The 72,089-nt window shown below is 39.1% G+C and overlaps 1 protein-coding gene and 1 long non-coding RNA gene across 7 annotated transcripts; one reads left to right on the plus strand and one right to left on the minus strand.

The window, feature by feature from the left end:
- Window positions 1–9,118: 9,118 nt before the first annotated feature.
- On the plus strand, window positions 9,119–31,471 carry CYRIA (CYFIP related Rac1 interactor A). 6 transcript variants are annotated; one of them, XM_068183423.1, is made up of 11 exons: window positions 9,119–10,027; window positions 12,103–12,182; window positions 19,731–19,852; window positions 20,746–20,851; window positions 21,872–22,008; window positions 22,093–22,170; window positions 22,446–22,562; window positions 22,657–22,736; window positions 24,240–24,366; window positions 28,066–28,187; window positions 29,314–31,471. In XM_068183423.1, the coding sequence occupies exons 1-11, from the start codon at window positions 10,023–10,025 to the stop codon at window positions 29,375–29,377; spliced, it is 1,038 nt and encodes a 345-aa protein (XP_068039524.1). In that variant the 5' UTR covers window positions 9,119–10,022; the 3' UTR covers window positions 29,378–31,471. The 6 variants fall into 6 exon arrangements, 5 of the variants coding, with proteins under 5 accessions (XP_068039524.1, XP_068039523.1, XP_068039526.1 ...); XM_068183422.1 differs by lacking the exon at window positions 12,103–12,182 and adding an exon at window positions 11,838–11,917 and having other exon boundaries at window positions 9,137–10,027; XR_010996983.1 differs by lacking the exon at window positions 12,103–12,182 and adding an exon at window positions 11,838–11,917 and having other exon boundaries at window positions 9,167–10,027; window positions 28,097–28,187; window positions 29,314–29,454.
- Window positions 31,472–41,746: 10,275 nt separating this feature from the next.
- LOC137472002 (uncharacterized) lies at window positions 41,747–44,910 on the minus strand. The gene is made up of 2 exons (XR_010997958.1): window positions 43,987–44,910; window positions 41,747–42,015 (listed from the first exon to the last, which is right to left on the minus strand). It is a non-coding gene; the product is annotated as an uncharacterized lncRNA (long non-coding RNA).
- Window positions 44,911–72,089: the final 27,179 nt, after the last annotated feature.

Below are 72,089 nucleotides of genomic sequence, written 5' to 3' on the forward strand. Positions count from 1 at the left end.
AGTTACAAGTGAAAATGAAACAGGGTTGTGCAAAAGTAAAATTTAAAATTTTGCTTTAAACCTAAATATAGTGTATCTTGTATAGTTCCTAGCTCTAGAAGGCATGATATGTCTTTGAAATGGGATGCAGCAAAGGTAGTAAGAAAGTCTTGGATGTGACTGCTTTCCTCCATTTTTGGTAGCAGGTAACTGGCATTTTAAAATTAGAGATCTCATCCTTGTATCTCTTTTAGTTAGACTACAAAACCATTTCTTCACTCTCAGTTTCTAAGTTGCTTCTTGGATTCAAAAGAAATAATGTTAATCCATACTTCTTGAAAAAGTGTAAATGAAACCAGTGTTTTTGTACAGATTAGGCTGGTCCCAGAGCTGATGTGGCACATGGCAGATGCCAGGCAGGGATGCTCTGCTGAGAACCCTCACCAGCCTTGGGATCTCACTGTGCTAAGCCTGAGCAGACCCCATGTGTGTTTCACTCAACCTTTGAGTGGAAATGATACTTCTGATAATTTCAGATGCAGTCACAGTTACTTTTAAGATAAATTCTGAGTTTCAGCAGGAAGAAAGGGAAAGCAATATGATTTGGTTTCTAATACTGTTATTAGTTCTGAAATGTGGTTATTATAATATTATCTGGATTAGTTTGGGTTTTGTTTGAGCTGCAAGAGTAGAAGAGAAGGTCATGCCCTGGAGCTGGAGCTCGTGCAGAACTGCTGGCTGATCGTGGAGAGGGAGGTTGGTACTGTTGGGCTGATTTCAACTGGTGTGAGGGCTCCGTGGCCTTTATTTAGGTGGAAAGGTGAACTATGGAGACAGACAGGGAACTGCTGCACCTCATTTATAAGGAAAGGCTGACGGAGCTGAGGCTGTTTAGCCTGAAGAGGAGAAAAGTGAGAGTAGACCCTATCAATGTGTGTAAAAGGGAGGGTGTCAAGTGGATGGACCAGGCTCTCTTTGGTGGTGCCCAGCAGGAGGACAAGAGGCAATGGGCAGAAAATGATGCACAGGAAGTTCCACCTAAATGTGAGGAAGAACTTCCCTAGGCGGGATCAGATTGCCCTGAGGGGCTGTGGGTGGCCCTGAGGGGCTGTGGGTGGCCCGGAGGGGCTGTGGATGGCCCGGAGGAGCTCTGGATGGCCCAGAGGGGCTGTGGATTGCCCGGAGGGGCTGTGGATGGCCCGGAGGGGCTCTGGATGGCCCGGAGGTGTTGTGGATGGCCCGGAGGGGCTGCGGATGGCCCGGAGGGGATGCGGATGGCCCGGAGGGGCTGTGGGTGGCCCGCAGGGCCTGTGGATGGCCCGGAGGGGCTGTGGATGGCCCGGAGGGCCTGTGGATTGCCCGGAGGGGCTGTGGGTGGCCCGGAGGAGCTCTGGATGCCCCGGAGGGGCTGTGGGTGGCCCGGAGGAGCTCTGGATGCCCCGGAGGGGCTGTGGATTGCCCGGAGGAGCTCTGGATGCCCCGCAGGGCCTGTGGATTGATCTGCCTCGCTGGAGCTGTGCCAAAGCCCGGGGCGGTGCGGCGGCGGCCGTGCGGCAGCAGGGGGCGCTCCCACGCCGTCCCGGGCGCGCTCCGCTCTCATGGTGGTGGATAACGGGCAAGGAGCCTCTGCGGGCCCGTGCGCCTCCCAGGCTGCGGAGCCCGCGGGCATCGATGGCTCTGGGGCCGGCCGCCATCCGCCGCTCAGCCAGCAATACACACATGCATGCAGGGAAGTGAGAGTAGGGTAAAAAGTCACTACCGTGCATCAATTTTACTGTCTTAATAAAAAGTTATTGTGCAAATTTCATTACTGTACTAGGAATGGCTTCCAGGAGTGATTGGAATTAATTACTGCAGAGCCTGCCAGGGTCAGTACATGCTTTCAATTTTCATTTACACTTACAAGAAATCTAATTTTTAATTAAAAGGATGGTTTTAATTCTACATCCTCCATAGTAGTCCTTCCCTGATTGTCATTTCAGGCAAATGATAGAATTGTTAATATACCCAGAAAAGTTACAGTGGTTTTAGCAGCTCATGTTGAGGCACAAGGCTTGCTTGCAAATCAGTGTAAGCAAAACACATTATTTGAAAATAGGTTTACTAGGGAATGTGCTTCTTAAAGTATTAGGCACGATGCAAAATTAAGAATCTCTTTGTGTTTGCATCATTAAGAGGGCTAATGTGCTTGTCTATTAACACAATTTTCAAGGCAGGCTCTTTTGCAGAAAAATGCCACCCAGCCATTCTGCCCTGTATGCCTTAACGAATTGAGTCTTTAATTTAAAAGTATGTGCACTAACAAAATAATATCAGAAGGATTAAAAAATAACACTGAATTAAGAAAAAAGAGGAGTTTTGTTGAAATTTATACTTTTCAGTAACTCCTGCATACTTACAGGTTAGACTAGTGTTTTGGGGAAAACCTTTATTGTTTACTATTCAGTCTTCTTGTCCTTTAACTTGACTGTGAGAGCAGTCATTGAAAAATTCCAGAGTTTAGCAACTTTCTAACCTGCCTTATGTTTAATTTATAGTCCAGTATAATGATTAAATACTTCTTCCTCAGTCTTTCTGCTTACTAGTCTATCTACTCTACCTCTGTGGGATTGATTTGGTTTTATCGTTGAGTGGAATAATTTACGTTTGTATTCATGGAATGCCTTCTGGATAATATTTCCAGTTTATTAAAGTATTTTGAATTATGATACTTTTTTCCAGAATATTTTAATTCCCTTTTAGCTTAGTGCATATTTTAAAAGGGTATTTTCTTTTTCTCTGCCTGTCACTAATGAAAGTATTGAACAAAACCAGATCTATACAACAGATACTACTTAAAAATACCATCATCTTTTTTTCTTTTTGCCAGTAAACTGCTGACAGCTGCTGTTTCAGATTTTCAGTGTTCTAGCAAATTTATGGTAGTAAATAACATTTTCTATTTCCTTATCTCTAGTGCTTTGTCAAAGCTCTCTCTGTATATTTCTTCAATTCTGCCCTATGCTTATGCAGGTGTATTGATTTCTGAGCCTTCATTTTGTCTCTCTTCTCCATCGGAATAACCTGTTGTGTATTTTCTTTTCCGCTGAGTTTCCTTTACTCCCTTATCTCTTAAATCGGCTTTCCAAGAGACCTGTCCTTCCAGGTACCTGAGAGTACTGAAACTGCTTTTGTGAAATCAGTTTAATTTGCTGTTTTCTCCTTGTTTAGTAACCTCCTTTATTTCTAATTTCTCCTGTTTCCATGCTTATATTCAGTTAATTCTCCCCATAACTACCATAAAATCGATAACAGCCTCTCAAAAGGACATTTATTAGTCCAGAAACCTGTAGAGATGCATGGTTAATTAATCCTCCTGAAGCTTCTTGCTCCATTCTGTTACTTGTGTGTCTCCATACTACAGCAGAACCTTCTTAATTACTTCCCTAGCTTGCGTGGCCTCTCAGCTTGCTGTTTTGGGATGTTACCTGTTGTTTCTTTTTTTTTCCTCACCCAGACACACACAGAAGTTTTTCTATTACTTTTTTCTGAAATTCTAAACACATTTTAAAAGTATACATTATCCTCCAGTTTATTTAAAGTGGGTTTTGCTTTTTTTTCTAGTGGAACTCTTGCTATTTACATCAGCAGCCTTGTAATAGATAATCAAGTTTTCTTATGTTTGTAATGAGGTATTAAATAGGACCACTATGACAATTTTTTTTACTAAAAGCAGCAAATCCCTAGAAAGATCCACATCTCGTCTTTAATTCCTCAAATCGTGAGCTATTGGTAACTATTGCCAGCCATAGTTGTCTTAATTCCATTAATGTCAATATCTTTGATTGAATTAATTGTCTTTTCAGTATTTTAAGATGTTCTTTAACTTCTTTCCCCTTTCCTAGGAAGCCATAGGAAAGGGTTTCCTATCTGCTCTGCTCTCTAATTTATATCTTATAAATTATTACCCTCCAAACCATAAATACAAAATGGCAAAATGCATTATATCCTACATACTGACACATTCAGAGCAGATCACTAGGAAGTATGCACCAAGAAATCCAGTTCCTGTTAGATTTATGTTTGACTTACTGAGATTAGATGTGCTGTTTTGGCATTTATGTATTAAAACAAGAAGAAAAATAGAAAGAGAAGAAAGCTAGCATGCAAAGACTTACTCCTGTTATCAGCTGGCCCAAGAAATAACTGGAAAATAAAATCACTCTGAGGAAAGTTTTTACCCTGGTTGCCCAGAGAACTAGAATACAGCGATTTTCATCTTGTCTTTCAGACACTTGCATTGGATTTTCTGTGTGTATAATAAAAATACTCTGTGTGGCATAGTCAGAAGACTGAATGATCAGCAGTCATTTACAGGCAGAAAGGACCAAGGACGGGTTTTTTTTCTGTTTCTGAATTTTCACCCAAAAGTCCTGTTTCTGATTCTGATTCTTACCAGATCTAGCATAGATTTTTCACTCATTGTATTCACAAATATTGAAACCAGATACCTTCTCAAATGTTCAAATCATTAGATTTCCAAAATTGAGTGAGTTCTAAGATGGCTTATTTCTTTTCCCACTATGAATTTGGTGGGAGATGATGAGGACAAGAAAACTTTTAAGAGGAAGATGGTAGTGTGGCTCTCTGACAAGATTTTGGAGGAACTAAGTCAAACTCCACTTGGAACAAAATAGAGTGGTTTTATTTTGAAGGAAGAAACACTCAAACTAGCCAAACCTGTCCTGTATTTTCTAAAGGTATCTCCAAGCTGTGAAAATTAATAGAGGCTCCATTGGTTGTGTACAGAGGAATTGTGTCCCTGGTTTGTGTAAAGCATCTGTGCAGGCAATGCCATGTTCAGGCTAGGTTACTCTAGTTACTCTATGCTCAGGCAGAAGGATCAAAGTGCAGCAGTACTTTCTTAATTTCAAATGTAATTTTACTCTAATTGCCTAATTGGATTCCATTCTACATTTTTGTTGGTGTTTTTTTGTTTGTCTGGTTCATGTTTTGTTTTGTTTTTTGTTATGACCTATGAATCAAAATCCAGATATTTTGGATGCCTGGTTTTCATTCTTTCATGATGGCTGCCCTGACATTATATACTCTGAAAATATAGAGGAGTTCTGTTCAAAGTATATTCGGGTGTGAGGGTTGGCATATAGAAAAATCCCTCTGCTGGATAAGTTTTAGGTTCATCTAAGGTAATTTTTTCTTTTTTACCCTTTAATTTTAAAGAAACCGCAAGCCAAGCTCTGTAATCCTTGGGGCTACAGGTACTAATGTTGGCCAACTCTTTAAACATTTTATGATTACTGAAAACCATATTTGTCATTACAACCCATTTATTAATTCCCTTTGACTTGCATCACTTTTTTGTAGGTTTTAATTGTGTCCTGCAATCTGCATATCAGTTAACAGCAAAAGCTTTTGGCTGGAAGTGTTCCTTAACTAGGAATTTTAATAAAACGGTTGTTCAAAGAGGGAATGATTCTTTTATCTTGAGTTACTTTCACCTTAAGCCATTTTCTTCTCTTATTTTGCATTTCACTTCTTTATAGCTATTTTCTGGCTTTGAGTTTCGTTGGAGTTTGTTTTTGTCTGTTTACACTTCACCTGCCTAAGGAATGTGTGGAACTGATTTTCTTTGCTTGTGTATAGGTTGCCACTTGGTACTCTTTATGTATGTTGTTTGTATTATGAAAACGTTATAAATCCAGTGTTTAGAGGCCAGCTTTGGGGATAATTTGTTTTTTCTGGAAAATTAATATGGCTTGCCTTCTGAAAAGAGTTTGGTTATGTTTTTGTCTTATCTATGCCTTTCTAGAGAATACAGCACATACTTCATTATCAAATATCTTTGGAGGTTTTGTGCAATTATCACCTCAACACAAATGTATGCTATTTTTACTTTTTTCTTAGTATAACTATACCTTTTTAAACTTATTTTTAGAGTAAAGTCCATAGAGAAGTAATACCATTTTTGAAGACTAACAGTATTTGCACAGCTGAGACTATTAAATATCAGGTGTTGTATTTTTTTTCATCAATACAACTGCTGTTTATAAGATTTAAACATTTAGCAGTAAAACAACTGAAGATAGTAACAATACCATATCCATGCAAATATTCTCAACTATAAGAAAATTAAGAGATTATTAAAAAGAAACCTACTGCAGAATTTGATAGGAAGAAGTAATAGAAGCATAGAATCATTTAGGTTGAAGAAGATCCCTGAGTTCATTGAGTCCAGATGTTGACCTGATCCTGCCAGATCCACCAAGTCCCTAAGCACGACATCTACAAGTCTTTTAAATACCTGCAGAGATGCTGACGCACCCACTTCCCCAGGCAGCTTGTGCCAGTGCTTGTGCCCTCTCAGAAAATAAATTTTTCCTAATATCCAATCTAAACCTCCCTGGTGCAACTTAAGGCCGTTTCCTCTTGTCTTATTGCTCGTTACCACTTTGCTGGTCCTGCTGGCCACTCTGGGCCCTGGCTCATGTTCAGCTGCTGTTGACCAGGACCCCCCAGGTCATTTTCCTCTTGGTCACTTTCCAGCCACTGTTCTCCAACCTGTAGCACTGCAGGGGTTGTTGTGACCCAAGGGCAGGACTCAGGATTTGGCCTCATACCATTGGCATCAGCATCAGTCCAGCCTGTCCAAATCCCCTGCAGAGCTTTCCTACCCTCCAACATGGCAACAGTCCTGCCCAACTTGATGTCATCTGTGAACTGACTGAGAGTGCAATCGATCACAGAATCATTGAGGTTGGAAAAGAGCTCCAAGTTTATGCAGTCCAACCTGTGACTGAACACTGTCATGCCAACTAGAGCCAAGTGCCATGTCCAGTTGTTTCTTGAGCACGTTTAGAGTAGTGACTCCACCACCTCCCTGGCCAGTTTGTTCCTGTGTTAAACCACTCTTTCCATGAAATAATCCTTTCTGGTATCCAACCTGAGTCTCCACTGGTGCAGCTCAAGGCCATGTCCTCTTCTCCTAATGCCAGTTGCCTGGGAGAAGAGACCAAACCCCACCTGGCTACAGCCTCCTTTCAGGAGGTTGTTCAGACTGTTAAGGTCTCCTCTGAGCCTCCTTTTCTCCAGGCTAAACATCCCCAGCTCCCTCAGCTGCTCCTCATTAGACTTGTGCCCCAGGCCCTTCCCCAGCTCCATGGCCCTTCTCTGGACATGCTCTAGCACCTCAATGCCTTTCTTGTAGTGAGGGGCTCAGAACTGGATGTAGCACTTGAGGTGTGGCCTCACGACTACAAATCCCCTTGTCCAGATCGCTGGTAAATATATTAATTGGGACTGCCCCCAGTACTGGGCCCTGGGGAACACCACTGGTGTCCAGTTACCATTTGGATCTAACTCCATTCTCCGCCACAGTTTTTTATACTGTGTACCTGTCCAGGCCATGAGAAGGCAGTTTCCCTAAGATAATTTTTTGAATCTTGCACTTCTGCTGTTTCCTTACAAGCATGTGGATATTCTCGGTTCAGTCAGAGAGAAAAAGAGAAAGGCTTAGCCTGGTAGAAATCTTTGTCTTTTTCTCTCTGACTGAACTGAGAATATCCACAATACTGAGAATATCCACACAAGCACTTTAACAAACTGTATGAGTGAATATCACAGTGATTTGGAATCATGCTTTTGATCTGAGAGATCTTGTGTTTGTTCAGATGCTGGTATATTTTTGAAAGCATGATTAATTATTCATGCAGTAAGGTCAGTTCCAGTGGTTTAATGATGATATGCTTAGTACATTTCCCTCAGACTGTGGACTGGATGCCTCCTGTCTCTACCCACTTAGGTGTGCCACTAGAAGTTATCGTTCTGAATCATCCATTGCCACTTCTGAGCTTGGGAGTCTTTCTCCTGAAACTCCCAGTGGAGCTGCTCATGAAAACATGCACAAGCCCTGCTTTCGTTAGGATGATCTAAATGAGGTTAAGCAGTAGGTATTCGCTGATGTAGCTCATTCTGACAAAAGCCTTTCAGACCATGTTTATGTGAGCGGACAGATTTAGGAAATATTATTTGGCAAAGGAGCACCGATGAGCTGCAAAGGCTTGAGCTGGTGAATGTGTCCTTTTTCACTAACACAAAGTTTTAAAGCTTTGTCTCTTTGTTACATCTTCAGTGTACTGCTGTGCTGCTGATGGTGGTGAACTGGTACTGATTAAATTAGTCCTGTAAGAGAAGAAATCAATCAGTACTTCTCTAGCAATTTGTATGGTACTGTAGCTGTTACTTGAAAGTGGTGCAAAACTCCACAGAATTGTGTAGTTGCTTAAAACAGTGTGTAAACCAAAATTTTAAGGAAGTGCTGAATAACATGATATTCAGTGTTCAGTCAGTAATACCCAGTTTGGGAACACTTACTATATTTTCAAAACTGGATTTAAGTATATAATAAATATATTTCAGTATACTTTCAGTATATGTATGTAAAATCCATGGCAGATTTGTAGGGTTGAGTTCTGATTTTTTTAGGGGGGGTAGTATTTTATATATCACAATTCAGAAATAAACTGATTACTTTAGTGGGGTAGAAGGAATTTATTTTCCCATACAAGCTAATACCTCTAGAATGTTGAAACTAAATCAGTGGAATTTTAGGAACACAGTTATTTGTTGGAAAACCAGCCTGTGATATTTTGTTCAAAGCTCAGGTTTTAACATCTGCTACTGGATAATGGTAAATAGTGTAAAAAATGCTAAATGTATCTTCCTGTTCGTTGCTGGGTTATGGTTTATTTGTGTGTGTGCTAATTAAATGTTGAGCACCAAGAATTAAGCAATGAGCTTTTAAATGTTAACAATAGCTTAAAAACTATTTTTTATATGAATATGTAATATCTTAGGGTAAGCTTTAATGGTTTGGAAAACAATAAGGAAAAATGCAGACATCGTCAATGTGTCATAATTTTTAAAGCATAGTTACAAATTGGAATTTTAAGGGATTTAGACACTAAGGAGAAGCTGCTAGTATTTAGTGGTGCAGCATCAGCAATATTTTTATATATGCATTGAGTCTCAGTTCAACATTTAAACTGATTTTACAGTAAGTAAAATAAAATGCTTTCCGGTTTAATGAAATTGACTTTTATGCTCCTATGTTAAACTTTCATGACTTGCTTCTGTACATCAGCTGTTATTTGCATTTCTCTTGCAATCACAGTATATATGTATAGACCTGCTCAGAATGTGTGCCATTAGTTACTTTGAAATCTCATTAAAATTATCCTGGAGGTGACTTTCAGTTCCTGAGGTTTGGAATATGTTATGAGAGTTTTTGAGGAAAGACAGTTTGAAAGAGCCAAGTACTGGGAAGCAGCAGGCTATGCAGAATAAAATAATTCAGTTTGAGGCAAAGATTTGCATTTATTAGCACTTCCTTTAAGTTTGGCCTTTTAATTTGAAACTAAAATTTAGTGTTGAATGATGAATTACACTTGAAAGTGAAAGTTTAATGGAACCAGATGTTGCTTTTAGTTTTGTTTTTTAGGATACAGTAAAGAAATTAAATTAAAAATAATTAAAACATGTTTAGCAGCTGCCTGAACCATATTTTCTGGATGTTGATGTTGAATATGACTATTTTTGGGGTTGATGTGCTTTGAAAATAGTTGGTGTCAAACCAGAGCCTCCAGTATCATTGGAAAATGCCACCTGCACGAACATGTGTGTATATAAGTTTGTGGTAGGCTTCTGTTTCATACTGATGACCTGAATAGCTGGATCAGGTTCTACACAGGGATTGAAGGAGAGGGAATAAAGTGAAAAACAAGCTAGGAAATGTAACAAAAGTTCAGGAAAAATACTGAGAAATCTCCCAAGCCGAGATGTGCTGTACTTGTTTAAGAAGGATCAGAGGCAGAGCTTGGGCACATGACCTCAAGCGACTCAATGCAAATGAGGGAGCGTATCCTCAGGTTTTTGGCACAAAGGGTTCCTCGCTGTTCGAAGCATGCTATCAGCTAAACCAGTTCTGGATGCAGTGCAAGCTTTGGCAGCAGAAGAAATGCTTGGGTACTCTCTGAAGATTGAAGGCGATGAGGTAAGATATGGCTTAAAAAGAGTTGAAAGTGAAGAATACAAGCTGAGTCAGTCATGTCGATTGTTATAGTATTACATAATGTAATTTTTTTTTCAAGGTTATGAAAAGGAAAATAAGTGTGTATACTTTATCGTGTTTCTCCTAGCTGATGATGATAAAATGTATTATACCAGTGTGATGAAAATATTAAATTATTGAAGATATAAGTTTTAACACTGTGTAAAATCTATTTTGCTCTGTTTGCATGTTTTCCCCTTTCTAGGCTAATCAGAAAGTCAAACTCAGTTTATAAGGTGCTGATCTTGTTCTGAAAGTAAAAATGTAAATATTTTTCCTGCATGTAATGAATATAACTTTATGAATAATGGAAAATGTTTCTTTTTGTTTCAATTTTGTATATGCAAGATGTTGCTAATTACAAAGGGCTTGACAGTCTGCTCACTGGATTTGTTCTGGAGAGAAAACTTTGAAGAAGTATTTAATGCAAAACAAAGCCATTTATTTAACAAAAGCCTTGCTTACATGAAACTGCATGTTCTGAACAGACTATTGATTAAATTTATATCATTTTATGATGTGGCTGTGCCTACTTTGAAATCTGCAAGCCTCACATTACTTTCCTAGGTTTTCCTGATGTAGAAATACATCCTTTATATGCACATAGAAATTAGGGTTGATGATACTTTTCCTACTGTAATGCTTGTGGGAAAACTTGGAAAAAGCTTTGTCTCCTCGTGTAGTATCGGCCATGTACATGCTTAGAATAATTTTTTGTGGTCTGATTTCTTAAGTGGGAAAAGAGTTAAACTGAATCACAGATGAACATCAGATGTGATCCCCAAGAGCCGTGGTTTAGAGTAATGAGAATATTTCTCTTTGAGGCAAAAATCAGTTTTCAATCTGTGTTTTAAATCTAAAATTACATTTTTCTACAACCCTCCAGGCAGATCTCTTTATCCTGATATGTGCTTTTCATGGTTTAACTTTTCTGTCTACAGAGAAAAAGTTTTAAGTTTGACCAAGAAAGCTCTACTTCTACACAGTAGTAGAATAACTTACCTTCCTAAAGGCTATACTGGCAAAAAGCCTTTTTTCAAATCTTGTTCCTTTTTATCTTCCATAGAGACTTGCTTTTATGAGAACTGGTCACTTCTCCTTTTGGAAGTTGTTTGTAACTTGAAATGCAAAAAATTCCAAGATGATAAAATATAGGAATAACAGTTTAAAAATAGTGTTCATACCTCCCCTTTTTACTCTCTTTTTTTTTAATGCATATATACACTTCTAAAAGCTAAAAAGCTTTTTAGCTGTCCTTTCTAATAGAATTTTATAGAATCTTATTATAAATCTTACTGACTAGAAACAACTAGATTTTTTTTCCCATATACTGAGTTATTTTCTTAAAATTACATGGATTTTTGCTAAAGAGCTAATACAAGTACTAAGATGTCAATTTTTATTTGGAAATGGTATTAAGTAATCTGGAGTCCAGCAATTTAGAGAATTAACAAATAGAGATATAGCTCTGAGTTTATTTCTCTTGCTAAGTGAATAAATTCATAAATATCTGTTTATACACTGGGATGTTATCCTGATGTTTAAATTCCAATTTGTTGAACAGAATTATTTCTGTGTTTATCTGAAGTCTTCCTTTTTCTGCATAAATGTCACAGAATTGACCATCAAAATGTTTCTCATGGTCCAGAACTTGCCAAAATGTTGAATATATGATGCAGACTGTGTTAAGCTCTTAGCTGTAGTATTCTGAGTTTACATGTATAACTGTTTATGATTTTGTTGCATTTACTAGGTTTGCTGGGATGGGTAATCTTCTTAAGGTCCTTACCAGGGAAATTGAAAACTATCCACATTTTTTCCTGGATTTTGAAAGTAAGTTCAAACAATTACAAGACAATGAGAAAATCTTTTCCTTGACTTAGCAGCAAACTGAGGAAAACTTAAAATCTGATTGCTTACAGTGTGTATTTTCCAGCACAACCAATCTGTCCAAGTCCTTGTCTCTAAAATAATTTGTTCACTCAGGACTCCTTTTCTCTTCCTTTTCTATTTTTCAGGAACCAAATGGGAAATCTTTTAAAAGTTCTCACTTGCACAGAGCTTGATCAGGGGCCAAATTTTTTCCTTGACTTTGAAAGTGAGCAAAGCTTCTTGCCTGGCTTGCCTTCTTTGCTTATTATTTCCTAATAAACTGCATGTGCTTATGCATCATAAAGCAATTCAAAAGGGATTTGCAAACAAATTAAATTACAGTAGAATATTACTTTCTGATATTTATAAAACCATACAAAATTACTGCATTCTGAGCAGAGAAAAGGGCAGAGAAGTAGATATGCAAGTAAAACCCTGTCTTGAATTAAATTCAAAACATTTATGAGCTGTTGTTAAACTTACATATGAATTAACTCAACCTCATCTTTCTTTAACAAATCAGGGTTAAAAAAAATTATGATTCTTCCTTGAATGGAAATACATGTTGGATATAAAAAACTGAAGGAAAAAAAAGTAGTGGAGGTGGAACTGTTTTTGCTTGGTCCAGTGATGATTTAGCTGGGTTTATAGTTTCTAAAAAGTAGTGAAATGGTCAAAGTGTATGTGCTTGATTGCATCTCTCTAAATTGCATGGTTATCAGTTGCAGAACAGTGTTTCCTATTCCAGTTTTCTTGTCACATCTCTATTTGAGCCAAAGCTGTTTTCACTTTTGCTGAATACAGTTTCCCTGCATCTACTTCTAGACACTGTCACCAAATCCTTTAATACTGTTTTAATCTGTCTTCACTACATACGTGAAATGTGTTTTATTTGAAACACTAACAGTGTGTGATGTTTTCTCTCTTAATACCTCTGTTCTAAAAAAAAAAAAAAAAAAAAAACCAAAAGCCAACCAAAAAGTTTTGAGAAAATCTAATGGTTTTAAAATACTTTCCTTTTGTAGCATGGTTTAAAAGAGCATTTCAGATGATTAGACACATATTTTGTCATCTTGAAATAATTTTGTTCTTTAATAATTTATTTCTGAATTATTTTCTGAAAGAAGTAACTGACATGAGTGTGTATGTCTGTGTACATTTGGAAGCAGTGCTTCAAAAAGTAATTTAAATACATATTTAAATCTGATTAAATTGTTCAAACATGCATTCTTAGGTGAGAGCTAGAATGTATGACTGGAACTGTGCACATACCTTAATTTTCTCATCTAGAGCTTAATTACCTCATTATGAAAAATCAGTTTTAAAATATGAAAAAAAGGTTAATTGGTAAGTTTGGGTTTAGGAGGAGCCATTTATCTATCCCTTCTTCTCTGTCTATATAATTTGAAAACTGTGCTGGATGTCAAACCTCTATCCAAACCACCACTTAATTTTTTTCTACCAAACTTTTGAGGGCCTTGGCAGTGCTCTGTGGCTTTGCCAAGCTATTGTGAAAGCTTTCAGCTGCTCTGAGCTTACAGGTTTAATCAGCCCCATTGTGTCCTTGTTGGCAAGAAAGTGTTCCTGACCCAGGCTGCAGGCTTGGCAGGAAACAGGTGCTCTGGCAGTGGGGAGCCTTGGTAGAGGTGGTGATGAGAGGGGGAAATACCAAATTTGTTGCCTTGGCAGTGAAGGTTGTTTTTCTTTCCAAAAGCACATGGCCAAGAACTGAATTAAGTACCCTCTCCCATAGGAGGTGCCAGTGGTTAGGGCACACTAGTCAGGCACACCTACCTGGAGAAGAACAAAACTGTCATCTCCAAATTTCAGAGAATTTCATGCTTGTAAGTGAAAGTTTAAAAGTTTTTCTCACAAAATGCAGTCCCAGAGGTTTTTAGTGGCACAAAATCTGTATTGGCTCAAAGGGATGTGACTAAAAATTTTAAAGGACTATGGTTTTGTGCTTTGGTCTCCTGTAATTGGCCATCATACAGTGGAAAAGGACACTCTGAGCTAGTGGACATGGGTCAGAGTCTGGTGTGGTCAGGACGTGTGGCTTTCTGTGGCCTGAGCTGTCAGTTCGAGCTCATGCGTGAACATGGTCACTACAGTTTGCCATTCAGAGGGTGACAGGTGTGCTGAGCTAACTGTATTCATTATTTGCATCAGCATCTCGCTTTTTAGTTTCTGTGGGCTTTTTCGTTAGCTGGCTAAAAAAAAAAAAACAACAAAAAAAAAACACACGTTTGACATCATGTCTTTTCCCCTACTTTCATGGTGTCCACATTGTCAGTTGCAATTCTTTTTGACACCTAACATTATTCTCAATTCAAACTGGAAACTCAGTTTTGTAACTCCATGGTCATACTTGGAAAAAACTTGAATCCAGCATTAATTTCATAATTTCATATAATGCTATATAGCAAAAGCAGTTCTGTTTGCTCCCCAGTACTCATTTTAGAGTTGGGCAGTTATGCTGGGTCTGTGTGAAGAATAACATTCTCCATGCAGGTGGAATTCTCCATGCAGGTGGAAGGGCCTTTTCTTCAAAGGGGTATTGCGGACTTAATGCATTCAGCCAGATTACTCTTTTTAAGGTCTACTGAAAGGTTTAAATTTAAAAAATTAATTTCATCCTTATTAGAAAATGCACCATTTTGCTGTTTTACACTTGGATCTTGATGGGAGTATTTTTAATCAAGCTGCTACCTCTTGGTTTGATTATATCTCATGTACTTTACCTTAACTCCTTCTTAGCGCTCAGCTTGAAAACAATGTTACGAAAAGTGAGTGCCTGGCAGGTCTTGAGAGTGGCAAATCTTGAGAGTGTGGATTTCAGGATTTCACATGAAATTCTCTTGAAATGGATTTGTCAGTTTTGTCAGTTCAAGAACTGTTCGGTACTTTAAATGTTGACCTTATTTAAATTAGTTGCAGATAAATTAATTCTGGGTACTTGAGCTCTATCTGTACCATCTTAAAATTGCTCTTTTTTGCAGAAAATCTATTGTCAAATCACTGCTGCCTTTTTCAGGCAAAGTAAACAAATAATTTTACATGAATTCTTGGGAAAAATTTGAAAGTGGCAACAATTTAACTTCAACAATTTAACTTGAATCTAAAAGACTAAAGCTTATAGATTATTCAGAGATGTCCTTAAGTGGCACCTACAGTCACATCCTCTCCTCAAATACTTTTTATAAGACGTTTCTAACCTTAATGTGAGCAGGTTCCTTCTTTTTTTTTTAATGTTAGCTAGGTGGATTTCACTTGATCCTAGTTAAATATCTCTCATCCCCTCCAAGAATCTTATTTTCAAGGATTCCCCCACATCCCCAGACAGATTCATGGAATTTTCAGTTATTATTCATGCGCGATTAAAAGGGTCTATTATTAGAACGTGTCTGGCAGCAGAGCAACTGCCCACTTTTCACATAATAGGCCATTAATTAATACCCTTGTTGCACAGGCAGCAAGGCTGGGGATATAATTTGCACCCAGCCTGTGGGAGTTGCACTCAGTTCCCGAGCTGTGGAGTGCCCTGAGCCAGAAACTGCAGCTCAGTCAGAGAGGTGCTGTGTGTCCATTCCCTGTCCACCAAGAGCTGAAGCTGGGCACTGATCTCCCTGGCACAGCATCCTGCCTGCAGCTAGTATTAACAATTTTGTGAGCTTCACTTTATTCTAGCTAGTTTAGAACGAATGAAATGAAAAAATCCCGTGTAGCCTGGATTAGGTACTGTTTCTATCAAGTACTGGGGATTCATTAATATATGGAGTGTAGCAGGTTCTGGTACCCTCTAAAGTGCATTACTCGCTGTAATTATAATGCCTTTGCTAATTTCTGAGCTTTTCTTTTAATTTTGTCCCAGATTGGCATGGAAAAAAAAAATCATTGTCATGGTGACAGATCTGAAATAGGACTTCAGCATTATGCAGTTAAATATGTGTACTGCTCTCTAACTTGCTGGCTGAGGTTATTTGCCATGTTCAGCAATGGGCATGACAGGAAAAGCTGAAAGCAGAACCCATGAAAGCTCTTGTTTAACTCACTTTCTTCTGCTATGCTGTGAAGGCCAGAAGGGCATGGTATTTTTATGATTCTACATTCACTGAAATGGAAGAACTAACCAGCCTCAGTGGGAATGTTCTTAACCACCTAAGGGTGGAATAAAGTTCTCAGCTTTTGGTCTGCATTTCAGATTCAGAAAGGGTGTGTGAGTTGGAAGTGCTTCTTGTAGTCCTGTTCTTAATACTCTTCATAGTACTGCTCTTTCTTCATTAAAATTAATTACTGAGGTGTTTTTGTACTTCATTTGGTATTGGTAAAGGCATCACATCCTTTCTATATTTAATCTTATCCTGTGAATACTAATGTTTTACCTACCTAGAAGTTTCTGTGTTTGTTTCTAATGCACATTTGTTGAAGGATGAGGTAGATATCTTACACTGTTAGGAGGGTTTTCTGAAACAAATGACAAGTATTTTGCTAAGAAAATAATGATGACCCCAGTTTCATGCCCCACCATTCACCTGAAATTCTTAATGCATCTACAAATGAGCTGTAGTGGGTCCAGGTTTCCTCTTGTTCTTTGTGAAGTCTGAAGTTCTATCCAAAACATGGCATAGGCCATGTGTAAATGTGAATGAATAGGATGGATGAATTACCATGGTCTGGTTATTTCTGATGGAGCCAGTGGAAGTGTATTTCTTTCCAGAGCTAAAATATTCAGATTTTGCTGGTAGAATCTGTATATGGGAGATCCAAGCCTCATCTGACTCTTGCATTAATTTGATACAGGATTCATGTAGTTGTTTGGTTTAGGTTTCACATTAAAAACATGTGTCCAAAGGGAAGTGAAAGGATTCTCTATTTTGTTTAATTAAAGACAGAATACTCTGATTGCTAAAATCTCAGCCTTGATATGCAATGAGTCTGGCCATTATGGTAACTTGTTACTGAGAGGGCTTGCATTCACTGTGGGTTGGCCAGTGGAAGTGGTTTCATATATAAATGGGCTCAAGTTCCTGAAGCACATGCTGGTTCTCTGGTGGTGTGGGGATAAGAGGTGAGCACAGCCAGCCAGTGATTCCACACCATGGTTCAGGACTGGCATTTAATTCAGAGCAGAGAAACAAGCTTTTGTTTTGTTGAAATAGCAAGCCAGTTCTAAAAGTCAAAATCTGTCATGAAGAAGTCTCGATTCCTTTTAGTTGTTGCTGCTATTATTAGTATTGTTGTTGACAGTAAGATTAAATTGTTTTCAAAGTGATCAATTTCAGTCATTTTAGCTGACCATTTTTGGTAGGATCTTGTTGTAAAATCCCTTTTGAAAAATGGCCATTGTCTTACCAGAACATCTGTTTGCATAACTTCTATTTCATAAATAAATGCATGTTTTAAAAAAAAAAAAAAGAAGCCTGAATCATCCTCCCTATCTTTCTTTTTAAGCTAAATGCTTCCAACATAAATATAAACCACTTCTGCAAGTGCAAGCTAAGCCTGTTGCTCTGAAGCCTTTGCAGCCCTCTTCCTCTCCCTTCCCTTTCTTTCCCTCTTCCACAAACCTACCTGCCTCTTGCTCCTACTCTGTCTCCAGGTGCTGGGATACTACAGAAAGCTCGATGAGTTTCAAGTATTCCTCCTTCAACCATCTTCCAAAAGATGAATTGGGAACTTTTGAAAAAGACTTACAATAAAGGGTGTTACTAAAGGCCTTTTTAAAGTCCCAAAGTGCTGGGCAGTCTATAGCATTTAGCACTAGTACTTTTAAAGCAAATAAATTGTAAAAATTAACATAGAAGTACCTTGTTAACCAACAAGGTTAAACAAGATGCTTCAGGTGACATGTACATGCAAATTTTACATTCATGAACTGCACTAACAAGTTATTTATTCTCTTTTGTGTTACTATTCACTGATATGTTATTTTCATTATCTTAACTAATAAAATATAGATACTGATTTTTATGTGACTTCCACCTTCCCCTGCTCTGTTGTTGTATTGTATGTAACTGTTTCTCAGGGTCACTGCTTTCCTCGTTAATGTCAGAAGAGTTTTCTGTTTTGCTCGTTTATCATAAGATGGCAAACCCCTTACAGTGTGTACCTGAGATTTCTTGCAGCTTGAGGAAAGAACCAGTCTGGAACACTGTAAATTTAAAGTGACTGATGGGTCAGTTCAACAGCCATGTCCCAGGTGGGATTTTCCTGTGGACAGTTTTTCCCTTCGGTGCTCCTTTCCCTCACTTTTTGAAGGATAGTGGAATTTTTTAGTTACATGAAATATTTTGGCTGTAAAACCCAACTAAGTAAGCCCAGTTTATATTTATTTTCACTTTTTAAATATGAGAAAGGAAAACTTCCAGAGCAAAAGGAAAGTCCAATCAGTATTATGTGCCCAGTCATGGAACTCATGGTGTCATAGGAATATGGGAAGCATTTTAAGTATGAGTTGCTTTGAAGCTACAGACGTGTAAATCTCATTTACATTTGTGTCCTGTTTGTGCAAGGCCCATCGCTAACTTCATACATTTAAACAAATGATCCCAACCTGAAACAACATGGAGAGAATGCCTGTTTTCCATATACTCCAGTGTGAACCAGTTTATTTGTTTCTAATGGGGACTGGGTAAATTAATCCCATACTGATACATGGGTAGAAAACTCTGTCAGTTTTCTTAAAGAGATTGAGACTACTAAATAGAATAAGTGTTTTTAATATTTCTTGTCTAGTAATGTAGAGATGAATATAGTAGCTCATCCTAATTGATGAGTTTTGAACTGAAGTTATCTCACTGCTTTTAATTCAAACAAATAGTCTTTAAGTTCTAAGATTCAACTTCAAGGTAATTTTTTCTTTCATAAAAATTAACATTCTGTCTTTACAACCTAAAAATATCCAAGGGAAGAAACAGTTGTGTCTCCGTAAAGATGTCATTGTTCCTTCATATATAGACGCAATCCCATATGTAGGTCATCCAGTCTTCGGTCAGTGCCTGTCATCTTTATGTTTTAAAGCAAAGGAAGACAGAAGATCTCTACCTTGTCAAATGTGTCATTGTTCTGGGGATAACATCACTCCCTGGTGTCACACTGCTGTGTAAATCCCATAGGAGGAGATTTGAATAGGAAAATTGATCTACTTTCAAATGTCATTTCTCTCAACAGTAAAGGTCTACAGGTCACTCACACCCTGAAAACTGATAACTGGCAGAGCTGGATTTATTTTAGTGGTAGGAATGATCCCTGACATACATAAGAAAAATTTATTTTAATAGTACTATATCTGTTTTACAAAAGGAGAAATAAATTATCCTGGTTAAGGAAGCCTGGAGGAAAGTTAAAGTGGAGCAATATCCCACTGCTCCATCCATTGAAAGGCCTGATTTTATCCCCAAGCTGCAAGAAAAGTGAGCAATTCTTTGTAATTGAGCCATGGAGCTCGTGAAAGAGAGGGACTGATGCATTATCCTATTTTCTAATAACATTGCTTTATGATACTGCTGCTCTTTAAAATGTTGCATTATGAGAAGAGGCATTATGAGCCAGAGCATACAAAAACTGCTGTTTTTCCTTCCTTACTATAAAAAGCAGAAGCTTGGATGTTAGCAGAATGGCAGTATAATTGTATATTTGGAAAAAAAAAACTACTTTAGAATGGAGTTACACATACTCAAGCTGGATATGGTATTGTTAAATAGAAATGAGTAATCTTGCCATTTGTACTGCAACTTCCTTTTGACTTTGTGCATTTTGCTTTTCTCTTTCTTAGATGCACAGCCCACGGATGGAGAAAGGGAGGTCTGGAACCAGATCAGTGCAGTTTTACAGGACTCAGAAAGCATGCTTGCAGACCTTCAGGCTTACAAAGGAGCTGGACAAGAAATTAGAGATGTATGTTTGTTAATGACAGTTCTTTGGAAGCAAAATCAAGCAAAACGCAATGTGTTCCTTGCTTCTGGTCTCTGTCCAAGCACATTCTATGAATTCAAGTGAAAATCTCCTCAAAATTTATTTATGAAATACGTAGCAGATTATGCATAACATTCAGTATAAAGCTCTAGCTTGAAATCATTACATGATGGCTGTTAGAAATTCTTTCATGTTTTCTATTAGTAATTAGTTACTATTTTTCACTTTAAGAAACACCATTTCATATACCTTGTTTCATGTATCTCATGGCAGAAGTCAAATTTGAGGACATGGAAGAAGTAATACTCAAGTGTCAGAAATACATGATACAGATAGTTGTTCTATTTTGTAACTGGAATAATGAACCTCAGTAAATTATAACTTCACATCCACTTTAGAGGCATCTTATTCTCTGAAACTGGTCCTGAAGTACACTTCTGAACTGTAACTTAGAATTTTTCTCAGGTGATCAGATTTGTAGATACTCTTAGTGTGAGGTGTTGCTTACTTAAAAACCTCAACATGATGGAGTTTTCAAAAGCATTAAAACCTGAAAAAAAAAGGCTACTTTTGCAACCAGTAGTCACACAAAAAGTTTTACCTGATGCTTTTACAATAGTTTTGCTCCCAAAAGAATATGCTAGAACATATTTCATATGGCAGTGGTTCACTGTAATGAATGATTTTAAAACAGTATGTTACAGGGGCAGAGGGAAAGTGGAAAACATGGTATTTTTTTGAATCATACGCAATGTAATTTCTCAGAATTCTTCTATGTTTTACAATACTTTTTAAAATAATACAGGAAAATTCCAAACCATCTTTTTCTTGTTATTTATTTAACACAGATCTTTACAGTAATATTTTCATTTCAGGCAATACAAAATCCCAATGATATTCAGCTGCAAGAAAAAGCATGGAATTCAGTCTGTCCCCTGGTTGTAAGGCTAAAGCGCTTTTATGAGTTTTCACTCAGATTAGGTGAGCCCTGTTTTAGTATTTCTGTTTTATAGGCTTTTTTATATATAATGAAAGAGGAAGTTTTGTCTTTCCACATACTTTTAAAGAGTTTTAGAGTTAATATTATTTCTGTTTGATATCAATGGACATTTAACTGCAGTTGCATTTATCAAGCCGTCTCTTTAATCTTAATTTCATAGTTTGTTTGTTTGTCTATATTACCTAAATAGCATGCAGGCAAAAAACATGATAAAACTACAAAGTTTTTCTCTATTTCCTGCCACATTTCTGCACTTCTCTGGTCCATGTTGGACTAATGCAATTTATTTTTTGTAATTTGGATCCCCTGGAGCTTTAAAAGAAATGCAAGCCAATAATATTTTGAGTTTTTTTAAAGGCAGTGTTAATGGGGAAAGTGTATCAATAAACTCTCTCACAGGTTGAAAATCTAGAGTTGGATGTGTTGTACACTGACTTTACATCCCAACAAACACAAAAGGTGATGTAATTACTCTTTGAATTAGGACTCTGGATGCAAATATATGTATGAAGTGAGAGGGCTCCTAGTGCAAGGAGTTTCTTCTGCAACATCTCCTAACTATGTCTTACACTTTTTGAGTTATACTAGTAATTACAGACACAAAAGCTGATTTATATTGCTATCAGTGCCTAAGACTACACTTTTAGTAACAGAGATGCCAGAATAATCTCTATACTGAGCTGATGGCTAATTGAGGAAGATGAAAGTGTTGAATATCTGAATGCAAGAAAAATGCCTCCTCTAGAATTTTTGATAAGGATCCCAGATAAAGGGTGACAAAAATGGAAAATAATTCAATGATACAAAATTGAGAGAAAATGGCAGAGCCTGAAGAGGCAGGTGTCTCTAATTAATGCTTCTCACTTCAGAATAGTAAGGAAAAGCATGTTTAGGGCTCAGCATGTTTCGAGGGTTTCTTTCCTTCAAATGCAATATTTTTAGATACGTAGTTAAAACTTTGTGTGGACTGACTACAATTTGTGGTTTTGATTTTTATTCAGAGAAAGCCCTGCAGAGTTTACTGGAATCCTTGACATGCCCTCCCTACACTCCAACTCAGCACCTGGAACGGGAACAGGCTCTAGCGAAAGAGTTTGCAGAAATCTTACATTTTACTCTTCGTTTTGATGAACTTAAGGTTAATAAAGTCTTTCAATACATGTTGATTGTTGCTGTGTATTTTGAACCAAAACTGATTATTTCCTGTTTCTCTTCCTGGAAGATGAGAAACCCAGCGATTCAGAACGACTTCAGTTATTACAGGCGGACAATAAGTCGCAACAGAATAAACAACATGCATGTAAGTAAATAAACTCTGATGTGCTGTACGCAGCGAGGTATTTATTTATCAGCATGCATTTATGCCATTTTTGGTAAAGTTTTTGCTTTTGATTTAGTAGCTGTCATGTTCTCTCTTTCATACCGAGAGTTAATCAGCAGTTGGGATGAAGTGATTAGAGAGGACTGTTCAAGCAACAATCTGCTTTCTGATATGAGCATGTACTGCATCTTTTTCTTGCTGCTGGCAAGATTTTAAAGAGCTTTACTGACTATTTTTTCTTCTGTTTTCATCAGCTAGACATTGAGAATGAAGTGAACAATGAAATGGCCAATAGGATGTCCCTGTTCTATGCAGAGGCCACACCAATGCTGAAAACCCTCAGTAATGCAACGACACATTTTGTATCAGAAGTATGTAAAGGGGAAGAAAAGTCTAACATAGACATTCTTGATTTTAATTTTGCAGGATAGTTTATTGAACACTGCCTTTTTCTTACCCTTCCAGAACAAAACGTTACCAATTGAAAATACAACAGACTGTCTAAGTACTATGGCCAGTGTATGTAAAGTCATGTTGGAAACACCGTAAGTTTAATCTTAAATCTTGGGGGGTTTGTATGACAGTACTTATATTTTAATTAGCCACCAGGGAAAACACCTTTTTTTCCAAGTGAATTCCTGTATCTTTGCCTTAAGTTGTTACTTCTTTTGTATAAAAAGCATGACCTGGTGTTAGAAAGCCTTGCCTCCTGTTCTAACCACATTATGATTATCTTTCATGAGTCAGTGTTCTGTTGGGGAGAGCTTACATGGTCAGCCTGCGTTTCAATGAAAGGTTAAAATACGAGTGTAATAATCTTATGCACTCACAGACTTCAGTGTCTGTGTCTTGTCTAACCAGGGCCAAAGGCCGACTGCTGCCTCCTGCTTGCCCATGCTGCTCAATTATTAGCACACAGAGGGCAAGATTTTGGCTCTTCCAGGTAGTACTTTAGCAAATACACAAGGGCTATTTCAAGGATCATTTAAGTAGATCTTTTTTTGGATGCAGCCATCTCATTCTAGATACAAAAAAATCAGCCGTATGAATTTTCATTCCTATAAATGTGTTCAGCTGTACAATTGTGTTTATATCTGCTAATGTAGATAATAACAGCCAGTGGGGTTCTTTATTATTATTTTGCTATGCATTTAGTGGAGTATATTTTAGGTTAGATGTCTCTTTGACTGGAAAACACATGTAAGATGGAGTTAAGGTAGTCTTTCTGCCTATAAGTCATTTGTTCATGGAGCCATGTAAAGGGTAGAATTCCTGAGGTTTGTGTTTGTTCATGAAAATTCTGGAGAAGTGTCTGTAGGGGTGGGACTCGTCTCACAATCCTGAGACATCATAGAAGTAGTAAGTGAAAAGTAGCCTTACAAGTCAGCTCATTATTTGGAAAAGCAGTGAAAAAAGTTGAGTCATCTAGAAGATTATCTGATATTTAATTCTAATTGTGGGATAATCAAGCATTTTCACATCAAAATTTCTGTAACCTTTAAGTCTGTTCATGTTACAATACTGTGGAAGAATAAAAGTTAAAGTTATTGTAGACTAAGAGGTACTACAATACACAGAGGGAGAGAGAGACAGAGTGTACAATTACTATTACAATCCACCTTGGTGAAGCCCTGAACTTCCCAGCTGCTGAACTTAGATCCTACTGAACTATTCCAAAGTAGGAATTCAAGCCAAAACAGTAGCTTTCCTTGGAGGTCCCAGCATGTGGTGTTTCTGACGTTAAACTGAAGTGTTTCAGATCAGTCTCCATCAAATTTCATTAAGTTTTCTATGAAGCCATCATCACATACATTTTGAGGATCTCAGCTCTGCATGGGTATGACGAGAGGTTTACATCTGTGTGCTCTCTAACCATTCTTGTAAATTGGCACAGGCTTACAGAATTCACAGATATTCAAATACTTAGTAACGTGCATCTGCAACCTTAAAATATTCTTTTGGTTCAGATTTCACACTCTCTCAGTCTAGTTTTTAAAATTGTCTAGTAAAAGGTCTAGAATGTTTATTTCTTTTGTTCTGTTTTCCAGAGAGTACAGGAGTAGATTCACCAGTGAAGAGACCCTTATGTTCTGCATGCGAGTAATGGTGGGAGTTATTATTCTGTACGATCACGTTCATCCTGTGGGAGCTTTCTCAAAGACATCAAAGATTGATGTAAGAGAAGCCTTTCTTTAATACTCTGTAGGTTTGAGAGTACTAGTCTGCAACTCTTTTTCAGCACAAGCTTATGGCTTGGTATAAATAATTTTAATTGCTTTTGAATGGCAATTTAGAATTTGTCTTCACCTGTGCTCTTTAATACTTCAGGTTTTTTTGAAAATAATATAAGAACCAGCCTTTTTATTTTCTTCCAGACACAGATAATAATTTTTCTTAGTTACCTCTGCTTTTGTGCCAACTGTATAGTTAGGCTAAAATAATTTTATATTACACCCAGCCTGGAATATGTTCTGTGTTCATAATTTTTTTTTAAATCATGTAATGTATCAATGCTGAAGTGCTCATCTTTGGCCGTAGTTCTCTTGTAAATAAGTAGATGTTCAATGTTGTCTCTGCTTTGTCTTGAGATCTGAAGTAACAGAACTGAAATGTTACTGTTGTAATGTCGATAATGACCCTTCAGTTTTATCTTTGGCATGGCCAATCACAGAGAAATCAATCTTAATTTTCCATTTGAGAAATTGCAAGCACACATGAAAAGAATATTCTTGTCTTTCCTACATGTTTTTACAAACCTAAATCTCACACACCACTTCTTTCAGCAGAAATAAGCTGATAATAATGAAAAAAGATACAAAGTCTTTCCCTTTACAAGAGAGACTTCTTCAAAAGAGAAGGAAAAAAGCATATATTATTGCCCTCCATGACACTGGGTCTTCCTTAGCATTTTGCATCTGTGGATACCAGAATTTTGCCACATCTCTTCTTTGACTGTCTACAGAGAGAAAGATTTGTCACAGAAGTGAATAGATTTGCTCAAGGTCATGAAGCAGATAGAGCCTGGGACTTGAATGCAGATGTCTTGAATGCTGATTCAGTCTCTTGCCTACAGAGGCAGCACAAAAGAAATTCTGATAGGACCAAATGTACATTGTGTGTACTTTGTTTCTCATATTTATCCTAAAGCCCTGTAACTTAACAGGAAAGTTAGGCAGGTGTAAATGGGAGGCAGAAGATGTACAACTCAGTTTTAAAAAACAAGTACATGGTCTCAAATATTGATTTGCATAATTAGCTGAGTGAATGTTTTGTAATTCAAAAAAAAATCTCGTAATGTTTCAGATGATGAGTTTGTTTTGCTGTGGTAAACAATTCTTTTCTCCAAACTATTCACTTCAGCCATTCAAGCTATTTCAAGAGAATTTCAGGGACAGTGGAATATATTACCATTTCCTCACTCTTTCAAGACTGGAGGCTGTATTTTAAGCTATTAATGACAGTCTCCTAGCTTAGGCATCTGTCTTGGTTTGAAAGACAGATGTCTGCCAAAGAAGGAGGGAACCTCCCTTCGAATGGAAATTATGACCCACTGCTTCTGAAATATTAGTACCTTGAAATTAAGTGCAAGGCAAAGATATGGTAAATGGAATAACAGTTCTTTACTAGTATGTATGTGTATAACAAGGCAAACAAACGACAACAATGGCAGCAAAAACAAACAGAAGAAAAATCCCCAGAAAAGCCAATAAACAGTGTGCTCCTGCTCTCCGAGCGCTTTCCCCCTGGTGCAGTTCCGGGCACGGCCGGCAGGGGCGCTGCTGGCTCCCGGCGGGCAGCGCAGGTGCGGTGATTGCCCCGCGGCTGCAGGGGGCGCTGTGGCGCGAGCTCAGTGAGCGCCTGGCAATGGCGGCTCGGCCGAGAGGGGAAGCGATGGAAAAAAGGCGTTCTCTACAAACCCCCAGGGGCAGCCGATCCCACTGCCCTAGCAGGATCCTCGGGAGCAGCAAACTGGAACGGCAGGAAGGAGCCAAAATCCCGGGGTGGTGGAGGAGTTGTGTCAGAAACTCTGCAGCTGTAGCTGGAACCGCGGGGCGTCCCGACAGGCAGGGGGTGCAAGGCTACAGTGCAGCCGAAAAACCAGAGCCGTGGAAGAGGAATGGAGGGGCTGCGCAGCTGCAGCCCGGCTCCGAGCAGGGCAGGGGGGAGGCAGGCTGGGGGTCCTGGGGTTTGCCCTGAGGCACCCCAGCAGATGGCGAAGGGTCCTTTGATCACTGAGGTGGCATATTTACAATAAAGTCCCAGTGCAACCGCTGCTCTTACGAGCGGAGCTCTGCTCCCCGTAGAAGATAGCAGGAGATGGAACCCTGCAATGGTGAGGAGTTCTCCCCACAGCGACTGCAGCCTCTCTCCCCTCTGAATGCTGGGAGCACATGAGAGCTGGGGGCTGCACCCAACCCCTTTTTCCCAGCCCAGTTCTTGTGGTGTCTCTGCCCTTCCAGAGAAACCCCCAGGTAAAAAGAGAGTAGCCAGCTGTTCTCCTCCCCTGAGCTGTGGCAACTTCTTTTGTCTCTCTTGAGTAGCTGGTCGTTATTGTCTCCTAGCAACACATACGGGAGAAAAATTCTCCAGATAAAGAAACAAAAGGAAGAATCCTAAACCCCAGCATTATCCTACTTGTTTTAGGTATTCTGATTCTAACAGAAATGAAAAATAATTGTTTGAATTTTTATCCCCTTTGTCTTGCTCTGGTCTGATCATATCTGCTGGGGCATGTAAACCTGTACTGAGTGATGTGTACATAGACTTGAGTTTCTCTAATTAAGGAAGAATAACCATGTCACTTCAAAATACATGGTGCTAGCCTGAGAATCTCATCTGATCTGTTATTTACAAAGCTAGTTACATTTTTCAGGTAGAAATGAGCCAGCTGAGCAGTGAGCAGTGTTTGTTGGGCTGCTTCCTGTCGAGGATGCTGAGCTACATTTTCTGACTAATTTTTGATGGCACATAAATGGACCTTGACTTAAATTGTTTCATCTTCTGCTTCCTTAACAAAGCAGAGGTGCTCTTCAGCTGCAAAGAAAATTCTAACATGTAGATTTAGCACTCCAGTGTGACTTGGAAAATTAAAGGATTCAAATCTTGACTCAGTTGTGTCTTTATCTGTCATTTTGAATAAGATGGAATTAATCTAGGCTAATTGCTGAATATCTAGATTCAATGTCTTCATAGCAGTGGGAAGAAGTACTACTGGGGAAGATACCTTCTGAATAGGTTAGAAGAATTCCTTGTTTCTCTCTATTGACTAGCTAGGGATTCTGTACAATGAGTCAAATGAGTTCTACTGCTCTCCCTGCTTCATTTCCCTTTTGTAAATATGGACAGAGTTTCAGCCTGTTTTTTACAGTCTCCACAAAGATGTTCGTTCAGTGTGGTGTTAAAATCAACACTGTGGACTTCTTAGGTTAAATTTTTAGCCACTAGTTATGAAATAAATCGTAAGTTGTCACCGATTAGGTTTACAACTAAAAACTGAGTATTGAAAATTACTTCCTTGGATGCAAACATAAAAATAAAAGTCAAAGTTGAAACATCTCTTCTTAGAGTTGTTAACAGCCATGACACAGAACTCCCAAAATCTCTTTTTTTCAGCTTATATCAGATCATTTTGATTTTTGTATTTTTTACTTGGAATTGAAGAAACAGTGTGCAAGTTAAAATATAGACACTTGATACATAATTTACTCTCTACAAACACTTATTAAAGTAGATGTTTTTTCCAAAGTTAAGTTTTTAACTTTGAGATAATTTTCAGTAAGTTGTATTGCTTTTCCTGTGTCACATAAAGCAGCATTAACACTCAGTAAGAAAAGAAACCTGCCGGTATATGGTGAAATTTTTCCTTGTTTTCAGCTAGTGCAATTCATATATCATTGTTCAATAGTGGCATGCTTCTGTTCCCAGATGAAGGGATGCATAAAAGTTTTAAAGGAACAACCACCTGACTCTGTGGAAGGACTTCTGAATGCTCTCAGGTATGTGGGATTCAGCCTTAGAAAATTCCTCCTTTGTTTTTCTCTAATCTCTTTATATTTAAGATTCTTCACTTTAGAAGATTGATTTAATAAGATGATCCTCTCAAGTTTGCCTTTGTCACCTGGGGTTTTTAATACTAATTTCTTCCCATTTAATTTTATTTGAATGAACAATAACTGTTAATATTGTAAACAGTATATCCTAGCTAATATTTGCTATATGAAATACTCCAGCATCTAGAACATTTTAGAAATGAAATGTCGAATTTCTATTTCTCAAACTCTTAAGTACTTCCCTTCTCCCTTTCCATCCTAGTAAGACTTTTTTTTTTCTTTTAATCTTGCAAAATTATACAGCTTCAAGAAAACAGCATCCTAAATCCCAATCCTGTTTATGATGCTGTCTTGGGAAGGAAGACACACAGGGGTCTGACGCTTCTCTGAAGCTGAGAATGTTGTTAGTTGTCAAACCCAAGTTTTTCAGTGCTATTTTGAGTTCTTTAGCTGTTGAATGCTTGAATAGAGCGAGAACTGCACTTCCACATTTGCTTATCATGTCTTTTGAATTAAAGTTGACGTAGAGTTAAATCTACAGGTATCAAGTGTGTTTCAAGCTTATGTTATAATCAGTCTCCCTATTAGCATAAATAGTGGAGAATGCTTCAGTTTAAATGGAAAAAAACACACTAAAGCTCTTCAGTCCTCTCAGAATATTTAAGAAAACTGCTTAAAGTCATAGATTATGCCAAAATTCAGTCTAGATTCCTAAGTGATTTTAGTATTTACCGTATTTCTTATGTCTTTTCATGATTTTGCTTATTTTGAGGCTTTTAACTAGAAAAAATGAGAGATAATTTTGACCCAAGATTATGACAATGTCATAGGCAGATACCGAACAGGATTTAGCTACAGTTCTCCACCTTTTAGCAGGGAATAATTTATTGCATAGGATATTTAGAAGATAAAGAGCACCAGATTTTTCCAGTTAAATTCCAGTGATCAGTAGAGGAACATGTAAATTCCTCCTTTGTGTAACTGAACTGTGCTGATTTCAAAAACATGCTCAAATGTTCAGACTTTTTCTCTGTTCATTTTATAAATTATTGTTTTAACTTGTAATTTCTAGGTTCACTACAAAACACCTGAATGATGAATCTACTTCAAAACAAATTCGAGCTATGCTGCAGTAGTGTCCACAGACAAGTAGATGTTTGTATTGATCACAGATGTGTATGTTTACATAATTTAATACAGTTTGATGTTAATACTTGTGTGTATTTACATAACCATTTTCTTCACATTGCTAAAATATATGAATCTATTCATAATCTGACTGACTTTATATAGTGCAACCTAAGTTTTTATTCTAGCCTTTATCTTTGACTTTTAAAATACTTTTTTACTTAGATACTTCTGTTAAGACAGTTTATCTGTGCATTTTAATCCTTAAACACCTTCTCTATCAGAGAAGTAGTAGTGAAGACAAAATGGAAATCAAACTGAAATGTCAAAGGTACCACAGAAAAGAAACTTTAAAGAAAAAGAAAGTTAATATAAGAGAAAGCAAAATTAATTTGGTATGTTTTGAAGAACATGTGCACAGTCTTTTGGTCAGTTTTAGGATCTTGTCAAACTAGTATGAATAGGAGAATACCTGAATGTTCATCACTCATAAAATGCATTGTCTTTCCTGTAATAAGTGGAGATCCACCTAATTTTATGGATTATGTGCTGTCTGGCATCCAAAAATGTATTTCAAACAGGTAATTTTTACCTTTTTAATTAAGTATAACCCCTACCTTTCAACAACTGAGGAAATTAATATCCTTTTTCAGATGCAGTATAAATAAACAGAAAATATGCTTAAAAATCATTGATAGATTTTGAAAACTCTGTATAATTTTATTAGATTTAGAAAGGAAAGGGAAAATACTAATGCCTTGACTTAACTGGAAACGGTTTGTCAGTGTAAATTTATCACAATGAACATTAACTACCAGACAGCTCTATCCAGTAATTTTTTGGCTGATCTAAACTAATACACTCTTCTGTAGCAAACTTCCCTGGTGTCAAACCGGCTGCATCAGACTAGGAATGGTTTAAAATGAAGAGCTGATCTGTTCTTAGGAACTCCATTAAATTCCTAGTAGTGTTATTCATTAGATGAGTCAGAGTCAACACAGAAATATTTATCAGCTGACTGCTCTTCACTGGCTTTTGAAATGTCATTGATACTTCAAGAAGTTAAGTTCCTTGCTGAGTTGTTTGTTCTTCCTTTATGGTAAATTTTCCAGTCAATGGAATAGAAATACTTTGCCAAAAGTAGCAAAGTGCTCATGCTCTCTTATATGTGTCTACTGGGTGGTCTGCAGTTGCTGTACATATTCTTGCAGAGGTCACGTTCTGAAAATGTGTTTGGTTTTGTGTACTTTGCTTGCATGTATGTGTGGAAACTCCAGTACTTGTGCACAGATACAGATTTGTATTTGCTTATCCGCATATAGATAATCAGGGTTTGTGTGCTTTCACTGGAATTTTCATGCACATCTCTTCTGAAAACATTACCTTAAGACTTTGAAGATGCATTTGGTCTGCTGGAACTTGGCTGCACTGTGACAAACTGTGTCATTGAACTCAGTCCTTAAACAGTATTAATGTCAAAAGTTTTCTGGAGTAGGGATTAATTTGAGAGCTTATTTCTGAGCAAAGCAACCCCTGTGAGGTTTCTCAGACCTGATGAGAACCCACAGGTGCCAATGTCATGCATGTCCTGATACTGGACAGCACCACATCTCCAGCATTCATGTCACACCCCTGCAGGTGCACCAGCCAGTTGCTATGTTGTTGGGGAGAGAGTTAGAACTCACTCACATTAGATCTTTTTCTTTTTCTGAAAGCAATGGCCAAACTTTTTTCACAGTAGCAAATCCACTGTTTACAGGCTCCATTTTTAATGGGGGGACATTTAAAAAGGTATGTTAGGGAAAATCCTGCTTTGTTCATAGTTACTTCCAGTTAGATAAAGTAGGTGGATGTCAGGCCATTCTGTTGAGTTTGGTAACTGAAGTTAATATATGCTTACCTGCAATTTTTTGTCAAACAATGAAGTCTTATCTTTAAATACCCCAGAGAAAAACTATTTGTCACTTGTATAATAAAAATGTAAACCTTAAAGCATTCTGTGAGTTGTCATGTGCTGTTTGTGAAGTCGCGGGATTTCTTGGCCTGCTTTGATGTTTTTGTACAGAAGTTTGTTTGAAATAATAAAAAATTTGGTACAGTAAGCTTTGGGACTTCCTATATTTAGTGACAACATAAACAGGTTGAGAAATACCTCATTTAAAGTTTTGGATCATATAGTAGGTTCACTTTTATGTGTCTTAAAAGCACTTGTTTCACTTGTGTGCTACAACAGTATAACTTCACATCACTTAAAAAATCTTGTGTTTTTCTGACATATATTAGTACTTGTTTGTCATCATGGCCAAGGGGAATTGTTGATACTGCTGAGGGCATGAATCCCTTCTCTGACTTTTATATCTTCACATTAGTCATCCTGGCCTACAGGGGCCATCTCAGGTTGTGTTTATAATCAATAAGGTTACCAGAGGATTATTCATTTAATTGTAAGATAAATTCAAATGAATAGCTTTTGGAAGAAGATCTATATAGATTAATGGTCAAAGTTATTGATCTCCATTTTGTCAATGCTGCTTATTTTGTCTCATTGTTATGTAAGAGTACATGTTTGTGGTATGATAAATATTTAAGCCTCATAATGATAGTACTTCAGAATGCTCATAAATGTATGTGAATAGTTTGATTTAGAAGAGCCCTAAAAATTTTGCTAGTTTTGTGGTGGAAGAAAATACTATTTTAGGGTTGTATGAATTGGAAAGACTAAGATTTGTCACTTTGAACAATAGAATGTGTTTGAAACATAATTTATGACTTCTGAGCTTTCTGCTGCTACTGAATGGCTGTCATGAAAGGTAGCTTCTGAAATTGCATTTACTGGTCTCTGGTAGACCACATCACTCAGATAAATTGTCTTACATTTCCATGTCTACTAAAATTTACAAACCAGCAAGAAGCCCTCTCTGTCTTGCTTTCTCTGTTGTATTTCAGCTAAATCTGAACTGGAAGTAAGACATAAATGAATGAAATTGCTTGCATTCTTAGATTTATTCTGAATTAAACAATGTCGGACATAAATTCTTCATATGAAATGATCTGTCCGGTGCCAGTTCAGTAGATTCCCATTTGGGAAATGGAGCATTACGTTTTCATGGCTCATCTGAACCAAAGCAGTACAGATGTCCATTTCTCAGCCTGTCAAGGTCCCTCTGAATGGCAGCACAACCATCTGGTGTGTCAACAGCTCCTCCCAGTCTTGTATCAGCTGCAAAATTCCTGAGGGTCATTCTGCCCCACCGTCTGGGTCATTTATGAAGGTGTTAAATAGTATTGATCCCAGTACCAACCACAGGGGAACACCACTAGTGTCTGTCAAGATGCATTTTGTGCTGCTGATGACATCCCCTTTGAGCTTAGAGTGCAGCCAGTTCTCGGTACACCCCACTGCCAGTTTATCCCATCCAGAGTTCACCAGTTTGCCTATGAGGAAGTTGCAGTGCCAGAAGCCTTGCTAAAGTCAAGATAAACAAGACATCAGCCAGCTCACTCCACATTATGGTGCATCCCATCAGGTCCTACTGATTGTGTTGGTCTGACTTGTTTTAGTGTTCCCACCCTGATCTGCCTAAAGTCTTTCTTGCTCCAGACTTTCTGGTTTCAGAGGCCTGGGATTCCTGAAGGCAAATCATACCATTAAAAGACTGAGGTAAAGTGGACACTGAATTCCTTGATCTTTTCTGTATTCTTTGTCACAGGTCCCATAGCCCATTTAGCAGCAGGCAGACATTTTCTGTAGCTTTCCTGTTGCTGCTAATATACCTGTAGAATCCCTTTGTTATTGACCTTCGTGTCCTTCACCAAATTTCATTTCAGAAGGGCCTTGGCTTTCCTAAGTCCAACCACGCCATCTTTGCTTGGTTTCATGCTTGTCAGGAAGGACCTTGCTTGAGCTTGGAGGAGGTGGTCCTTGAAAGTAAGCCAGCTCTTCTGGACAAATGTCTCTGGGGTTGTATTCCATGCAATATTCCCAACCAGATCCCTGAACAAGCTAAATTAAAATTCCCAAGTCTTTTTCATAAATCATCTCGTGACTGTGTAGTCAGAAACACGCTTTTAATGTTTTTGAACTGTTAGAAGTGTTCTGTGAACATCAAAAGTCAAGAAATACAAAATCTTGCATATCCAGAAGTTTGCTTGTAGTTACAGATAGTTGGAAGAGATAGAGTTTTGGTTCCTTAAAGTGTAGGACACTAATTATTGTTTCCTTGCCTCAGATAAATTCTCTTATCCAAAATTACAGAATCTGTTACTTGGTACTGTGAAGCACACTAGGTAAAGAAGTGCAAGTGAGCAGGCTGACGCAGTGACGTGAATTTGAATTGCCAATAAGAGAGTAAAACCCAGTTTTGGTTAAAAAGCCAGTATAGCAAACTAGTATTTTAATGCAGCAGTCTGTAATGTTTCCTGCTACAGACTAATAAATGTGAATTCCTGGCTGCCACATAATCCAGATTCAGCAAACACAGAAGTTTTTCATATGGATTTGAGTCAAATATAACTCAATGGACTTCAGTAGAGCTGTTTCTGATTGACATGGGCATAAACAATGCCCTTTGTCTTTTCTCAGTCATGGCCTTTGACCCAGGTTGCTTATTACTGAGCAAATTGAGTCTTCTCCTTGTGAGGATCAATGGTGTAACATGATAGTCTTGCAGAGATCTCCTGTGCTTGACTGCTTTGAAAATAAAGCTAAAATGAACAATGTAGTAGGTGTTCTAGAAAATAAGTATATAGTTAAAATACATGCCAACCAAGCACTGTTCCCTAGTTTAAGAGGAAGAAACATTATTTTCCAACACATGTTAATTTGGGATCAAGCTGGAATTAATATAATAATAGAATTAATATAACTCTCTTCTCTTGGGTATTTTGGCTGTTGACAATTAAATATGTAGACTTGGGTATTAAGAACTTGACATACCTCTTGACATTTTAAAATTGCTCCCATAACTTGAAGGTTAGAATATTTGTTTTGTATGTGGCTTGAATCAAAAGTGCTATTACAGCTTATGATAATTCTCATCCTGTGAGGATCCATTTCATGTAAGGTGGATATTGTTTTGGTTTTGGTTTCTTTTTATTTGGTTTTGGTTTTGTTTGGGCATTTTTTTTTTGTATTGCATACAAGGCTGTGTTTAGCTACAGGCACTTTGACTATTAAATTCAGGCTTAAATAATGTACAGCATCAGAGCTCAAAGGCTCTTTAATAGAAACCTTCCCAAATAAGATGCCTTACAGGGGAGGTGAATTAGGTTTCTTAGATGAACTTACTGAACAGGTAAATGTGATTCTAGTTGCTGAGATACTGAATATATCAATATAAGACTTAGGCAGGTATTACATCCCTAGAGAAGTTTTTAGTTTGGGGAAAGAAAAGCTGTGGTATATAGCTAATCTAATTAAAGGATTTTGTGGAGATTTTTGTTGTATATCAGATTAAATGAACATATTTGTTCTGATTAATTTTGAATTCCCCACATTCAGGTATACATTCATAGTAATATCTATAACACTTATACAATGAGAGATTTTTTGTAACCACTGACTTAGCTGCTGTGTTTGCAGCTGTGTTTTGAAACTACAGAGTGAATGCCACATTTGTTTTACACAGCCTGTCAGATTGGCATTTGCTTTATTAAATTTGAAGCTTAAGATTCCTTTTGTTCAGTGGTTTCAGATTCACATTGAGACCTGCTGTTCTGATTATATAATGCACAACTGTAATTAATTTAGATACACAGATAAGACCTTTATTTTTTCTTTATTCTTGTCATTTGCTATATAATTGTCCAGAGTTTAAAATTATACAAGTTTAGGTTAAATAGAATTGGCAAAAATAAATGCAGGCTACAGGAAAATTACTTTAAATCATTTTATTGAAAAATATTACTTCTGAGACAAGATTATTTTTCAAACAAGTAACAGTATTTTGTGTTTTGTTTTTTTCAAATAGAAACTGAGGGTTTACTGTTATACTTATTGCCTGAGTATGTGAGTTGTTTAAATCAAAAGGTGCAGTGTAACTGAGCTAAGAAAAGACAACAATTTTGTTAGAGTTTGACACAGGTGCCCAAAACACTGATTACTGTTCATGTTGAGAAGTTAGAGATTCCTCAGTTCTTTCATACTGATCAAATTAGAAGAAAAAAAAAAAAAAGTCATTTGTCTTTGACCCCAAGTACAATTTGAAATGCCATACTTAATAAAAATTAGCCAGTCTAACAAGCAAACATTGTGAGTTTTAGCTTTGAAAGGCACAGGCTTCAATTTAATTCAGATTATTTTCATGCCAGGTACCAGTGGGAACATTACCACATGAAACAAAAGGCCCAGGAAGCAGCAGAGATTTGGCCTTGCCAAAGTCAGCCTGGGGTTTTGCGTGTATGTGAAGAGTTCAGTTCTCCTGGGGCTTTCATTCAATTGTATCACAATTGTATTGGAAACTTCTGCTGGAAGAATTCTGGGACATCTTCTATTGACTTATGGATCAAGAAGCATAAAAATGAAAGCATTCTAGACATAGCAGTGTCAGGTCATTTACCTCCCTGATCTTTAGTGCAAAATGAAACTAATTCATGGTCATAATACTGGTATCAGTAAAATGTCTTAAAATGTCATTCTCTCACCTTTTTAATGGCAGTAATTTTTATTTTTTTAAATTCTCTTTTCAAAATTAGAAAATGTATTTTTGCCTCCATTTGAAGTAGATCAGTTCTTCCACAGCTTTGCTTATATAGATATTAACCTGATACTCTGTTTGAAACACAGAGTTTTTTATCCTGCCTGACATAAACATATTGAAAATACAGGTGACAGATGTTACAAACTTACTCATGTGATATTTCAAGGCAGAGCACTTGGAACAGCCATAGGTTTTAAATGCTTGAAGTAGCAAATGATGCCACATATGCAGTCCTCCAAAGGGTATGGAGAGAAAGACCTCTAAAGACCCTTATTCTTTGTGTTAGGGTAGACTAATTTGTCCCCAGAAATCATAGAATGGTTTGAGTTGGAAGGGACATTAAAGTTCATCCAGTTCTGACCACCCTGTAGTGCTCAGGGACACCTCCCACTAGACCAGGTTGCTCAAGAGCCTCATCCAACCTGGCCCTGAACACTTCCAGGGATGGGTCATCCATGGCTTCTTTGGACAACCTGTTCCAGTGTCTCACCACCTTCACATTAAAGAATTTCCTTCTAATACCTAAACTGAACCTACTCTGTTTGAAGCCATTCCTGCTTGTCCTGTCACTTCAGGCTCTTGTAAAAACTCCATCTATTTTGGTGGCTCCCTTCAGGTGCTGGAAGACCACATTTAATCATCCCAGAACCTTCTCTTTTCCAGGCTGAGCAATCCCAACTTTCTCAGCTTTTCCTCACAAAAGAGATACTCCATCCCTCAAATCATCTTGGTGGCCTCCTCTGGACTCACTCCAACAGGTCCGTGTCCTTCCTGTGCTGGGGACCCAGGGCTGGCTGCAGCACTGCAGGTGGGCTCTCACCAGAGCAGAGCAGAGCAGATGGGCAGAATCCCCTCCCTCACCTGCTGTCCACGCTGCTTTGGATGCAGCCCAGGACACATTTGTCATTCTGGGCTGCAAGGGCACATGGCTGGGTCATATCCAGCCTCTCACCCACAGCACCATCAAGTCCTTCTCAGCCAGGCTGCTCTGGATCTCTTCATCCCCCAGCCTGGAGTGACACCAGGGATTGCTCTGACCCTGGTGCAGCACCAGCACTTGGTCTTGTTGAACCTCATGAGATTCCCATGGGCCCTATTCTCTGTCTCTCCACTGTTTTCTGTGGAGATCCTGGGTTATTACCTTGGATGAAATGCCAGCTCTTACACTCATCTTCAGGAGAGGCAACAAAGCAGCTACATGTTCTCAGTATCTGAAAGTTTTTTTGCTTTGAGCAGTATCTGTTGCTATCCTGTTCTGGGATTTCTGCAACAGCAAGAGGGAGGCAATACAAGCAGCATTATAAAGTAAATGACATGGTTTTCATTCTAATTTAGTTTATCTTTGAGGATCTGATTCAGTCTGTTTGAGTCATTAGCTTTCAAATTGCCAAGCTGAAAATAAACCTTAAAAAGTCAAGCAAAACTTCTTCACTCTTACAAGTTGTACCTTTTTCTTCATGTGTGCTTATAAATCATCTTCTCTGTCTAGTAGCACTCAGCTACCTGACAGCATCACCAGCAATGCTAATTTCCTCAACAGGGGTCAGCAGTTCAGCCTTACTGGGTTACTAGGAACTCCTTTGACTTACTCTCTCTGGTCTCTTCCATCTGTATCCACTTAGAATAAATGTCCTCTAAATACCACATTTTAAGACATGTTACCTTACATTTGCCAAAACACAAGTTTTTTGCTCTGCCGCAATAGTGGAGAGTTACCCAGCATTTCTTTACTAAGGTCTGGGTGCAATTCTGCACTCATTGTATGTCTTAATAACAAGAATCTTAATTGTAATTGCAAGTAATTTTTTATTCTAATTACAAATAATTGTTCAAATGGAACTATTCAATAGATAATCAAAGCATTTACATCAGCAATAGTATGCAACAACTCATAAAATCACAGAGCTTTTTTTATCACATAGATTCTAGAAACAGCAGCACATACTAAAATAAAACTAAGCAATAAATATAAATAATATCTATTTATATTACTATATTCTGGGGGTTTGCTTACATTTTAAAACAAATATATTCCCCATTTTATGACCATTATTGTGTTTCTTTTCTTTGAAGATATAAGGAGTGTTTGCTGATAGAACAAGGTCTATGTGTGGATCCTAGAGCACACAGAGGAAAGATTTGCTCCTGAAACCACTCCAAAACTTTTCCTCATCCTAACAAAGAATAGTAAGCATTCAGCTCAGCTGGAGATTTCAGCATCAAAACAAACCACTGTTCAATAACAGCTTTCAAAAAATATTGATATTTTGCATTGGAATCCATTGAAGAAATTTACACACTACTGATGGAAAAAATTACAAAATAATTCAAATTTGAGCTTCAATTTGCATTGAGTAGAAAGACTGCATGAATCTTGTCTGACTTTGGACCAGCTTTAAGCTGACTTTTAATGATTACCTTTGTTTTGATCAGATCAGGTGCAGCTAAACATACAGCTCATTCTCAAATTTATTGTGATGATATGACTGAGAATTTTTTTAAGTTGGGGGACTAGATTGTTTAATAAGAATGAAATTACTTTTATTGCTTGTATGTTTCCCTGAGTTCTACTTGATTACTATAAACTGCAAGCATTCTGCCAGCCCTGAGCAAAGAACTCTCTGCTGGCATAATCCCATTAATATAAGTGTCCTAGACATAAAAAACAGCCTTTATCACACATGTGGTGTGTTACATGAAGCAAAGGCTTTCATGTGCTATTTATATATCATGAAATGCAAGACAGCATAGGGAAGGACAGAATTTGGCCCTGAGTTTAATCTTACTAGGCAATTATTTTTTCTGGGGTTTTTCATTGTGAGACAGATTTCTCCCTTATTACCAGTCCTACTCTGGCAACTTTTTCCCCCCTGTACTTAGATTTCATAGAACTTTTTTTATTTTACTTCTACTCAGATCTGCTTTTGTCTTATAGGGAAAGAAAACTAAGAGACTGGTCCGTTATCTCACATTTCAGTTAAGTCTAACATATATTTGCTATGGGGTAAAAAAGGTTGAGGAAAAAAGGGAAATGTCAAAAATGAATAATAAATGGCATATAAACAGAAGCAGATTTTCTGTGATATGTTACCCCTGATAAACTTGATAATGTTTCCCAAATGTGTTGCCTTGGTTCAAATCCAAATCTACTGGTCAGGTTTTACGTGCTATTTTTAATTTTACTGCTTAAAAAACTTTACATCATCTTGTAGGAATTCCCTCCTACTGCATAGCTGTATCTGGTTATTTGTAGGTTAAAATTCATCTTAATATAGATTCATATAAAACATGTGTCACCACAGAGGCAGCAAAAAGGCAGATCTGGGTGGGTAAAACAAGCTGGATTTGCAAGGAAACGCTTTTTTCTTTTTAATGAAATATGTTTTCCTTTGAGGTCACTCTGCTGTTTGATATTGTAGACTCCAAGGCCTTTCCATTCAGTAAACTTTCCTTGCCCTTTAAACAGTGAAATCAGAACGCAAGAGGTGAATGCAAACAACCAGAGACAGGGAGACCTGGAAATATTTAAGATCCACAAAAAGCCTCTAGAAGTAGGCAGTGAACTTGAGACATTGCAGAGCAGTTCAGCTTTTTGGAATGCTTAAAAACAGAGACTGTTTCCTATAAGCATTGACTTGGTAGAGGTACTCTACTTCTACATTGATAGTAGTGGAGATATTTATAGAGAAAGAAACTTTCTCAACATAAAATATTAAAAATGTGGAAGCATTCAAATGGATGGACAAAGGAAAGGAATTATGCTTCCTGTGGCACAATACTGAGATGAGAAAACAGAACCCTGCTAAAAGAAGAGCTTTGTAGTGCTACTTGTAGCTCAGTCCATTAGCTAGTGTTTATTCACTATTATCCCACAGCAAGTAGGAGATATCACAGAATCACAGAATGTTTGGAGTTGGAAAGGCCCCACAAGGATCATCGAGTCCAGCTCTTAAGTGTATGGCCCATATGGGGATCAAACCCACAATCTTGGTATTATTAACACCCTGCACTGACCAACTGAGCTGATCTCATGCACTGCAAGTAATATCCTTAAATATTGATTCCATGCTTCCCAGCCTTAGCTAATTGCAATATTTTCCAAGTAGGTTGGGCCTGATGAACTTCATTGTAAGGAATTTGATGACTGGGTTAGCACAGAGTGTAGTAGTTACTTCCAAAGGGGAGGTGAGTCATGTGCCTGCCCTTAGAAGTCAGGTAGGGGTGTGAAAATGAGCCTGCATAGATAACAGACCATGGCAGACCATGTCCAAGCAGCATCGTTTCCTTAACAGAAGGAAGAAGCACAGAAGAAGCAGCAATATCAAGTTCTTTTGCCTCCAGTAGGCTCTTGATGCTACCCCACATAGATGGCCTACAAGCAGCTAGAGCAATGTGGTCTAGATAAATCTAGACAGGGTAAATAAACCCCATTTCTGGAATGCAGACACTCCAGCTCTAGAGGACATAGGGTGAGGACTGAGAGCCTCTTCAGCCATGCTTCCACCCTGTGACCCAAGAACCCACAAGGTCTATGTACAGCTTGAGCCTTTGCTCTGTCAGTTGGGACTGGCTTGTTTTGGAGGCAGAGGCAGAACAAGGGCATGGCTGTAGCCACATCCTGCAATCAGCCCACTAGCCAGAGACTGCACGTGTTCAATTTATTAGTAGCGATGTAGCGTTTTTGTTTAGACACTCTGGATCTTACTCCAGGTATCTGGGGTTCAAGGAGACAGCTGTTGGGTGGGGAAAAAAATGGTTCATCCGACAGGTTTTATATTCCATTATACCTTTTGTGTAGTTATTCCTTTAAACAAACACCAAAATCTGTTCATTTGTATCAAGGAAAATGTTCGATTAAGTGGTTAATTATTAAGTGGTATTAAATAAAAATGTAGCTAGCTGATGAAATACAACCACTCCCATGGGGTCTAAATTGTGAAGCACTTAGATGTCATCTCTTGTACGCTGCCAGAACACCATAGTTGATTTAAAATGTAATGGTCCTGACTGAACTTTATGAATGTTAAGGCAAAATACTAACATTCTAACAGTAATATTTTTAAAGCTTCAGTAGAAATTAGTGGATAAGATTTCCTTGTGCTGGGTCTCACTAGGAAAGCCACCATTTTGCCTTTATTTACCAGTTCACAGAACAGGAATAATTATGCAAGGCTAGATAATTTAATCAGTGGGTAAATAGGGCTTGCATGAATACCCTGGAGTCAGAGATTACATTTGTTTTTCTTCCTTATTTGACTGCCCTTTAACTATGAGTGGTTTGCGAAAGCCGTGAATTATAATTAAATATAATCTGAGAAAGGTGAAGTGTAGCATAATTGGATATGGGTAAAATGTTACTCTCACTCTTATATTCCTAGCAGATGGTCAAAATAGGTAAGACAAGAACAAATGAAAATCTAATTGTTATAATGACAGATTTAATAAACATAGATGCCAAACAACAGCAAAATTTTGTGAGCCATTCTTTATCTCACTTCCATCAGTGCTTGATCTTACCTGGGGATGAAAGAGTCCTCTCTTTTCAGCATAAACTGTTGAGAACAATGTTTTGGCAGAAAACTTAAGTATTACATATTTTATGATCTCTCTTTTTTTTTTCTTTCTTTTTTTTTTCTTTTTTTTTGGTTAGGTTTGGTTTGGTTTTTTTTTTGGGGGGGGTTTGTTTGTTTGTTTGTTTTTTGTTTTTGTTTTTTCTTAGTATGGATGTAGAGTAAAACCAGGGGCATGTGAGTTACAGCTGACACTGGCTAAATGCTGAGCTATGGATTTCCCCACCCTGTGGCTCCCTTTGCTGCCAGCAGCCAAGGGTCTCAGGATCTGCTCGGAGGAGCTCACTGTCCCCAGCCAGGGCTGACCCTGCAGTGTGTTCCTGTGGTCTGCAGGCTGGTCTTCCTGCTGAAAGGCAGGAATCTGAACTCTGATACATCCTGCAAAGAGGCCAAAGAAGGAAGCAGGACACAGCAGCAATAAGAATAAAAGGAGAAAAATGGGCTGTGCACAGGACTGGAGGAGAGGAAAGCAGAAAAAACCACAGAAAGTCCTCTGAGTGAATTGGAAGAGGGAAAAATACAGCTTTTTACAAACCACACTCTATGGAGAATGATATGTGTGTGTGGCTCAGAAAAAGGGTTTCCTCACTCAGACGCCTGTGTAAACATGGTTGAGGAGCCCAAGTCTCTTCTTTTGCATATTGTTTATACTTTTATGTAATTCTATTCATTTAAATCCCATCAAAAGACAATTCTCAAAAAAAAAAAAAAAAAAAACCTTTCCTTTTTAATCTAAAAGTTAGGAAAGTAAATGATTGTCCCTCTGGTAAAAGCCTAAGAAGAGAAATCTTATCTGTTAGATACACATAATATTGCTCCATTCATCGTGGGAAGGTAACAGGGGCAGTGCAGTACAGAAATTATATATTCCTTGTATCCTGTGGAAGCATAAAAGGGTGCAGGTACAGGTTTTGAGTGCCTGTCTATGAAAGCAAATTCATACAAAGATAGAATGATATCTAGAGGAGGCAGCTGAGATCTCTGGTGAACTGAACCCTTTCACAAGTTTTACACCTGAGGAAGGTCTCCTTGAAAATTGAGGAGAGATCAGTGTCAGCTTTAATTCTGGATATACAGCAGGAGAGATGTGAAGCCACCTAGCCATGTCATTTAGGTTGTGAATTTTGCTTGGGAGAGCAGATTTTTTGCTTGTTTTGTCTCCTGCCTTGTTTGAAAAGGCAGAAGCTGGAGGCTGTAGGTGAAACAATTCTATAGAACACAGGGATTGCTACAGGTGTTATGTGCAGTAAGCATTGACAGCAGGTTTAGTATCGGCTCGCTGACTTGTGGGACAGCCTTCTCTCTGTTTTGCTCTACTACTTAATCATAACCAAACTGGAAAGACAACCCAAAACCCACAAAGGTAGCACAGAAGTGCTACTACACAGAAGGATCAAGATGGTGCAATCAGAAGACACCATGGGCATTAAAAAAAAAAAAACAAAAAAAAAAAAAACAAAAACCAAAACTTCAAAGGGAGAATTACAATCTTGTAAGTCACCTTCAATGGACATCTGTATTGTTTAAGTACTGTACTTTACTCCTATCCTATTTAATCCTATTTCCAGTGAATTTCCCACTTGTCAAGATTTTGAACTCTTTTTCTGGTTTTCAGTGTTTATTGGGGTGCAATTGCAAGGTGCCTTTACAAAGTCTGTGGCTGAAATGACACACTATTCTGAGCCAGGTGTTGTGTCACTTTCACATATACCATGTGCAGTGTCAACTCCTGCATGAATGTGTCTGAGAGAAAACAGGGGAAAACAGCACCATTTTTAGTAGCAAGATGTACCTGAGCCTTATGGTTGCATTCTCAGTCGTTCCTACATTGCTATTACCTACAAATGTATTGGAAGTATTCTCTAGTCCATGTGCCATGACTTTTGTTCCTTGAGAGAGGAAATTGACACCCACAGATCTTTTGATACACACCTTCCTTCTGGCAGTGAACTACTGATTACTGATTATTTTTCCTTTGAGAGATTCATTTAAGTGAATTATTTTGGATTAATATGGATTTTTTGTTAATTTTGTTGGGTTTTTTTAAATTTTTAGAGGCAGATATGTCTACAACAATGTTCATGCTAAGTTGGTAATTTCTAAGGACAAATATTGTTTTGCACTTTTAGGGTATCATTGGACAGAAGCATTATATGTGCAGAGATGTTAAATCAAAAAACTGTGCCTGCCAACTGTGAGGAATGTGTTCCTTCATCAGTCTTCAAGGATGCTGTGTCTAATCTTTAGGAACTTTTTCTCTGTATCAAAGCATCTCCTAATATGGCACAAATCAGAATAGCTGTATTTATTGGTATCTCTAATTAATCCAAGTACAGGATGTGAATTTACCTAGCAGTGCATTCTGAGGCAAAATATGGACAGTTTATGCTTGAACCCCATGGAACTATGTTGTCTGTGTAGAAATCCAGGCTCCTATTTTTGGTCTTCAGTTATATAACTATATAAAAAAAGGCAAAAATAGAAAACGGGGAAGATTTCAGTGTGAGCTGAGGATAAAATGTAGTTTTTACCCAATAGTCTACAGCACCTACAGAACTACCAACACTAGAAATGATGATGAGTGGGACCCCTGGACATCAGCAGCACCTTCATCAGTGCCAGGAAAGCTACACACACAGAACCTGCAGAATGGGTTTTAGCTGTACTAGTTTTGTGCAAAGCATGGAGGATTTTGGATGCATTGGTCTCTGAGGTCAGGTGGTAGGTGCTGCAGACTTAAAGTGTGCTCATGCACTCTGCTTTCTGCTTCTTGGAGATGGTAAAATAAGGGATGAGTATGCCATGCTGACTTCCCAAACAGAAATACAATTTCATCATCATCCTCTTTCACCAGTCTCTGTTGGAGTGGACAGCATATTCAGTAAGCTTTGTCATTCCCATGAAAAAAACCTGCAGTGCCACTCTTTTGAAGAGAGAGATTTGTCTGGCTCTGGGGAAACTTTTTTATTCAACTCTCAAAAAAATTAAACAAGAAAAATCAGGAGATGGGTAAGAGGTATGTGCAACTTCACTACAAGAAAACAAGGCTTTTACCTGAGAAGACCCTGGTTTTGGAGGAAAGAGATCTTACATGTATGGGTGTGAGCCAAGCTGTGATCTTTGGCATGGTTTATTTAAAAGCACAGATATAGCCTGAGGTCATCAGACACATATTTCCCACTTCTTTAATGTCCAATCTGCAGATCAAGTTGAAGAAATATGAGTTGCATTTACCCTCTCTTCTCCATCAAATGAAATGTGTGTGGTGGGGGTAGGACTTGGTGGTGGGTAGGTGTTGTGGCTTATTTTGCACAGGCAACAGCCCATGGCTGGGTCTGAGATGAGGGAGAGTAACATGCCAGAGTTTGCGTCCACATATAGCAGGCCCATGGTAATAGTTAAGCAACATATTTGGGTGTATCTGCCTTAATTTTTAAATTTATATCAAGGGAATGGAGTCTTTGAAGCAGGTCTCTGACCCATGTGGTGAAACTGTCTTGAAGCACACAAAAAAAAACTGCTTTGCCCTGATAACAAACCAGATGATGCGCTCCAAAAGTTTGCTTCACAGCTCTGGCTTCTCATGAGCATTCATTTCGTGTCACCAGAATAGATCTGGCCTTATGTAAAACCTCCAAAATGGGCATACAGGGGGCATCATGTCAGCACCATGAATTTTGCTCTATATATTCACTCCTTTTCAGCCACAAAAGTAAATTGGGTCAAATTCATTATTATTTAACACTAGTCAGAGATTTAGTATACACTTTTTACAATGCTTTTTACCACAATCAAGTGGACATGGTGGTAAAAGGCTCAGCCACTTCCCTGATCTCCCAGCAATCACAGGAAGAGGTAACAAAGAATTATACCAAAATCTAGCAAAGTCCAGTTCCCTACAACCAGGTGAACTCCTGCCTGTGAAGGCCAGTGAGTAAAGCACGCTACTATACAGCATCTTACTTCCAAATTAATTTCATAAAAATGAACTTCCCCTTAAAATTCTGCTGTTGCCCTGCTGAGTAATAAAACAAAGTCTCACAATTCTGTAAAGCTTAGAATTCCTAGGAAACCAGTCTGAATTTTTGTCCATGTCTGGAAGTGTGCTTCACTGGAGGCAGTTGCACCCAGCTGACTGAGCAGGGATCCTGTTTAGGATGGTCTCAAGGGACCAAAACCCAAATTCTTTCTCCACTTTTTGCCATGTTCATCTTCTTGTTTCTAGCAGTTGCTTCTAATAATTTCCAAGTGTGGAAGCCTGATAGGGTGAAATAATGGAGAACCTTTTGCTGTCAGCAGCAACCTAAACTAACTGTGCTTTATTAGCATTGTGCAGGATAATTTCTTGCCAAATTGCAAAGGCTTCCTTGGGAATATTTCTAACAAAATCTTCTAGAAGTTGGTTTCATCATGAGGTACAGATGTTTTCCAAATTCTGTACTGTATATTTTCTGAAATATTTAACAGCTGATTGTAATCTCATTAGGAATCTAAGTAATCCAAAATTAATATATGTGTATAGAAAATTACTCATAGCAAATTCTTTCATCAGTAAGAACAGTAAGGAACAAGTTGGAGTTTTAACACATGGACAGGGACTGTACACAGATGGATCAGGTACTATAATTTATGGGAGCATATTATCATGGTGATTAAAAATAAATAACTTTATTATGCAGGTAGCCAAACATTAATGGCATGATGTTATACCATATGGTAATGCTCCTGAGAAAATGAGACAAATGTATCACAATTCCACGATGTGAATAGTTTCATTAAAACCATGAGGAACACATGAATGACAAAGCAAACAGGTTTTTAATTGCAATTTAATATTTTGACTATGCTCAGCACTGCTTCTCTGAGTCATAGTGAGGAGGGGTATTCCCAGGGTTTCTGTTCAGCTCTATTCACTCATCCAAATCAAATTCTTTGGACTGGATCCAGCAATGTTACACCTGTGCAAGTTCTGCCTGCTGGAAATGTCAAGATCACCTGTGATTTCAAAGAAAATCTTGTGTGCTTGCAACCAGTTGTGCTCCAGCACCCCAACAGCCTCATTAAAACTGGTCTCAAGAATGCAGAGGTCCAGCACCAGAAAGTGAGCAAGTTAAAGGGGGGTGCAGGAGGAACCTGTAAGGCAGCAGTTAAGGAACTTCACCAGTGTCCCAAAACTATATCTATTAGCTAATTATGGTAAAACACAAATTGTTTAAACCACTTATTAATTAATTAGAACCACTCTCACTTTCTGCAAAGTACCACAGAAAATTATTCATAGATATCACCAGTTCATGCTTTAAACTGAGCACAGGAGAGTGTTTGCATCAAATTCATTGAACAGCATGGATATGCCAGCAATAGTTTGAGAACTAGCAGTCTAAAATTATCTGTTGCAAGTTATAGAAATAAAGGAATTAGGTTTTTTTTTTTTTTATGTAAATCCATACAGCTTAAAGCTGATTTATTCAACAAGAAGGGTAGAATTTGGTATGCAATGCCAATCAGAATTTGAATTTTTTGAAAGTCTCTATAATACTGTAATTAATTCATTTTTTTTAAATTTAAATTAAAGTATCACTGCCTAAAATGACTTTACTGCACTGCTTTTAAATGGCCTGTTTATATGCTGACAAAATCTAAATAAAATCTGACCATCAGCCATATGAAGTGCTTAATGAAATTAGCAAGAGCAGATCTATGTATTTTGTGAGGTTAGGAAATGTCAGACTTAAGAGCTAAAAGTTGATACCAGGTTTCCCTTTCACATTTGGAAGCAGGAGCAGTTCACCTCAACTTTCAATCTTGTTGCTTTTTCAGTCCATGTAGCAGTTGTTCACTGGAGCTTTCTCGTCCAGTGTCTCAGTGTTATTACCATGCAGCAGCCTGCATTCCTCGTTGCTCGCCTGGAGTTTGGATGTGTAAGCTGTGAGCTGTGTAACACTCAGAGGCCTCAGTCAGTTTTGCTGTTTCACTGATGTATTTTTGGGTATTGACTGTTACTTGGGCAATACTGCGTACACTGGGAAAGGTCTATCAGGAGCAAGCTCAAGACCATTTCTTGTTGCTTCCCCAAGTGTAGGGAGCGCGGGACTCCAGGACGGTTTGGATGGATGAAAGATCTCTGAAGTCAGGTCTTAGAAAATGTGGTTTATTAAAAGGGGGAAAGGCCCTGCTTGGAGTTGCCAGGCACAACTCGTGGCAGGCCCAGGGAGAGAGGGAGAGGGAGAGAGAGGGAGCGAGGGTTCCAGGTGAGGGTCCCAGGGGAAGGTCCAAGAGAGCGTCCGGTCCCTCGGGCACACCTTATCAGGGGGCTTCAAGGTGGGCTGGAACAGGACTTGGGCCAATGGGGTCACAGATACCTGATACTTCAGGGGAGGGTCACAGGTGTGGGATGAACCATACATTGGGGGTGAGACAGAGCATTCCATTTGACCCTTGGACCTATCTGCAGGTAAAGGGCATTGTTTAATCAGAAAGGGGGATTGCTTTCAGCCTGGCTATACTACTGTTTTCTAGTTATTCAGTAGTCAAGGTTTGTTATCTCACATCTAGTTCTCATCTCAACGTCTGTATTTTCCAAATCTTTTGCCAGGCAATCATATTTATAAGGTTTTCCTATTTCATCTTCCCCAACACCCAAGCTTCTTTTTTTGTCTCTGAATCATCCTCTACAGGCGTAACTACTCCATCCTATGTGCACATTGAAGATGAACATTTAGTCCTCTCCCCAAAGCACAGTCCCCCTCCTGCCAAATTAGCTGTGCTCAATAACTCTGTTTGCAGGGAAAGCATGCCCTTATGCTGGTGCATTCAAAAGGCCATGGATGTGGTATTTCTAGACTTGCTTTACTGACAACAGCTAGAAATAGTCTCAATTTTGTACACATAACTATCCATTAAACTCAATTCTTTTTAAAGATCACTTCTTTTCCATTCTGTCCTTATGCACTTCCAAGGCTAATTAATTACATTATGTCTTATATAATATCTGTACTTAATCATTCATGACCCTTCTTGTCTCATTATCTGAAATATAATAGAAAGTGAGTGAAAAAAAATACAGGCTACACTGCAGGGTAGCTCCTGCTTTCTAATCAGAGATCTTTTTTAGCTTAAAAGTGGCCCTACTACTGTGCTAACAGAATTTTTAAAGCTTCAGGTTTTTTTGTTTTTTTTTTTTTCTTGGTAAGTATGAGTTTGAAGTACATATCCAAGAGAACTTTAGATACTTCAGAGCATCAATAGGGCTACAAAGATGATCAGGGAGGGGAGCATCTCTCTTAGAAGGAACAGCTGAGGGAGCTGGGCCTGTTCAGCCTGGAGAAGACAGAGGAGACCTCATCAATGTCTGTAATTATCTGAGGGGAGGATGTCAAGAGGATGGACCAGGCTTTCCGTGGTGGTGCCAAATAATGAGAGACAATGGGCAGAAATTGATGCATGGGAAGTTTCACCTGAACATGAGGAAAAATTCTTTACTGTGCAGGTGACCACACACTGGAACAGAATGTCCAGAGAGGCTGTGGATCTCCCTCACTGGAGGTGTTCAAAGCTACCTGAGCACAACTGTGAATGATGTGTTCCAGGGAACCCTGCTTGAGCAGAGAGGTTGGAGGACATGACCTTCAATGGTCCCTTTCAGTCTTAACTATTCTGTGATTGTGTGATCTTTGACAGTTTTGAGGGAAGTGATTAAATCACAGAGTTAAATGTTTCTGTCACTGGAGAGCTAAACAAGCTGCTGTAGAGGTGGGGATAATTACTCATATGGAAGCAACTAGACTGGAAAGTCCTGACCTGCCAAGGAGGTTAGATAGTTTCTGTCTTTTTGGATGAGAACCTTATATGTTCACAGGCTAAAATCTTCTTGAGCTGGGATTTGTGAAAGACTGGATTCTACTGTCCAGTGAAGGATGGCGCAGGAGGAATCCACCTCTTGTTCTCCTGTTCCTCTCCAAATGTCTCCCTTTGTGAGCCTTGAGGAGTACAATCCATAACAGTTGTGCAGTAGTCACATCTGATGGCAATTACAACCACACAGCACAAGAGTACATAATGGATGGGAAGGCCATCCAGTGCCATCAGGGACTAAAAGTGTGAGGAGGTGATGGCAGCCAACACCCAGGAACATGGATCACCAAAAGGTCCACAGGCCTGGGTGCCCTCAGCAGATACACAGAACACTGTGACACCCAGACAGCAGTGTCACCCACCCCACCAGTGTCACTCCCCACCAGTGTCACCCACCCCACCAGTGTCACCCACCCCAGCAGTGTCACTCCCCACCAGTGTCACCCACCCCACCAGTGTCACCCACCCCAGCAGTGTCACTCCCCACCAGTGTCACCCACCCCAGCAGTGTCACCCACCCCACCAGTGTCACCCACCCCAGCAGTGTCACCCACCCCACCAGTGTCACTCCCCACCAGTGTCACTCCCCACCAGTGTCACCCACCCCAGCAGTGTCACCCACCCCACCAGTGTCACTCCCCACCAGTGTCACTCCCCACCAGTGTCACCCACCCCAGCAGTGTCACTCCCCACCAGTGTCACCCACACCAGCAGTGTCACCCAACCCACCAGTGTCATTCCCCACCAGTGTCACCCACCCCAGCAGTGTCACCCACCCCAGCAGTGTCACTCCCCACCAGTGTCACCCACCCCAGCAGTGTCACCCACCCCACCAGTGTCACTCCCCACCAGTGTCACCCACCCCAGCAGTGTCACCCCCCAGCAGTGTCACCCACCCCACCAGTGTCACCCCCCACCAGTGTCACCCCCCACCAGTGTCACCCACCCCAGCAGTGTCACTCCCCACCAGTGTCACCCACCCCGGCAGTGTCACACTCCAGCAGTGTCACCCACCCCAGCAGTGTCACTCCCCACCAGTGTCACCCACCCCAGCAGTGTCACCCTCCGGCCGCTGGAGGCCCGGGCTGTCGAGGGGTGCCGGTCCCGGCCCCGCCGTGGGGGATGCTGCTCATCCATCACCGCCGGGCCCTGCCCGGCAGCCCGGGATGAAAGGGCCCCGCTTTGTCTCCGTCCCTCCCGCCGGCCGGGCCGGAGCTGCTCGCACCCCGCAGCGCTGGAGCGAGTCCCGGAGAGCCGGGGCTGCCCGGCCGCCGAGCTGGTGAGAGATGGTTTTGGGGCAGATGTTCTGTTGCGTTTCCTTCCCTGCGGTTCCCTCCCTGTCGTGCAGCTTTGGAGTTTTTCCAGACGCGCCGAGCGTTTTCCTGTCATCGCCAGGGCTCAGGGTCTGGCTCGGCTGTGCCCGCAGTCCGCTCTGCCGGCTGCGGGATCGCTGACAAATGTGGACTCTGCAAAGCCGCACACAACGCTCTGCAAGCTTTTTGTTATCCGTTAAGCTCAGAATGAATTTTTAAATTATCTACTAGACATGTACTAATGGACTGTAAGGAGTGGTGTCTCAACACTGAACTACAGGGATAAGAGTCTGCATCTATAATTCTGCAAGGAACACCTTGTCCCAGTAGGACAAACCTATTCTGGAAGCACCAAGAGTGGTGATGAGTGATATCTCTCAGGATCCATACTGGGACCATTTCTGATTAATATCTTCATTGGTAACATTGGGATCAAGTGGAGAGTGGAAGAACTCATTGAGAGAAGCCCTGCCGAGAGGGACTTGGGGGTGCTGTGGGTGAGAGGCTGGATATGACCCAGCCATGTGCCCTTGCAGCCCAGAATGACAAATGTGTCCTGGGCTGCATCCAAAGCAGCGTGGGCAGCAGGTGAGGGAGGGGATTCTGCCCCTCTGCTCTGCTCTGGTGAGAGCCCACCTGGGTGCTGCACCCAGCCCTGGGTCCCCAGCATGGGAAGGACATGGACCTGTTGGAGTGAGTTCAGAGGAGGCCACCAAGATGATCAGAGAGATGGAACATCTGCCCTATGATGACAAGCTGAGAGCATTGGATTGTGTGGCAAGCACATTTCTCTCTCTCAGGATTTTTCATAAAGGTGCACAGAGAGAAATGAAAGAGAAAACAATTTCTATTTCTGCTCCTGGTTTTTCTCTTGTGGAATGTGTTTGGAGAATTGTTTACCTAGAGTGATCACTTGGTTGGATCATAGTGGATTGTTTGGGCCTGACGGCCAATCAGATCCACCTATGTCTGGACTCTTGAGAGAAGGTCACAAGTTGTGTGGTAGTTAGATATGATAGAGAAAGTAGCATGTAGTTTTTAGTATCCTCGTTTATATAGTATATTAATGTATTATAGCATAATTATAATAAAGAAATCATTCAGCCTTCTGAATTGAGTTAGACATCATCATTCTTCCCATTGGGTTCACCGGCATCTACAACAGGATTGTTCAGTCTGGAGAGGAGAAGGCTTTGGGGAGACCTTAATAGAGCCTTTCAACACATAAAGTGAGCTGATAATAAAGATGGGGACAAGATTTTTTTAGTAGGATCTGTAGCAGCAGAACAAGGAGTAATGATTTTAAACTTTAAAATAGAGTGTAGATTCAGGCTAGAAGGATGAGGATGGTGGAACAATGAAGCAGGTTACCCAGAGAGGTTCTAGATGCCCCATCCCTGGAAACATTTAAGGTCCTGTTGGACAGGGCTCTGAGCTACCTGATCTAGTGGAAGACGCCCATCTGCAGAGATGTTAGACTAGATTGCCTTTAAAGATGCCTTCCAACCCAAACTATTCAATGGTGCTAATGGTGCTCAATACTGTGGATACAGTCAGCTCATGCTGGTTAATTGGGAGCCCAAGGACAGGACTTTGTCTCTATTGTGCTCCCAGGATTGAAGTCTCCAAGGAGCTCACATTAAGAGGAGAAAGTGAGGCTGCAAAAGGTCCCTTGATATAACAATGCACAAAAAGCAAAGGCTATTTACAAAATTCATGCCTTCTTATATGGTCTTGAACTATCTTGTATGGAAAAGCAAAAATTTCTAGGAGAGGGCTAAGAATTCTGGAAATAAAATACAATCATGGTTTCAATCAATATTACTCCTGCGTATCACCAGTACGGTGTGGTAACCAAACTGGAATTTAAATGCTATGAAAAGAAAGATGTCTTTTTCACATTAACATTAGCCTCTTACTATTATTCCGTCATCAGTCAAAACAGGGGCATTCTGTCTCACTTTAAGTTATTTTGCAGTAATGGGCAAAGGAGTTCTTTGTTAGTGATTCTTTGGGTTGTTTTGGGATTTTTTTCCTCTGGAAACCTGCTACCTTTGACATTCCTCTTTCTGGAGTTTTTCCAATTACTTTGGTTTGCACAATATTCACTTAATGACATGCTTTTTGAAATCCCACCTTGGAGTTTTCATTTAGAAGCTGTTGGAAAAATCAGATTTTAGGGGGAAACAATCATTAAGGTTGAATTCAAGTAATGCATATATAATAAGGAAATATGATGCATTTTCAATCAGTTCTTAAAAGAAGTAGGAAAGAATGGACTTGCAAACAGATTTCTACACTGCAGGTTTTTTCAGTGCAACTAACCCAACCAAAGGTAATTTTTGTCATTAGTGCACAGGGGGTCTGGAGGCACAGGTGTCACAAACACATGCACTGTACTCTTGTGTTTGCTGCTAGCTTGAATTTAGCTCAAGGTGAGATTTTGCTTCTCTTGGCCCATAAGAAGACGCAATTCCTTAGAACAGAGAGGCTGCAAAATACTAAAATAAGAACAAATATGAACAGCTGCAAGTCTCATTAAAGTATCACCCATTAAACATATTTCAGGGAAGGAATTTTGAAAGCAAGGATCCAGTACTTGGTGGCTCATAGAAACTTCTCTTAGCATTTGTGTTCATAAACTTTGATGATCACTGTAGCATAGCATATTTTTCTTCCTTAGCAATACCATTTTAAGAGTGTTCATTGGTTTCTGCCCCCTGAGATCACACAAAATGCCAATTACCTAGTAGTGTTCCCACTCCCTGCTCCCAGCTGTCTGGTGTTATCTAAAATCAAAATTCTTGTGGACTCCGAGTGCAATTTTCTACAGTAGCAAAAAAAAAAAAAAAAAAAAAAAAAAGCATCCTAACAAACCCCAGTCATCTCCCCAAACCCAGAAAAGCCACTTTTCATGACTTCTTTGTGTGCATAAATTTGATATTGTTTTAAAACTTTGAATAGGAGAAGAACAGATGTTCTGGTGAGAAACAAGGTCTTTTGGGGTGATATACAAGCTCCTTGGGTGGAGGCAGAGCTTAAAAACAGAGCTACTGAAAGTAGTGCTCAGCATTTACTGAGGCTGTTCTCTTGAAAGCTGAAGTATGTCTTTTTAAACCGAGGAGATATTTGCTAGTGCTTTTTCTATGAAACTGACAATCGACATTGCATTTCAGAAGTGCATGAACAACTTCGGTGAACCTGATTCCTGATTTCCATGTATCCCCCGTGACCAGAGTTTCAAGGCTTAGTGCCTGCCAGCTGAGTGTCAGTAGCTCACATTTTGTGTGTGCATTTAGCTTGTAGCAAATGTGGGTAAAAGGAGTCACACCAGACCTCGGTGAAAAAGGTAATACTTGTGTGTTATCCTTGGTGGCAGCAATGGGCTGCGATTAAGTACACAGGAGCTGCTGTGGTTCAGCTGATGCAAGGTAACTCATTAATATTCAATGACTTGATCATGTGTCAGAGCCCTCTATTTTCTTTAGCTCCTTTAAAAAGTCTTAGGCAGGGATTGTACCTTGGGAAGGACCTTCCACCTTGGACAGGTAGGATTTTCCTAGGAGTTCAAGCCTGCAGTAGCTGGTGAGTGTTCTGCCCTTGAGATTTTGCTGTGAATCACATCTAAGTAAGAAAAAAAATTCAAATCCTACCCTGGCCTACAGTTGCTGCAGTAAATCTGTAAAAATCACTCCTGCTGAGCTGTATGGATCCACATAGGCCTGTGAAGAATGTAAATCACATAATCCTGAGAAAACTGCCAGGGCCACAGAGGAGAGAAACAGCATCATGCACAGAATATGTAACAGTGTGTGGAAAGGAAGACTCTTCCCCCCACAGGTGATTTGTGAGAGTTAACATTTGGGTTGTGAGATATTTAACCAATGCCTTCTCCTCCCTCAGATTGTTTGGTAAGGGCTAGAGGGGAAGACACAAGCAGCCCCTTGAAGCGTAAAAAAACCCTGAGCTGGGGGTAAGGCGGGGGGACAGGCGAAAATAAGTTTTACAAAGCAGATTTTTAAAAACAGGCAATTAAACTCAGGATGTTATACACCTTCTGTCAGCTAAAGTGGATTTTTATGGATATCAGCTCATGGCGCTTGACTGAAGGTATGCCAGGAATGATAGGTCAGCTGGGTGATGAACTGACATGTCTTAAAGGAGTGAGATAGGATGCAAGAGCAATACCACCATTAAAACATGTGTTAGAGTACATCAGGACAGAAAATTATCAGCACCTCCTACTTTTAATAGTCCTCAGTCTGCACAGCAGCAGTGAGTGGACCATGAGATGTTTTATTGATGACACCATGTACAAACTCCAGAGATAAAGATTTTCAGGTTTGCTTTATGGTCTTTCCAATAAGAGTAATCTATTTTTCAACAAGATAAGAATTATTGACAATCATTTAAATTATAACAGATGTCTGAAATATACCTTAGCTAATTTAGCATTAATAGGAAGATAATTACAAAGCCAATACATACCTGTTGCTGCAATTGTGTTTACTGACCTTCATCAGCTATCTACTCTTACATGCACACAGTCTGCCAGATCTTTCGTTTTTTAGTCTTAAAGGAGGACCAATATTAAGGATATTGATAAGGTTGTTAGGTATTAAGCTTAGAGGAATTTCTGTGTACAGGAAACCAATTTCAGTTATTTCAGTTGTTTAGAAGTTTTCCTATTTTCTTGGCCTATTTTTTTTAATCCAAGAGTCTGTCTTGTATGGAATTTTGTCCATATGCACAGAAGTTTTAATTGAAAATTCTTCAGCTGTTTCTGAAAACTAATACATGAGTTTTAAGAAAAGTATATGTTTTTATAGCTGTTACAGAAAGCTGATTTACTTTAATCGAGTTACCCACATGCCATGAGACTTTAAATATGGAAAAGGGGGAGACTGCATTTTACAATATCTTGGTCTTCATCTTCCCACAGCAGCAGCACATGTCACCACATTCTTCCTGTAAAGTCATTCCTTTTATCATTTCATTCTCTGCACTTTTACAGATCCACATGTTCTCAGGCCAAGTCTTTTTTTGTACATGAGTGGGAGCCTGGACAGAGACCTCCCAGAGGCCCAGCCCAGGAAGCTGGTTTGACCTCTGTTTCTCTGCCTAGCCTCAGCTTCTCACATCCTGCTCACAATTTCCTCTCAGTCTCCTGCCACAAGCTACTTTATTGTTATTGTTATTGTTGTGATTATTATTAGGTTGTTTTGTTGTTTGGTTTTTTTTCACAGAAACACAGTGTCAAGTTCAAACTCTTATTTCATATTCCTAAAGCTTTGCTGTTTGTGAACTTTATGGTGGATTTCTTTTCCCTACAATTTTTTTCCTTAGTTTTCCTGAGATATTTTCCTTTTCTGAGGCACATTTAACCCTGTCTGGATGCTTATAAATTCCTGTAGTGCCAAGCTAAAACTGCAACCTTTTCCCTATAGGGGACTAAAAATATTAGAAGGAGTGCTGGAGATCCTTGAAATTTCACCTGCACACCTGCACATGGGTGAGGCTCCATTTTCTTCCTCAGGGCTCACTTACACCTCATGACCTCCTTCAGAATTCTCTCTCAGGTAAAACTCCCCTTGAAATCAATGGCTGTAGAGACTAATTAAGAACTTCTGGATTGGAACCACATGTCTTGTTGGAAGCTAATTAGGGATGATTCAAAGTTGATTATCTGCAGAAAATAAAATAGGCATTCATGATTTTCTTTTCTACTCTTCTGGGAAAGCTGAGAGTGGCTGCAGAAAAAAATGTTTGTGTTGATGTTGTGCTTCATGTGTGGCTATATGTAGCTGGCTTCTCTGTGACTCTTCAACACTGCAGAAAATTTCATGCTAAAAGAAAGAAATAAATGATAATAACATTTTTTAAAGGTGCTAACATTCACAGCATTCTTTCAGCGACTGTGTCTGGGCTGTGTACAGTAGGATATAGTTCCTGTAGACACAAGAATTCCTGTAGAGTACTTAGGATGATGTTGTACAAGCCTGGGTGCTCATGCCAGGCAAGTTGGATTGAGTATTTACACTACAGTCTGAGATATGTAGTTTGTGTGAGAAATTTTCAATGAACAATACCAAAACACAAAAAATTGTCATTTATAACTTTATTTTTTCTCTCAATGACCTGTAGTTTCATTCATGCTGACATTCATGGACAACAGCTTTCAAAAAATAAGCACAGAATAGTAGGGTTTTTTTGTGCAATATATTTCAGATGTGGTAATCTTTCTCTGACTCCATTTCTTTCCTTGACCAAGTGGGGGTGTTCTTGGCATAATATTTCTCAAGAATACAATCCACAAATATATGACAGTTCTCTGCTGCCACCTGAGAAGAGTTGGTTCCAGTCTATGTTCCAGCTCTGACAGCAACCAGATCACCACTTTGACTGGATCTAAGAAATGGTTGTGTTCTGAGAGTCCTATTATAAAAAAATCCACAGCCATAGTTCTGGAGCAATGCATTATAATTAACATAATCATTGGAAACAATGTGAAATAATTGCCCTGACAAAAATGTTCTCTTTAATGTTTAAATCTCTAGCTGAGGGAAGTTTTTTTTATCTGTTTTGTTGGTTTTAAATAATGGAACAAAATAAGAATTCTGCAAATAGTTTCCTGCGGTCTATAAAAAGTTAGCCTTTTTTCTGAACTCAGTTGTTTATCCTATCTCTCTGAGTGACTAAATAGCTCTGGAATTATATTAATTTTGACTTAAGGTTTACATGGGTGTATATAGACTTTTATGCTTTTGTACCATTACACCTAAAAAGAGAAAGGAGTCATAGTTTGCAAGGACCCTGTTCGGGTGAAAAATGGTAAAAGATTTCAAGTCACAAAGAAAGGCTGTGACCAAGTCAGGAAATTAAGTCAGGGTAGTGCCAAATATAACACCATCTTTTCTATTTTCTTGTCACTCTTTAATGATTGCTAAAAATAAGAGTTAACTAGGTAGCTCAAAAAACTGATCCATTTGACCCATTGCCAAGAAGAACTGAGCATGAAGAAAATTAATTTTAGTTTTGCAGACCTTTATATTAGAGCTGTGGAGTTTCTCTTAAAGTGGACTTCTGCTTCCCAAAAATGAAAGTGCTGTCACCAGAAATATCTGCTCCACAGTCATATAAGTGGGATAACCAGCAATCAACAGTCATGGCCATCATCATCATCATATAAGGTGAGAACCCCTCAGCTTGCAGGGACAGTGAAAATGTGATGTGAAAGTAATGAAGAGGCTAACAGTGTGGATGGAAGGAATTACTATTTTCTTTTACAAACAGGAGCTGTAGCTGAAGCTGCTTTTCCAAATAAAGCTAAAGTTAGATTTCACGTTTCCTTCGTCCCACACAGTGTTCTACCCACAAGCCTGGACTGGCTCAAGCCAAAAGGTGTGTGTCTTCAAGAACACATCTGTACTCACTGTTATCTCGGCAGACATCATCACCTTGACACAGTCATGTTTCAGCTTTTGTTATTTAAACCACAAGCCAGCATTACCCAGGAGATAATGTCCTAGGCCCATGTGATAGTCCCTGCAGTAAGCAGTGTGAGATTACACTCCACTTGTGCATACACAGGAATCTGAGCACGTGGGTCTGCCATACTGTTCATCTACATCCCAAAAACTCTGAATCACTTAACTAGTTTCAACCCAGGCTAGCAGTAGTTAGCAGGAATTAAATATTCACTTTTGTAGGAACAGGTGGCTGAGCAGGAAAAAGAGGTGTCCTTAGTGGTCTAATCAAGCCAGACCTTCCCTGTTCACGAGGTTGCAGCATGCTCTCCACCAACTGCAGAATTCACACAGAAGACAACTATTACGACTGCCCCAACCACAGGAAGAGTTTTAATTGGTACTCATACCAAAGAATCCAACCACAAGGCACAAATCCATTAAAAAACCCCAAGTTCCATTAGATCTGTTGCAGATGGAGATGCTTGTCTCTCCAGGAACCACCCCTTACTTTATTTGTGGCAATTTCATCAGACTTTTCATGTTCCATTTCATTTGAGCTAATCTCTCTTCATCACCGCTGGCCTGCTGAGCTCTGAGGAACAGATGTATGTGATCCCTGACTGCTACTTGGCAAACCTGGCTTGTGCCATTTCAGTGCTGAATGATTCTGCCACATCTGCTCCCTTTCTGATCTCTGAGCACTTTGAGCTATATCACAGGGCAGCTGTGGATCAGTGAAGGTTTAACAGAAAGTCCTCTCATATTTACAGGGGGAAAAAAATGTCTGCAACTTCATTATTTGTCTTCTTTTTCCAAAAAGACCACCTTCACTATCCCAATGTTTGCTAAAGGAGACAGTGAGTTGGTTTTGGAGCATATGTATTTCATCCCTAAACTAAATCCAGTTGTCTGAGCAAGCTTGGTAAGACCTCCTTTTACCAATAAAGGGTTTTTTCCTGTCTCTATAAACTGCAGATTTTTTTCTCTGTGTGAATTGCTTAAAGGATTGCTATCTATAGAGAAAGGCAGGCACCTCTGCAGGCAGACATTCAGGCCAGCTGTTTTTAGGACATATTGTAGGCACTCCTTCAAAGTGCCTGTGTATATTATTAATGTGCAGGAGGGGTGTTTCATGATGAATAGCTTTGATCAGGAATCTGAACTTGAACGTGGTTGAAAATGTTACAAAATATTACTCAAAATATATGGACTATAACCTGTCACATATATAGCATAAAGCAGAACATTATTTTCAAACCTCCTTTCTCAACTGGAAATTAAGTGATTTTTTTGTTGACAGCCCAATCCTCATTTGAAATAAACTGGCATCAAAATCAATAAGATCATGTAATAAAACAGCAGCTAAGGATGTGGACTTAACAGTATTTTATTTTCACTAGGCAGAAAAACCTGGAGAAGCATCTGTGGCCTTGAGAAGAGTCAAGCAAAGCTATACTTTCTCTATGCCCGTCTCTATCAGTAGGGAAGAAATGCTGACACAAAAGAAAGTGTCAACTCAAATGAACAAGAAGCCAGTGAAGTCAGTCTATTTCCACCCCAGAGTGGACAAGATAAAATTCTCCATGATGAAAATGGACTCATAGAGGTGTTAGCGTGAGGGGCTACCTCATGTTTGATTTGTAGTGATCTTTACCTATGGAAGGAGGAAAACCCTTAAAGCTGTCATCCTTAGGTTCAAATCAGATGAGCTACTGTAACTACCAGATTCTCAAAGTCCTCTAAATGCTCAGGCCCTTTATACAGGTTACAAGGAAAAGCAACAGATAATGCTTTTTCAAAATGATATCTTACCCTTATGGGATCTAAGCAATTCTTTATAACTTTAATTATAATAAATCCTATTTTATATTAACATAGAAGGTTTTTTGATTCAGATTGCTTTCCTAATAATTATAAAAAATATTAATCTCTTTTTCAATTTTTAATGTAAAATTCTACAGTATGTTGCAAGTACATGACAGTACCACTCCAAATTTTAAGACAGACTAGAGGAGACCAGCTGTAACTTGCTGAGGTAGCTGAGAAATTTCAGAAAACTGCCTATCCCCAAACAAGTTTGGCTGCAGATTAATATCTTTTTGCCTTGGAAAATAGGTACTGCAATATGCAAAAACCTCCAACACATTTTTGTGTCACCCAGGGGCAACAGCATAGAGGGATGTTTAAATTCTGTTTTAACAGAATTTAGGGAAAACATCATCAGAATTTCCTGAAATATTTCATCTCTAGGTACAGTTCTACAAGTCCTTGATTTATCTTAGATCTGACAGGTTTGATGGCTACAGTGGGGCATATTCCATTATGTGTGATGCATGATATTCTTTCATAAAATCAGCTGAATGGAAAGATGGGACCACAGTAGTCCTATTACCTTGTAAATTTTTGAAACCTTAGAATACCAGAATTTCTTACTTTAACATCTTCATGTGAATATCAGGGGAAAAATGGCCACTACTGACAGACGTGCATATGCCTGGCAAGATGCCAGGTGTTCCTGTTTGGTTACATCGCAGCACTGGCACCAAGCCAAGGAATCAGCAGTTTTGGTTTCCATGAGGAAAAAATTCTTCCCAGTGAGTTTCTATGTGATGGGATTTTGATGTGATCCAGGGTGTTTCTTAGGTCTGTAAGTATTTTCTGTGTGGTGAAAGGAAGTGTTATGAGGAGGAAGGCCCTAAAACCTGGCAGTCAGGGTGTTTTTGGAGGTAACCTTACCCCTGCTCCTGGCATGCTGCCCCTCACTGCACACAGGGAAACTCTGTTCAGTTAATGATATCCATAGCTGGGGACTTCAGAGAGCTGTGACAAATGCAGCTGATTGATTGCTTTTCTCAGACATTGCTTGCTGTTTTTCAAGTGCAGACCAGCTGCTGGAAGACGTTACATCAATTCTTGCTATAAGGCAGAGCTCTTAGGCTGAGGTGCTACTTCAGCCTTTTCTGGGAGCATGAGTTCCCCCAAACTGAAACCTTGGACACTGTGCAGGGACACTTGATTCATTTTCTTTCTTTTTTTTTTTTTTTTTTTAAGCAATAACTGTTAGCATTCAAATTATTCTGTTTCCTGCAATGCTCCCTAAGATAAGAGTTGTTCAAGAATGTACGTTTGCGGTAATTAAACGGTCCTGAAAGTGCAATGTTAGGAAATATATGGTTCTCTACTCTTTTTTTCCCTTTTCTTTTTTTTCCCCCCTTTGCCAGCTACTTGTCTACTTACAGAAATACACCTCACCATCTACCTCAGAGCAGTGACATGGAGAAGCAGATATTTAGAGGAAGTCCATTTGCTTCACAAAAACATCCATTACCTTTATCACCCCTGGAGACCAAAAAAGAATCAATTACAATACTTCACTTGGCAATGACTAATTGAATTGTTAAAAATACTGACACTGTGAAGTCACTGTGGTGAGCTAAATACTGACACTTGTAAAAGACAGGAAATGTAGATAAGATGCTGATTCAATTGATTTGAGGCTAGAATGCATTTTCAGTTTGTGTTGATGCTCTAAGCTTGTCTAATTTCCACCATGTCTTATTAATCAAGGGTCAGGGAATTAGCTCAGAAGAGAAAACTGCAGAGGATTTGCACCTACTTGGAGAAATTAGCTCTGAGTGCTAAATACACCTCATCCCATCCTGCAGTCAGAGATCAGCTGTCAACTCCGTGTTTAATCACAGAACCACTTAAATTAGTCATTTGGCTGGCTCTAGTGGGTCATCTATCTTATGTCCTCTGCCATCATCCTCCTCCACACTTGCTAGCACCTTCAAAACCTGCAGGTGAAGGCAGAGAAAAGAGGCAGAGGGTGTTGCTGGGTGGTCTCAGCTGGATGTGCTCAGCGTCCTGCTGCTCTTTGGCTGTGTCTTGTATTAATGCACATTGAAAAGCTCCACTGGACGTTCTGGAGACTGGAACTTCATCACCCATGATGTTAAATTCTTAGGAAGATCCTTGGCACAACTTTAGCCAGAGCCACCCCCCCTATCCCAAGTGCCTCAGAAATGTTCAGAAGTTATCATAGGGCAAATACCAATTCCAGGAGGCACTTTGGATGAATGACTTCCATTTGGGTATTCATGCTGGGTACAATGTTCTCAGTTCAGGTTTTACTTTGTCCTTTGACCTCAGTGACAGAGAATGATGTGGCTGAAATTTAATTTACTGGTGCAAACATTGTTTCCATGCTTCAATAAATAACTGTTCAAAATAAAATACTGAAACTCGGGAAATCTAGCCAAAAAAATTGAAGGTTTTTAATATATACTGCAAAAATAATCAAATAATGTGCTAATAAAAGCCAGTTAATTCAAATATGAAAAGCTGCAGATGGATATAATATAATTACTATGCTTACTTAGTAACAAGCATGTAGTTCATTACTGAAGGAGACTTACATGTGCTCTGGGGATCCTCTCTTTCCCATTCACCTGAGCTGCAGGAAGGAAGAAGGGGTGACCTTCCTGCCCCAGTGGAATCCACCCTACAGACACATCCAAATCAAAAGGTAGCTTTTATTTCTAGGGCTTTCTGAAAAGCTTCTGAAGACGAAAATGCTTTGGTCTTTGCAATGTCCTAGGGGCCTGATCCAAGCACTTTGCAAGCAAAGAGAACTGTTGAGTTTGCTACAGAAGGTGAAATCTCAGCCATTGAAATAAATGCTATCATCCCCTGATCCACTGAAATTAGGATTTAAGTTAATTCAGTTCATCATATTGAAGAATTCTATCTCCATATCTCATAGCTTTAACACTTTGAAATAACAATAGTTCAGCAACATGCTTCAGTTTACCTACAAAGAAAATAAAAGAACATTCTATAGGTATACTTAATGTAAACTGGTTCCTAATTTTTTTTCCTAATATATTTGGTTTAAACACTAGAAGGGCTGGTCTTGTTTACAAGATAAGGTGTTAGATCCTCTGGATTGTCTCCTTGAAATTGACTCAGTCTCCTTTGTATCTAAAGGATTTGTGATTCATCGTGGTGTTAGGAGTGAATGTTTCTGTTAGAACTGATCAGGTTACTCACTACAGCACAAGAAAAAAAATTCAGGAAATAAATGTGTATTTATGACCTATGATCTAAAGAACAGAAGCTTTGAAAGGTAGAAAGAAAGAGATGGTGTCTACACTAAGCTCAAGGTGGAGGTAAAGGGAAGAGAGAGGAGAGGTAAAAAAGGTAATCTATGGCATATTTTTAGTCCATATTTACATTGCAAGATGCTTTGATGCTGGACATCTCATAAGAAATTGTGTTTTAGGTACATTCTACCAGTGTGGAATCACTGGCACAAGCACCTTTCCATTTTCAGGCAGGACCAAAGTGTAATTTTACATTAAATAGAGTGCACATGGCCCACTGAATGACATGATTCTATAGAGTGGGACTTGGCACTATTTCTGGGTCAAGCACTGTTGGAGAGAGCAGAAGCCATATTTTAGATGGACAAATATCAGGGGAAGAAACATCTGAAGCTGAAGTAACTTGCTATGGACAGACAACAGGTAGCTGGCAGGACTGGAGGTTAAACTGGATTTTCTAACTGTTAAACCCATGCCCTGCTTGTTCAGTGATAACAGGCAGAAATGTAAAACAAAACAGAAATTGCAACAAACTCCTCTCTCTCTATTCCCATTCCCTTCCCTCTCCCTTCCCTTCCCTCTCCCTTCCCTTCCCTCTCCCTTCCCTTCCCTCTCCCTCTCCCTTCCCTCTCCCTCTCCCTTCCCTTCCCTTCCCTTCCCTTCCCTTCCCTTCCCTTCCCTTCCCTTCCCTTCCCTTCCCTTCCCTTCCCTTCCCTTCCCTTCCCTTCCCTTCCCTTCCCTTCCCTTCCCTTCCCTTCCCTTCCCTTCCCTTCCCTTCCCTTCCCCCTCTAGTGACTTAAGGTAAAGCTTTTACTTAAAACATTACTTCCCAGCTAAATTGTTTCCTTAAACCTCATTAAAATGAAATTTGAATCAATGAGGATACAATTTTGTGTCAGATAATTTTTGATCAGTTTTTTCTGCTTGTGAATAAGATGCAATGTGTTTATTAATACAGAGTCAAAGCTAAGAGTCCAAAATGTAGCTTCAGAAAAAGAACTTAAAAGAACACAGACTTGCTAAATAGAGATGCAACACATTTCTGTGTTCGAACACAGGGAAGATAGCAATTCTGTATTTTAGAAACAGGTTTTCACATATGGTGTGGATGCCTAAATGAACATGTCCTAGAGCCTTTAAAATCCAACAAGTTTAGAAAATTATGATGTCATCCTGAAAAATCAGATTTTTTTTACGGGGGAGTTCTCAAAGTGTATACAAGAACAAATACACTTTTTTTCAGTTGTGTCACGTGTAAAAAAATGGCACTCACTCCAGTATCATTGCCAAGGGTTTACATTCCAGTGCACCTGTTACACGAATAAAAATTGCGCTGCCAACTGAAATTTTATCTGACCATGTCCACATTCTGTACTAAAAGCTGGCCTGCAACTGAAAAGTGAAACACAAGAGCCTGAGGATGGGACTGAAGAAATGCTTACACAGACCCTCACTTTTCCCGTGTTTTCAATTAAGTAGAGGATGAGCTACTTAGATGAACTTAATTTTGTATAAAAAGACAGTCATGAGTATAGAGGTACTGTGGGAAAATGAGTCTGGCCAATGAACTGGAATGAGATGGACAGGAATGCAAGCTGTAATTCTTGTAAAGTCCTTTGGCAACATCTAGTTAGGTTTATCACAATACAAGAATGATATTTGACACAGTGAAGACTTTGTGTTCTCTTGTAAATCTTTACACTAGCACCAATTCACAGAATTTCCATTTCCTGAAAAATTACCTTTAGTAATCCTTTATGGGAATTATACCCATGTTGCCCATGTTACTGTCAATATATTTTACATTGTCCTTAAATGATGACAAGTGTGCAAAGACCCCAACAACTGGTTAGAGCCTTCACAACTGCAAAACAAAGATGTTCTGTGCTGGCCTAAGCTTGAGAGAATGAGAGAAGTGCTTGAGCCAACCACATACTTTGGGAGTTTTCCAGCTCTGTCAGAAAACCCTTTTATTTTCTTGTTTGGCAACAAATGGCACTAATGAGAACAATGAATTTCAGTAATTAGGTTAAGAGGCTTAAACAAACAACCTAACTAGAACAATGAAAGATTAAGATGGGAATATAGATTATTGTGAGTTTATTGTCATTGTAGACAGATGAAAGTTTAGTTAGCTAGCTGACATTTATATTATTCATTTCATCACAAAGTTCATTCCAGACCTGCCCATTTCTTCATCTGCTCTTTGAGTTTAGGAGCAAAAAAGGTGCCTAACAGAACTGTAAGAAAGTAAATCTGAAAGCATCTGAGAGATGCTGGGGGGTGAATTGACTGCACAGGAAGCACATTCAGCCAAAAAACAGCTGTAGTTTTTTTCAGAAAGGAAGCTCAGTCCATGAGTTAACATCTAATAAGTTTTTGGAGAAGAAGGCTCAAATCCCTCCTCTTCTGCTCACTTTTTGATCTTGAATAATTCAGTTAACTTTCCTATTAGCTAAAAATGGCTCTTAGATATGGAAACAATTCTGTCTTGCAGGAGTGTTGCAAAGCATATGACATGCTCAGATAATGAGTTCATTTAAGCATCTTTTGAATGACTGTAATGTTTTTCAAATTACCCTACTCATTGGCTTTGGCTGAAACCTGAAGCCTTTGCAGGCAGGCTTATGTTTTTGACGTTCTTTCTCTGTGACACTTTTCAATGGCTCTTTAACAGTGAAGAAGCTATGTTTTCCAAATTGCCCTTTTTTTAGTTGTATGTCATTGCAAACACGTTTGAAAAGAGAGTTCATGTTTAGAACAATTAGGAGAGAAACGAGGAGGGACACTTCACTGGAGTAGCAACAACTTCATTTTAGTCTTCAGGACAGAAACTGATGTAATCATAAAAGTCAGTTTTACTGATAAATTTCTTCAGGAACAGGTGAAGCTTCTTTCTACATTTTCAAGCTTTCATAGTGGTGTAACAGGATGCGTTAAGTGACGAATAAATGTAAGAATGGTGTTGGACTGGAAACATGCTGCTTAAAAACCACTAATTGCAATATTTAAATATCTCAAGTATTATTTGAGATATTTAAATATCTCAAATATTATTTAGTATTTTCTTCAAATTATCTTCAGAAGGGTTCAGTTTATAAAAGCAAAACCAATTTGATGGTGAGGAGGGATTGGACTGTAACTTTAGGCTGATAATGTGTTTTGCTTTCATGCATATTTGCTGCATACCTAAACCTTCTAATAATGCACATCCAAGTCTTTCAATTGGCTATAAATAAAACCCAACACGATATACAATATGTAACTTGCATGCTAAAAAATACTGAAAAAATAATGTGAGAAACTAAAAATATGGAGGAAAAATGTTAGCGTGATAAAATTCAGGTTTGTAATGTATGCTGGTATAAAAGTGTATCTGAAGATAGAGTGATGTTGGAAAATATCAGTGCCATGATGTTGGAAACAAATAATCAAATTCTTTTTAGAAGACATAGAATAGTTAAAATTCATAAAAAATGGCTGGATTCCTAGAAATAAAATATAGATGCTGTACTTCTACCGTATAAGAACAACAAATTTCTTTGTGGCTTGTCATGGTCTAAGGAAAATACAAAGCAACCTTAAGTAGAATTAAACACTTCTAATTCACTGGAAACAGATGTTTTGCACACAAATTGCTCTAGGAAATCTTTAATCTTTAATCCTCATTTTTAACAAATTCTGGAACACCAGGAAAATTCCAGAAGACTGAAACTGAGTTTGGAGTGAGCCAGTACTAAAAAAAATGTGACAAGATGCCTGGAGTTCAGTGTAGGTCAATTAGTCTGACATCTGTTCCAGAAAATACAACAGAAAAGCTGGGAAGAGAATCAGCTGAGAAATAATTAAAGGATAGAAATAAAATTATTTCCAGGCAACATGGTTTTATGAAAAGCAGATCATGTCAAAGAAATCTCACTTTATTCTTTGATGAAATTGCAAGCTTGTTTGAGTAATCTGATTTTTGTAAAATATTTGAATTTGGCAGCACAGCATGTTCTGATTTAAACATTGGCATCATATACTATTAATAAAGCAAATGTTTTATGAATTAAGAACTGGTTAAGTGATAGATGTTAGAAAGAGATTGTCTCCAGGAAATTATTAACAGCTGAACATACATATAATGGAGTTTCATGGGGATCAGTAGCAGACCTGATACCATTCAACGACTTCACTGATTGTTTTTGAAAAGAAATAATTAATAACCTATGATAACATTTGTAATTAAAACTGAAAAAATAAAAGCAAGTTGGTAAAATAGTACATAAGGATAAGACAATGAGGCAAGACGATCTTTTCATAAACAGGACCCTGAAAAAGACCTAGAGATCAAAATGAAGGCGTGACCTAAGGTGAGGTCTCAGCATGGTAAAAGTGCTGATAATTAGCTGTAACTGCAGTCTACCTGCAAATGCAGCTCTGCTCTTCTCTGGGTCCTGGCTTTTCAGTGTGCAGTCAGCACTGGGGTTTCTGTGCTGCACTTCTCTGCCCTTCCTCTTGTGCTGGTTTGTATGAACTGAGACAGCTCAGATGCTTTGGATGCCTCTGCCAGCATGATGTAATTTTGTCCTTGATCACAATCACACTACTTTCACAGGGAGAATGTAATGGGTATTAAATAACCCTTCAATCTAAGAGGAAGGAAGTAACAAGAAGCAATGTCTGGAAGTTGAAGACATGCTCATTTGAGTTAAAATGTATTATTATTCCTATATACACATCACTGGAAGAAATTATCAGTTGAATGTCCATCTTTAGTCAAGCCTGTGCCTTTGAAAGCATGTAATTTTGTGAAAGAGGGTGGCAATTTCCATGAGAGCTAGGTGAAAAAAGCACTGTATAACTTTCTCATTAGTGTTTTTAAGAACAGAGGCCTGGTGGCAAATTCTGTTTTCTGCTCAGAACAGCTAGCTTGCTGACACTGATTTTGGAGGGGAAAAGGTTGGAATCTCATACTTATAGGCAAAGTACATAATATGTACAGAAGAAATTGTAAAGAAAAAGAAAGTTCATAATTCAACACACTAAAAGTCAAATCTGAAGCTCTGCTTTCAGGGAACAAGCCTGCCAACTGAAAAAAGTCTTGGACTGCCAATGCTTAATGCTTTTCAGATGACAGAAAGGGTATGACCTCGAGAGGTCATCCCCTATCTTAAGTCAAGATCAACTCCACTGAAAGCTGATTAAGAGAAAAATGAAATGCCAGTAATGTTAAACTCACAGGTATAAAAAATGTCCTTCCAGCAACAACATAAATGACTTCTAATCCAACTGAGATCCCCCTGTCCCAGGATTGCAGGGAAATAATAGCAGCTTCTCATAAAATCTGAGAATGTTTGGACCCTTCAAGAACAATCCTTAAAATTTCCCAAGTGTGTTCTCTCAGAGACTCCAGGCTACAGATCTGTGTATTGTAAATCGTTTGAGTCAAGGATTAAGGAGTGTCCTGACCCTAAGTCCCTGTAGTGTGGAAGGTTGTATTTCAACAGCAGAATGAAAACAATAAGATCAACTCCAAGTGACCAATCTTCTCTATATAGAAAAGGCTCCCTCTTTTAAATTCAAATTGATAGAAAGATCCTGTAGTCAATACCCTAATTTGCTTGTAACTCTTCTTCTGCCCACTGCTGAAACTAACCCTTCTGGACTTCAGTTTCTGTAGAACCACTTATCCTACCTGACACTTATCCTAAGGGATCTTTATAAAGTAAAGATTATTGATTTGAAAAATCACAGTAGTTTGCAGTGAAAGAGTGATATTGAAATATTTTCTTGGTAAAATGACCTTAAAAATCACAGCTTATTCGGTATTTTTTAGATGGTGCATAGTTGTACATCTTCAGTACAATTTCATTTAGGAAATGTTGCTGTAAGATGGGCTGACTGGGGGAGCATGCTGCTGGCAGTGTTCATTTTCCATCATGAATTATTTGGGGATGTAGATGCTCTCCCATTAATGATTTGAATACAAATATTTAAATATTGATCACAATACCGAAAGAGTTATCCTCCTTCCTTCTAGACAAAATAATATAAGAAATAAAAAAGGACTGATACAGATGCTTTGGGAACATCTGAACTGTGACTTGTGTAAGATAATGATTGACACAATCTACTCGAATTATATTTTACAAATCCCAGACAAAGAGATAAAGAAATGTAGAATTGACAGCCTTGCATCAATTTTAATAAGCAAGGCTTGACCTAAAAATAGTCCAGAGGAGACCACAAAGATGCTCGGAAGACTGGAGCACCTCTCCTATGGAGACAGAAGGAGAGGGCTGGGGCTGTTTGGGCTGGATAAGAGAAGGCTCTGGGGAGGTCCTGTTGCACATTTCAGCACCCAAAAGGGCTGCAAGAGAGCTGGAGAGGGACTTTTGACAAGCGAATGTTGCAATAGGGGGAATGGCTTTAAACTGAAAGGGGGCACGTTTAGATGAAATATTAAGGAAAATTTCATTCCTGTGAGAGCTCTGTGTAAGAGATGGTCCAAAGTTTCCTTCATTTCCCTCACGACTGTCGCAAAGACCCTAAAGACCCCTGACAGGAGTTCTGGCCTGGCTGAGGTCGTTTTTTGCCAAGTGACTGTCAACAGGTGCGCTCACTGTGCTTCTACAGAACATTACATTCCAGCAGGTTGTGACAAGTGGTGGCTTGTCCCTGCATGCCTGCACCTGCTTCACAGTCCAAGGGGCTCTTCACAATGGCCCACAATCTTCCCCACCTTCTGGTCAGATGCCACTCGCTTTGGTTAAAGTCTATATAAACTGTAACCTTTTGGGAAGACTTCGGTTAACCCCCACAGACGATGACAAATCCATGTGGCTGGACCATTGAGGACCTCTTCTTGACGGTGGTAGCTATATTCCCCTTCCCCTCTTTTCTCTCTATTTCTTTATTTCCTTTTCTGTCCTCTCTATCGCATTTGCTGTTGGTACCTAAATAAAGGTGCACTTGTTGTGAATAAACTGATGGTCGCCTGCTGTTTGCCTTTTTGTACTTTTGGGATCAGTTAACAAACCGTCATGACACCCCGCTCCTCTAAGCAGATCGTGACACTGTGTGACACTGGAACAGGTTGTCCAGAGTAGTTGCAAATGCTCCATCCTGAGAAGTTTCGAGAACAGTTTGGATGAGGCTTTGAGCAACATGGTCTAGTGAAAGGTGTCCCTAGTCATGGCAGCGGGGCTGGAACTGAATGATCATTTAAGTTCCTTCCAGCTGAAACCATTCTATGATCCTATGAATTCTATAGGCTCTTTCTGCTCCCACACACTATCACAGTGGTGTCTGTCAAGATTAATGTATTTTACAGAATCACAGAATATGCTGAATTGGAAGGAACCCACAAGGATCATCAACTCCAACTCCCAGCTGTGCTTAGGACACCCCAAGAATCACACCATGTGCCTGAGAGCACTGTCCAAATACTCCTTGAGCTCTGTCTGGCTGGTGCTGTGACCACTTCCCTGGGGAGCTGTTCCAGTGCCCAGCCACCCTGTGAATGAAGAACCTTTTTCTATATCCAACCTAAACCTCTCTTGACATGACTTCAGGCCATTCCCTTGGATCCTTTCACCAGTCAGCACAGAAACATATGATTTTGAGTTTACAAACACTAAGAAATTGAATTAATTTTTACATTCTTTATTTGTTTTAAGGGAGAAGAAATTTTGAGAAAAGGACTGTAGATTCCATCATAAAACACTTGCACATGTATGAGAACCTGTATTAATTGGGAAGAAATTGGGGTAAGGAGAGAGCAGGTTTAGCCTGTCAGCAGAAGGGTAGGTGAACTCAAGGAAGCTGTGAAACCACACTTGAAGTCTCTTTTGTCAATTAGCCTGGATCCCCAAGTCCCTGATGGACCAGCTCTTGTCCAAGGCGAGTGGAGAGGTCTCCAGGCAAGAGTTCTGTTTTACATAGGAGCTCTGGCCACACATCTGTGCAGCAGGGTTGGCTCAGGCCCTGGCTTGATCTCACACTGCTCGAGCAAGGGGTGCAGACATCACAGTGCTTCACAGACTCTTACGCTGTGTGTGATGCATACACAATGAAAAGATTGTGCCTGACCCAGTTTTAAAAGATCTAAAAAGTTGAGTCTAAAGTGAAAGTTGGCAGAAACCAACAGATGCAGCAGAGAGAGGGGAATTACCACTGGAACACCAGATCAGTTGTCCTTCCATTAGCAGCCATTTATTTATACACAAGGTGGGAATGTAGCTTTAACAGTCAACACACAGCATGTAAACCACTGTTCAAACTCAGATCACACAGATGACACTGCCAGTGTCTCCAACACCAAAGTGAGTACAGCAGCAGTTTGTGTCTCCTAGTGCTTCCTCTGAGGGTCATCACAAGCATTCTCCTTTGAGATAATGTTTGCTTTGCACTGCCAATCCCAACCAATAGACTCAATAACAACCCTGTGGTCACAGGCTGGAGGCACTGCTTGATGAGAAATATCAAGGAGGTTATATGTTTACTATCCAAATTCCAAGTCTTGCTGATCAGGACGATGGAGAGCAGCCAAAATAGCCTCTCCCATAACAGTGGGGGATTACTTCTGCTTCTTTGTGGGCTGACCAGACTGTCTTCCCCAGGTTAGTAAACACAGATGGAGGAGACACCTGCATTACTCCATCCCTGGAAGTGTTTAAGGCCAGGCTGGATGGAGTCCTGTTCCACCTCACCTAGTGGAAATTGTC

The sequence above is a fragment of the Anomalospiza imberbis genome, chromosome 3 (assembly GCF_031753505.1).
Source record: "Anomalospiza imberbis isolate Cuckoo-Finch-1a 21T00152 chromosome 3, ASM3175350v1, whole genome shotgun sequence".
Classification (NCBI taxonomy): Eukaryota; Metazoa; Chordata; class Aves; order Passeriformes; family Viduidae; genus Anomalospiza; species Anomalospiza imberbis.

What these genes read in the sequence shown, in the direction of transcription:
- CYRIA (XM_068183423.1), top strand. An exon ending in CTGGACAAGAAATTAGAGAT is followed by an intron (nt 19,853 to 20,745) that starts GTATGTTTGTTA and finishes TTTTCATTTCAG; the next exon opens with GCAATACAAAATCCCAATGA. An exon ending in AAAGTCATGTTGGAAACACC is followed by an intron (nt 22,737 to 24,239) that starts GTAAGTTTAATC and finishes TCTGTTTTCCAG; the next exon opens with AGAGTACAGGAGTAGATTCA.